The sequence below is a fragment of the Zingiber officinale genome, chromosome 2B (assembly GCF_018446385.1).
Source record: "Zingiber officinale cultivar Zhangliang chromosome 2B, Zo_v1.1, whole genome shotgun sequence".
NCBI classification, from domain to species: Eukaryota; Viridiplantae; Streptophyta; class Magnoliopsida; order Zingiberales; family Zingiberaceae; genus Zingiber; species Zingiber officinale.
In genome coordinates, this window is record NC_055989.1 from 72498950 (window position 1) to 72571038 (window position 72089).

The window sequence follows — 72089 nt, forward strand, 5'->3', positions numbered from 1 at the left end:
TCTCCACACTTTCACTGCCAGTTCTTGAAGGTTCTTGGAAACAAGTGTAGTTACACTTCTAAGGTTCAAGAGGTAACAACAACCAACAAGTAAGCAAGAAGAAAGAGTTTCCATTTGTATCTTTTGTATTTTCTTCTTGTGGGTGTTGTATATTGTTGTGTGAGTTTGTACGAGACCTCTCCACCTCTGGTTGTGACCGAGAATGAGTGTTTTTATTAGTGGATAGTGTGTCATGTGTGGATCCTTGGATTAGTCACCTCTTCTTGAGGTGGATACTAAGTAAATCCTTTGTGTTAGCGTTGTGAGTGTGTTTCTTGTTGGTTATTCCGCTGCACATCATCGAAGAAGCACATCACCGAGCGTGACGAGCTATTCACCCCCTCTAGCACCAAACGACCCTAACAAGTGGTATCAAAGCGAGGTCGCTCTTCACTGGAATCATCGCCGGAAGGGGTAACAAGGCTAGAGGGTGAGGAAGTTGAAGCACCGAAAATTCAACAAGTCAAAGATTTCATCAAGGCTCAACTTCAAATGGAATTTGGAGATGGATTTGGATTTGACACGAGGGTGCCTCCACTATTCGTATCCACAAGCTTCGATTCTTGGAAATCAAGGATCGAAAATTTCCTTATGATGGAGATAGAGCAATGGTTTGCTCTAATGGAAGGCTTTGAAGCTCTAAAAAACTCAATGGGCAACATTTTCAAGAGGAGCAAGTGGAGCCAAGAGCAAATCCAAAGTGTGAGACCAATGTTAAAGTGACCAAGCTATTGGTCAATCTATTACCGATCAACATCTTGGAGAAAATTGGAGAATTCAAGGATGTCAAGGAGCTTTGGAACAAATTGGCCAAGCTTTATGAAGAACCCTCCACTACACCAAATCAAGAGAAATCCAAAGAGGGTAACTTATTGGAGCAAGACCAAAAGGAGGAGGACACCGAGGTTGAGAGATACTAAACATCGAAAAAAGAAGAAGCTTCATGCTCAACGGAGTGCAATGAGAAGGGCAAGGAGGGAGCATATTCCTTGTTTCATGTATAAGAAGATGAAGAAGAAAAAAAAACCTGCATCTCTGGATCAAGAAGGGATGAAGATGAAGAAGCTTCCACCTCCAAAAGTAAAGTCAAATCAATTGGAGGATCATCATTGTCGGATCAAGAGGAAGCCTCTACATCCAGATCAAACGGAGAAGATGTCACCCCTACAAGCAAATGTATAATAATTTCAATTAATAATAAAAATCATATTATATGTTTTGAGTGTAGGGAACATTGACAATACAAGAGTAAGCGTCTTAAATTGGCCAAGAAGAATGACCAAGTGGCACCAAAGGGCAAGGAGAAGCCCAATGAGACCTCCCCCACAACAAAGAAGAGCAAAGAGCACATAGTTTACTTCTTGTGTAATAAGAAAGGACATTATCGGAGCCAACGTCCAAAGGGGAAGAAGTCAGTTAAGGCCAAAAGAGGAAGCACAAGTCAAGGGGAGCTCTTAAGAGCAACCCCAAGGTAACATTTATTGATGCAATACCTCTTAAAAATGATAAAGAGCATGCTAATTCTAGTTTATATCATTTTAATGCCAGTTACCATAAAAATAGAAAGCATGATAGCATTAAGAAAAAATATGTAGCTCTTCATGCTAAAACTACCTCATCTAATGTTAGGAAGGTAGATAATTACTTGGGCAAGAACACTAAGGATAATAGATACAAGTCCAAAAATAGAAATGCTCAAAGATTTAATGACAAACCAAAATCTAGGGATTTATGGAGAGAAAATCAAGTCTTGAGGTCAAGGCTTGATAAAATGGAAAAGACCCTAAAGAAAATGGAAAACATTCTTACGGGTCAAAAATGAGCATAATCTAGGGTTAGGGAGAGTTAGACAAGAACCATCCAATGGTAGGAGGGGTTTGGGATACAAACCTCAAGCTAAGAAGGATATTCCTTCTTATCATAGGGTTCCACATAGCTATGGAACCAACCCTAGGTCTAATGGTCAAGTCAAAAACACAAGGGAAGCTATTCATAGAAGTGTTTTTGCAAAGACAAAAGTGACTAAGACTTCTAAGAAGGCTAACAAAGTCACTAAGAAGGTCACAAGGGAAGCTATCCCTAGAGTTGACCTAGAGAAAGTGATCAAGGCTTCAAAGAAGCCTAACAAGGTCACTAGGAAGGTATATAGGGAAGTCATCCCTAGTGAATACCTAGAGCATCCATAGAGTACAAATAGATTTTGGGTTCCTAGGAGCATTTTCTCTACCCCCTAGATGAGTTAGAGAGTGTCAACTCTATTTGGAAGGGTGGTTAACCCAACTTTAATAAAGTTGACATTTGAAGGTGTTTTCAATGTTTTTGTTAACATTTGAAAATATAAAAGATTAATTGTTTACTCTTTGGAAGAGTAAAATGTGTCAACATTTGAGGAATTGGACTTAATTTAAATTGACACATTTGAGAAAAGGATAAGAAATGCTAAGTTGAGATTTTGATATTTTCTTAGGAAGTTAAGGGCAAGTTAGGCCTTAATTTAAAATGATTACTTTTTGAAATAGTAAAGTGTGTCAAACCTTGAGGAATTATGCTTAATTTAAATTGACACAAATTAAGAAAATCACAAGAAATATCAAAATTGGGAGTTTGACATTTTCTTGAGAAAAAGTGGGTAATTTAGGATTTAAATTTAAGTTAATTAAGGTTAAGGATACTTAGATAAGTAATCTAGGTATATTTTATTTATGCTAATTTGCCATGAATGTTTGCCCATCATATGCTATGACATCATATTTTGCATTCATGCTTATTATGATTGTTGTTATGTTGCATTTTGCTTGTTTGACTAAGCCATATTGACTTGATGTTACTTTACTCTTACTTCAGTTACTAGTATTCAGTTTCCCTTTAGCTACTTTCACTTTAGTTATTTAACTTGTTGTTGCTTATTACATAAATACTTGACTCGTCTAACCAAGTAAACACTATTATCCTCTATATAGTTAGTTAGTTAGTAAATAACGGTTAGTATATACTAAAGATATTGGTAATTGAATGATTATATTTCAAATAAAGATATCCGGTGCAGGGGGAGGATCGAATTTTTTTTTTCTTAAATTTTTAAAAAATATTCCTTAGTAATTAAATTATTCGAGAAATCATTTTCAAAATATTTTTTAGAAAATCTTACTTAGAGAATTTTTCCTTAATTTTTTCTGAAATATTTCTGCACAAGTCTTTCGAAAGTCTTCCTTAGAAAATATTTTTTTCAAAAATCCTCTTATAATTCCTTTAAAGATTCTCTTCAATTTCCTTTGAAAATATTCCTTAATTTTTAAAAAAATCTAACTTAGAGAATTGTTTCTTATATTTTTTTAAACTTTTCTCTACAGGCTTTTTTAACTCATAAATTTTTTTTAAAAAAAGTCTACTTAGGAATTTTTGAAGTAAACTTAGATATTTTCAACTTAAAAATTCCTTAAACATTTTATTTAATTTTTTTTTAAAAAATTACTTTTAAAACTTCTTTGGATGTTTCCTTGAAAATGTTCTGTAAAAACACTTAAGAAATTCAAACATTTCAAAAATAATTTTTAAATAAAATATTTTTAAAAAATATTTTATTTAAAAATTATTTTTGAAATGTTTGAAAGCTTACTTGCAACATTTTCTCCTCCCTCAAATGAACCTGAGTTTTTATCCTTTTGTCAAGTTTTTATTTGAAATCATTACGTGTATAAAGTAGTTGGTTTTCAAAATCCTTGACATAATTGTTTAAAACTTGATTGAAGAACTAAGATTGTAAAATCCTTTTTGCTAAATCTTTAATTATGCTTTATGCGTTTTTTTTTTTGTATGCAAAAGGGGGAGGATAGTGGGTCGGGTTAAAAAAATCAACTCAATTTACACATTTCATGCTTAATGCTTGCTTTATTACTTTATTATATTTTTTTTCTAATTTTAACCCAGGTTGTCATTACATCAAAAAGAGGAAGATTATTGGTGTAGGTTGCACTAATAATCTGGTTTGATGTATGACAAATAAGTTAAAATTAGATGTGTTGTTTGTCTAACCTTTCTACCAAATGTGTAGGAGTTGACTGGTCAGAAGAACCTGCCACCAAGTTGAAATCCAGCTAGGTCCACGGGACCTGATAGCTGGTGGGAAGTCCAGATAGGTCCGTGGGGCCAGATATCTAGCGAGAAGTCTGGTTAGGTTCGTGGGATTTGACAATCGACCGAAGTCCAGTTGGGTCTGCAGACTTGATAACTGGTAGGAAGACCTAGTGTCAAAGATAAGTCAAGCAACTGTAAGTGATAAGTAGAGGTAAGCAACTGGAGGAGAGAACCAGTGCGGACGCATTCCCCATTGAGGGAACTGTAGGCGTTGGTCCAGCTTAGGTTCATTTGGAAATCCCAAATTGAGACCTTGACTAGATCCTGGTCTCGAGGAGATAGGATCTAATTACTACTCATTTTTTTTATGTTGTGCTAACTCAGTTTTGCAGGGTAAAAATATTTTCTATTGCTTGGACTAACCTTTTTTGTAGGGAAGAAGCTGTTGTAGAAAAGGGGAATCCGGACACTCGGAAGGGATCTGGGTGCTCGGAGCAGTTCGCCCAGGCTGGTGATGCAAGCATCCGGGCGATTCGGGCTCCCGGAGTTGATCCTGGCGGCCCAACTCGAAAATTCATCCACAAGCGGATGTGGAGTGCGTCGGCTCGCCGAGCCACGTGGTCCAGGCGCCCGGAGGGGTTCTAGGTGCCCGAAATGGGCTTATATAAATGTCTTTAACCAAGAGCTTCAGAACAACAACTACTATAAGTTTCTCTCTTGCGTGCTGCTCCGAAAAGGCTCCGATAATATCGAAAGTCTATTTCGAAGTTTTTGGAATGAGAGACTGCATTTTGTTTCTTTTCTACTTGTCGATAACTTTTATTTTCAGTTCTTGTAACCAATTTCTGTAATACATTTATGAACTGATAGTGGATTGCCCAACGAAAGCACTCGACGAGTGTGAGCCTTGGAGTAAGAGTCGTCGAATGCTCTGAACCAAGTAAAACCAACTTGTATTAGCGCTTGACTTCTCTGTTTCTTTTCTTCTTTTATTCTTTCACTGCGTACTTCGATTCAATTCGCTCTCGATTTTCGACGAATGCTATTCATCCTTCCTAGCATATTTCTGATCCTACAGTTTCATATTATTATGAGCTTTCTAGGTCTATCTGTCATTTCTGACACATTTATTTCTATTTTTAATTCGGTGACGAATCTACAGCTTTTCATAGATTTGTCATTCTGAGCTCTCTAGCTAGCTTGGTTGTTGAACCTATTGGAGTGTATACTAAAAGCCTAGCTTTTGTATAAACATTTATAAGAATCACATTGGTCAAGTGTCTACATTTATATATACCAAATGTAGATGTTCAATTAATTTATATTGTAGATAACATAGTGTGTGATGTCACACACAGAAGATCGTGTTATCGGTTCTTTATAAATTATAAACAGTAGCTCACGACCAAGATGGAAATGAACAAACCATTGGTAGGTCGTAGTGTAATTAGGTATTAGTTTATCTTAACTATATAATTACACTAGTACACTTAGAGTGTATTGAGTAGGACCATTAGAGGTCGTTTCTTTTATACTGACTTTATAAAGGAACAAAGACCTCAGTTATTATGGAAGTGTGTGCTCTTAATCCTAATATAATAACAAGCACATATATTTAATATTTATTTCTTTGATTTATCAAAGGGTGAGGTTTAGCTCGATAAATCAATATGCCCGATAAGTTGGGAAATGATATTACTTATAGTGTGTGTTGTTGATTATAGAAGGAATCTATGTCCTAGTTATCTAGCTAGGTTGAGAATGCCCCCAAGAGGAGCTCATAAGGATTGACATGTTAAACCCTGCAGGTGGACTTAGTCCGACATGACAATGAAGTTGAGTGGTACTACTCTTGGAGCTAGATATTAATTAAGTGAGTTGTCAGTAACTTACTTAATTAGTGGACATTCATAATCTTAAACACAGGAAGACTAACACACTTATGATAAGAAGGAGCCTATAATGTAATTTGGGATTGGTGCGGTAGTGCGATAGTGCGGTAGTAACTCTCTAGTGGAATGAGTTATTATCGATGAACTTGAGTTGTGTGTTCGGGGTGAGCACGGGATACTCAATCTCATCGGAAGGGCAAAACCAATTTCTCCTCTAGGTCCCTGTCGTAGCCTCATTAAAGCCTCAAGTCCATCCAAATAAAAGGCTCTTCTTGGTGTCCAAGAAGAGGGTCGGACCATTGCTTGGTGACCAAGCAATGGCCGACCACATCCTCTTATAGGGGCCGACCCTATTGCTTGGTGACCAAGCTTGTAGGGACCGACCAAGAATAATTCAAATAGGAGGGTTGTTTTGAATTTTTAAAATCTTTTCTTTGAAGAAAACTATAAGTTTTAAAAGAGAGGTTTTAATTTTAAAAACTTTCCTTATTTGAATTTGGCCACATGTTTTATTAGAGAGTTTTAAAAGTTTTAAAACTTTCCACCAAGTTGAAATCCAGCTAGGTCCACGGGACCTGATAGCTGGTGGGAAGTCCAGATATGTCCGTGGGGCCGGATATCTAGCGAGAAGTCTGGTTAGGTTCATGGGATTTGACAATCGACCGAAGTCCAGTTGGGTCTGCAGACTTTGTTGGTTGCTACTCGGAAAACCTATAGGTTCCACTATACAAAAATTTTGTACAAAGGTCTGAACCTTTTCGTAGCTACCATGTGTTCTTTTAAATTAAATTTTGGATCGCCTGCGGAACTTAACACGTTTGATCCAAAACTTAATCTATTTGTTCTTTTAGGTTTTGACTTGGATCTCCTATGGAACTTAACACGTTCGACCCAAGTCTCCTTAAGTTATTAATTCCATTAAATATTAATTTCCATAATTGGTTCCCAGTACTGACGTGGCGAGGCACATGGCCTTCTTGGATATGGGAGCAACCACCACCGACTAGACAAAACCTTTTATAGAAATCTAATATTTAATTTTCTAAAATAACTTTAGGTTAACCGAAGAAAACAATCAAATCACTAGGAAAAGAAAAAACAAAAGAACACAACATCGAAAAACATATTCGAAATTCTAGAACGTAAGCCTCTTGTATTTGGTATTATTTCCATAAATAACTAGTATGATGCGGAAAGAAAAATTACTAGTTATACCTTGTAGAAAAACCTCTTGATCTTCTACCGTATTCCTCTTCTAACCTCGGACGTTGTGTGGGCAACGATCTTCCGAGATGAGAAACCACCAACCACCTTCTTCTCCTCCTAGCTAGGTTCGGCCACAAAGAAAGAAGCTTCACCAAGGAAGAAAATCAAAATACCAACCAAGCTCCAAGAGATGCTAGCTTCCTCTCCTTCTTCTTCTTCTTCTCCAAGTAGTATCCGGCCACCACAAGAGCTCCAAGGGAATAGAGGGGTTCGGCCACCACAAGAGGAAGAGAGGGAAAGGATGGCCGGCCACACCAAGGAACAAAAAAGGGAGAGAAAATAATAGAGGTTGTGTCTCATGAAGGCACCCTCACCCATTCTTTTATATTCCTTGGCCTAGGCAAATTAGGAAATTTAATTACAATAAAATTTCCTTAATTTCCTTGACATGATTTAATTGAGAAAAATAAAATAAAATTTCCCCAATTGAATTCAAGTGGCCGGCCACATCATGAAGAACAAATTGGACAAGTTCAATCAACAATTAAAACTTCCTAATTTGTTTCCGGAAATTTTAAAAATAAAATTTCTCTTCAAAAATCTCTTCATGGTTGATAAAAGGAAATTTCTATAATTTTAATTTTATCAACATGTGAATAATTTTAAAGAGAAAATAAAATATCTCACCAATCTACAAATAAGGAAAGAGATCTAATCTCTTTCTTTAATCTTTTGTAGATCTTTTATAAGAAAGATATTTTAATTTAAATTCTCTTTAATAAATTATTTCTTTCACATAATAAAAATTAAAATTAAAATTCTTTTTTAATTTAATTTGGCCGGCCCCCACTAGCTTGGGATCAAGCTAGGGCCGACCACCCAATTTTATAACTAGGCCGGCCCTAGCTTGGTTCCCAAGCTAGCTTGGCCGGTCCCCTATTGGTGGGTATAGAAGGTGGGTATAGGTGGGTATAGAACTCTATAAATAAGAGGCTACGATAGGGACCGAGAGGAGGAATTAGTTTTGGTCTCCCGATAAAATTAAGCATCCCGTGTTCGCCCCGAACACACAACTTAATTTTATCAATAATAATTCATTCCACTAGAGAACTATTATTGAACTACCGCACCAATCCCAAATTATATTTTTGGGCTCCTTCTTATTATGAGTGTGTTAGTCTCCCTGTGTTTAAGATATCGAATGTCCACTAATTAAGTGAGTTACTGACAACTCATTTAATTAATATCTAAGTCCAAGAGTAGTACCACTCAACCTTATCATCATGTCGGACTAAGTCCACCTGCAGGGTTTAACATGACAATCCTTATGAGATCCTCTTGGGGACATTATCAACCTAGTATCTCTAGGACACAGTTTCCTTCTATAATCAACAACACACACTATAAGTGATATCATTTCCCAACTTATCGGGCTTATTGATTCATCGAACTAAATCTCACCCATTGATAAATTAAAGAAATAAATATCAAATATATGTGCTTGTTATTATATTATGATTAAGAGCACACACTTCCATAATAACCGAGGTCTTTGTTTCTTTATAAAGTCAGTATAAAAGAAATGACCTCAAATGGTCCTACTCAATACACTCTGAGTGTACTAGTGTAATTATATAGTCAAGATAAACTAATACCTAATTACACTACGACCTTCTAATGGTTTGTTCCTTTCCATTTTAGTCGTGAGCTACTGTTTATAATTTATAAGGTACTGATAACATCATCTTCTGCATGTGACACCACATACTATGTTATCTACAATATAAATTAAATGAACAACTACAAACAAATGTAGACAATTTGACCAAATGTGATTCTTTATTCATAATGAATGTTTACAAAGCTTAGGCTTTCAGTATACACTCCAACAGACTTGATAACTGGTAGGAAGACCTAGTGTCAAAGATAAGTTAAGCAACTACAAGTGATAAGTAGAGGTAAGCAACTAGAGGAGAGAACCAGTGAGGACGCATTCCCTATTGGATGATTTTATTTTTTGTAAAAAGTTTTTCCTTATTTACCTTGGGCAAGTAATATAAAAGAAGGGGTGAGAGGACTTCATGGAGAACAACTCTTATTCTTTTGCTTGGAGATCTCTTGGTGGCCGACCTTCTCCCTTCTCCCTTTCCCTTTGCTCTCTTCTCCTTGGTGGTGGTGGTGGCCGAATTCTAGAGGAAGAGGAAGGACTCTTTTGGGTGATGTTCATCTTGGAGGATCGTTGCCCACACAACGTCCAAGGCGAGGCGAGGAATACGACAAAAGATCTCGAGGTTCTTAGTTTACAAAGAGAAGGTATAATTAGCAATTGTTTTCCACATCATGCTAGTTATTTCTTTTTGTAAAAATTCTAAATACAAGAGGCAATTAGATCTAGTTTATCGAATTTATTTTTCGATTTTGTGTTTTCTTCTTTTTCGAATTTGTGATTCGATTGTTCTTTTTGGTTAACCTAGAGTTATTTAAGGAAATAAATATTAGCTTTCCTTAAAAGGCTTTGCCTAGGCGGTGGTGGTTGCTCCCATATCCAAGAAGGCCAGTGCCTCGCCATGCAGTCCTGGAAGTCGATTTTGGAAATTAATATTTATGGAATTAATAACTTAGGTGAATTTGAATCAATAGTGTTAAGTTCCGCTTGCGATTCAAATCTAAACCATTAAGAACAGATAAGTTAAATTTGGAATCAATGATGTTAAGTTCCGTCTGTGATTCTTAATTTAATTTCTAAATAACTCAATAGGTTATTTAAGGAAAGGTTCGACACTTGTACAAAAATTTTTTTACAGTGAAATCGGTACGTTTTCCTAGGACTAACCAACATAATCATTCGAGACACAATATATCATATCGAAGCTCGTTCAAATATCTACAACTTGTTATAAGGGTGGAACCCGTAATGACTATGTTTCAAGCTTAAGAAACATCATATAAATCATTTTCGGAGGCTCCAACCAATTTTAGTCTTACTTTTTTTTTCTATGGTGTAGCTACTATAATTGTATGACAACTTAATTGTAACTACTCCAATGCGTCAATTTAGATGAAAAAAATAGATGAGATATAATAATGAAAATAAATTACTATTTTATAACGGATGATAATTATATCATTTTATAAGGATATGTGAGCATCCTTATGATAATAAATTAAAATATAACGTTCCTTTGATGATTCATTAAACAAAGGGGTGCCATTATGATTTTTTCCATAAAAAAATAGAGTATTTTTTTAAAATAAAATACCTTTTTAATGATAACAAAAACAAAGGATGCTTTGTTTTTCATCCCATATTATTTCTATCCATTTAAATTAACATCTAAATTGATCACTTATTAATAAAAAAATATTTTAAAAATATTCTAATAATAAATAAATTTAAAATATGTTTTTTTTTACAATTATATATTTTGTAAATAGTTAGTTGATAAAAATGAATTTAGTAAAATTACTCATATTATTATTTATTATGTGTGAGTTTGTATTTATTTATTTTATTGACTGTGAGTTCTAAACTAATGAGTAGTTTTGTAAAAATTTAGGGTGAATAGCTTTAATATTTGAATGAATGGTAGCATTTTAAAAAGCAACTACAATCATAATACCTACAATGATAATAATTATGACTATAATTATCTCACGATAAATAATTAATATATATATATATATATATATATATATCGTTACTTGACAATTTAATTAAGAATTTAGATTTTAATAATTAATTTTGGTGAAAGTAAAATGAATTAAATTAAATTAAATTAATATTTTTTTCACACTATAGAAAAATTTAAATTTTATTAGTAATTTTTTGATTATTTTTTACATAAAAAATAATATGTGTTGATTCTTTTTAATCCGATAGCTTGATAAGATCAAATATAATACATGTTTTTATTAGTTTAATATCTGATATAAAAATAATTAAATTAATTTTTTTTTATGATATATGAGGTTTTTAAACGGATACTAATTGATACACATTTATATATTATATTATAGATGCAATATATATGCACCATCATAATTACTACACATAATCATAAAATATTTCAATAACAAATATAAAAAACAGACTTTTAATATATTTTTTATAAATAAAATCCTATTTTGAAAAGGCTAAAATTAAAGTGCATCATTTTCATGTTTACCCTAAAAAAAAAATATGATGCATTTATATGTTGTGTTATATTAATTACATTATAAATTTAATTATATTACAAACTTAAATATATTACGTTTGCCACATGATTAAGCGTAATATAATTAAGTTTGTAATATAATTAAATTTATAATGTAATATAATGTAATTAATATTATATTACTATATTTGATGAAATAATTGTGTATTATACGTGTAATCTTTGATTAGAAGGGTGATTATATTTTTTATTTGATGTTAATTTTTTTTATAAAGAATATAATTCATATTATTATAAAATAATAAAAATATTCTACGATTTTTGTTGGCGACGATCGACGGGCGATGGCGATGATCAACGACAACGACTGACGACGGTAGCAACCAGTTGGTGCAAGAAATGGACTAAAGGTATATTTGATATATTAAATCTTAGGATTGTAATGTAATCTATATTACATACTATTAACCCTATAATGCAAATTATAAAAATTTATTATTTTTTTAATATATATTACATTATATTATAAATTTAAAATTATACTAAATAAAGTAATTAATAACTTATTACCCTCACCAAATGAAGCTATCCAACGGTTTTATAATTATACTTCGTAAAATTATACAAGGATATTAAATGAAAAAATAATTATTTTATTTAAATTAAAAAAAATAAAGGAATAAGATTGCATAATTATTATAAATAAACACATTAAAATTAACATATTAAAATGATTTTTAAATCGAGTAATATATAGAATAGACCATATAAATATTCTTATTTTTTTTATCTCGTTTTAAAATGTTAAGGAATAAAATAAGGCAATTGACCGTTGTGGAATTCTAAAAATAATGTACCTAATTTTTAGATTGCTCGAAGGAGCATTTATTTTTCATTTTATTTCTCCCACTAACAACACCATATTAATATTATACTTTAAAAATTAATACCATTTTAATATTGTATAAATCCTAAAATGAAGATTAGTGTAGCGTTTATTTTTGAAAATCAAATGTTTATATACCAGTAGTATTTTCTTTTAATACAGTATTAAATAAAAAATATGTTTTTTTAGAAAATCTAAAAATTAAATGTAATTTTTGAGAATTTCATAATTTTAAGTGTGCCCTCTCTAATTGCTTAATAAAATATACAAATCTGTCCAATTTTCTTAATGATGAAATATTAAATAATTATTTTTTCGCTTTATAAAATAAAAATATAATTTCCTCTTTAATTATTTGTTTTAAATATCTATCGAAAGATCACAGCGCTTCCACGCCGAGCAATAGTCCACTTTCCTTCGGGAGATCTCGTCGGTGATGGCCCTCTCCTCCTCTCTGCAGCGGCTCCTCCGGAAGCCCTCGTCCTCCTCTCAGATCCTTCAGCGGATGAAGCTTCTAGCTGCGGGTGATCCATCGAGATCCTTCACCACCTGCGAGGGATCTCGCCCCGCCATCGTCCATAAGCGGAGCCTCGACATCCTTCACGATCCCTGGTTCAACAAGGTACTCAATCGCGCATCAGGCCCTTCAAGTGACTGTTTGAATTTCCTGCAGTTTGATTGGATTGAGTTGGTTGTTGGTTTATTTGATACTCGTCAGGGCACAGCTTTCTCGATGACTGAGAGGGATCGCCTGGATCTTCGCGGGCTTCTTCCTCCAAATCATATGACACCGCAGCAGCAAATTGAGCGCTTCAGTATGCCTTTTGACACGTTTTTCTACGTTTTGTGTTCTACTCGGAAGTCAGTTCTTTATTTCGTTGGGAGTAGACTCACGCACCATTCACGAAAAAGTTGTATTTTTTTTGGTCTTTTTGTTCTGTTGCGATTGGTTTACTGATTACTATAATTTACATATTCTATAACTTTGATAACACGAGTGTTCATCCGGTGTACCGTTAAACTTCTATAGATATCTACTAAGTTAGTTGTGTTGTCTCAGCAAACCATTCCCCTCATTCTTGAACTGGTTACATTGTGCTAGTAAATGTTGCCTCTCTTTTATTCAAATAGAAGGCCTTGTTTATGCTTGTGGGTTGGGTGTGAGTGGTAGCGGTGTGCTCTGGAAGTCTTAGGAGAGTTCGCGAGAAAACAAAAGATGAGTTCTTCTCTTTTTTGTCGATGTAGGCTTTGAATTTTGGCCTAATTACTCAAATTGATGACACTTGTTATTTGTTTCTTTGCATTTGATCGTCAAAGCATGAGTCAATTCAATTTAGTGTTAAGGTAATTGCTACTTGGAGGGGAAGGAGACAAAATGGAGGGGGAGGAAGAGGGAAAGGATGAGGAGTAGCTGCCTACTAGGATGCATTATTATAAAAACTTTCCTAACATTTTTTATATTTCTATTTATATCCTATCGCATTATTATATTTCCATAGTCTCTAAGTCATAGTTTCCTTTTTGACAGTGGTTGATTTAAAAAGATTCCAAGTAAATGCCAGGGATGGACCATCAGACACCAATGCTTTGGCCAAATGGCGAATTCTTAATAGATTGCATGACCGAAATGAAACTATGTACTACAAAGTGAGTTTTAAATATCTGACAAGACATTCTATTCTAGCTATTTCACACATTGTCGTTAAGAGTTTTCAAGTGATAAGTTACATTTGCACTCTTTGTTTGAATGAATTATCTGCTTTCTTGCAGGAGAAGTTGATTGTTTTACAATTTTTTATATTTTTAAATGTGTTTTGCGTAACTATTTATTCATGTGAGAATTAGAAGAAATTTAGCTTTTAGAATTTGCATGTTACCTTTTTTTTTGATTATTGCAGAAGTTCCACCATATCCCCATGAGTGTCTAAGCCCCACTGCCTTTTGCTTTCTACTGCATTGACTTCCTCCTTTCTTTTCTCCTGTTATTGCCCTTTTTAACTTTTATCAAAATCAACTTGCTTATTGTAAGCTTGGATGGTATGAACTTAACATATTACATACTCATGTTCTTTAGCTCCATTCATATTCACTATAGTTTGACCAGACACTCCATTGTTGAGAGCAATTTCTACACAATGTAGAGAAATGCGTTATCATGTATTTTCAAAATTTCTGTAGAATTATCAAAGTAACACTTCATTACTGTGCTAATTTAGGGTCTGTCAACATGTTCATATATGGAACTTGTTTCTTTATCCCATTACTTTTCTTAAATTTATTTCTGTTTAATATACAGTTAATTGATGTGGAACCACTTACTACTATTGCCCAAATCTTCATTTATTTTAATCTTTTGCTCCGGGTGGTGTTTTTTGTTTGTGCACTTGTTAATATGTGCAGGTTTTAGTTGAAAATATCGAAGAGTATGCACCAATAGTTTATACACCAACGGTGGGTCTTGTGTGTCAGAACTATAGTGGTCTTTTTAGAAGACCCCGTGGTATGTACTTCAGTGCAGCTGATCGTGGAGAGATGATGTCTATGGTTTATAACTGGCCAGCTGATCAGGTGTTTAATTTTATTTTTCTATATCATTGCTGATAGTTGCCATAACCTGAACTCTTTTTTTAAAGTGCAGTAATTATTTTTGCTTGTGTTTCCTAATAACTTGCTCTTTTGACAAACATACTAAATTTACTTCTTTTATCTGATTCAGGAAAATAAATCTAGACATTTTTTTTTTTGAATTGGCTGATTCTTTTGGTTCTCCGGTGATCTCTTATGCCAAAATCCAAATCATATGCTTTAAACTTTTTGTTGGTCAAATGGATGACTGCTGGGTTGATAGTTTTTTTCAAACTCAAGGATCACAGTTTGAGTTCCCTAGAAACACATCTGCTTGTACAAGTGTAGGCAGGATGTGCGAGAACAGGAGTTACACTCTCAGCCACAATGTTTGATCTCTACATTTCAGCTCCTAGCCCACAGGTCCCTAATCTTTGGCTATAAATTCCAATTTTCTGAAGATCCTGATATTTGGCTATTACAGTGGAGTGACCAATATACAAACATGCACAGGTAAAATGTGTTAGGGTCGATTTGTAGCTACAGGAGAGGGGGGGGGGGGGGGGGGGGGGAATAGCTCGTCGCGCTCCAGTTGTTTGCTTCGGTGATGTTGATATGCAGCGGAAAGAACTCGAAACAAGACTCACAACGCTAACACGTAGATTTACTTGGTATCCACCTCAAGAAGAGGTGACTAATCCAAGGATCCACACGTGACACACTTCACTAATGAAAACACTTCTTCTCGGTAACTACCGGAGGTGAAGAAACCTCGTACAAGACTCACACAACAAGATATACAAGAAGAACGAAATACAAGCTAATACAATAGCAAATCTTACAAGATTTACAATGAATAAACCCTAGCTTGTTCTTCTTCTAGCTTGAATACACCTCTTCACTTGCTTGGAAGTGTAACAACACTTTTCTCTAAGCCTCCAAGATCTGGTGTGTGTGTGTGTGAGCTCGGTGGAGAAGAACGGCTGAAGATCCGAATAGAGCTGGCGAAGAAGAAGAAGTGCACTGCTTGAACTCGCTATCACCTTTTGTATCTGCGTTTTTAAGGCTCCTAATCGATTGGGCTCACCCCCAATCGATTGCCACGTCAGATCCCAGCAATCTCAGCTGTTCAAAACCTGCATCCTGCACAACGGTAATATCCCAATCGATCGAAATCGATCGACCGATCGATTCAGAGCGCCTCTGTGCTCTCGCTGGAAAAGGCCTGAATCGATTGACTAATCGATTCAGCCTTCCTCGCATCGCGCGAGAAATCCAACCCCAATCGATTGACCGATCGATTGGGGAAGCTTCTGTAGTCGCAATTCAGGCTCCCAATCGATCGGCTGATTGATTGGGCTAGCCTTCACTCGCAGCCACCTCCAATCGATCGACTGATCGATTGGACTGTGGTTCAATCGATCGGTTGATCGATTGACCTCCCTTTGACTTGCTTCACTCAAGTCCAAGGTTCTCAATTCCAACATCCCGTCAACCGTGACCTGTTAGAACTCCTCATGCCTAGCATCCGGTCAACCTTGACTTGCTGGGACTTCTTCACCAAGTGTCCGGCCAATCCTTTGACCCACTTGGACTTTTCTCCACGTGCCAAGTGTTCGGTCAACCTTGACCCACTTGGACTTACCGTCTCGTGCCAAGTATCCAATCCACCTTGACTCACTTGGACTTCATTCCACCAGATGCCCGATCATCCTTGACCCATCTGAATTTCCTTGTGCCAAGTATTCGGTCACTCCTTTGACCTACTTGGACTTCCCAACACTAGGTGTCCGGTCAACCTTGACCTCCTTAGATCTCCACGTGCCTGGCTTCATTTACGAGGTCTTTCCATTTGTCCATCTTCACTCACCAGGGCTTCCCATCTGCCAAGCTTCACTCACTAGGACTTTCCTCTGCCTGACTTCACTCACCAGGATTTTCCCACTGCCCAGCTTCACTCACTGGACTTTCATTTGCCTGACTTCACTCACCAGGCTTTCACCTAGCTTCACTCACTAGGATTTTCACACTGCCCGGCTCCACTCACTGGGACTTTCATCTGCTTGGTTTCACTCACCAGAGCTTTCACCTAGCTTCACTCACTAGGATTTTCACCTGGCTTCACTCACTAGGATTTTCCCACTGCCTAACCTCCAGTTAGGACTTTCCCAGTCAAGTATCCGGTCAACCCTTTGATCTACTTGACTCTTCTTCTCATTAAACTAGTCAAACCTTGACCAGAGGAGAATTGTACCAACAAACTCTGCAAACGGACGATCGCATCTGTAGTCTCCACATATTGTCAAACATCGAAACCCAAACATCAAGACTCAAGCTTGAGCAATTTAAGCTTAGTCAACCTGGTCAACGTTGACCCAAGGGATATTGCACCAACAAAATGCATGAATCCACTTACAATTGCAACTTGATTCTTGGTCTATTAACTTTCTAAACAAGTATTTGGATGCCCTCACTGAGAGCATCTTATCTATTATGAGGTTTTGCTACTTCAAGTTTTGGCTGTTTAGCTGTTCCCATGTTTGCATTTATTTTTATTTTAATTGACTCATTATAATAGACAATCCCACATGAAGTTGTAGTTATTTATGTAGTTGAAATTTCCCTAATTAAGTGATTATATTTGCTCTAAATATTTTTGTAAGATTTAAGCACCTTGCGTTCACCTGGGACCTTGCATTGGCGGGAGTTTCGTGCACCGGACTACCCTTTTTTTTAAGCATCTTGCGTAGCTGGGCAAGTGCTTAGGTATCTTGGTCAGTAGTCGGACTTCACAATTTGGTGGTTGTTGCACCTTGTAACAACACTGCTTTGCTGCAAAAAATTAGACGCAACTGGTGTTACTTGCATCTGCCCTTATCTTTTAGTTGCTGATTTCTTTTTACCTGATTAATTTCTCTTTGCATACATACCAAAGAGGCATAAATCAAAGGGAAACAATAATTATCAAAAAATAAATTGTTCTTATATTGTACCAGTGTTTTAGTACATTATTATAGGCTTAGAAAACCTTCAACCTTTATTTTGCGTGCCAGGATTAGGCAATTATCATGAATATTTTCTTCTTATTTTGGACTTTTTTTCTTCCTTTTTCAAACATGTGTACTGGAGAAGTTGATTGTATTATCTCTGCAATAGAAGTGTAACCAAAGGTGCTTCTGGTTGCTATAGAAAAGGGAGTTTATTATTGATTCATAATTAATTATCTATTTGCTATCTAATCATATATTTCTGAGCTCACTTCTCGGTGACATTTCTATCTCATCACTTAATTGTTGAGAGCTTGTTTGGATTTCTGTTGACATTTTAACTTGTATATTCTAGGTTGATATGATCGTGGTAACTGATGGCAGTAGAATTTTAGGCCTTGGTGATCTTGGAGTTCAGGGTATTGGCATTGCAATTGGGAAGTTGGATTTGTATGTTGCAGCTGCTGGAATAAATCCTCAGCGGGTAAATTTGTCATTGCTTCAGTTTACATCACAATTCTTTCATTTCCCTTTCTACTTGTGTATGCTGTGACAAATGTCTTTATGAGTTTTGATTTTGCTAATTCCTAAGTATGGCTTGGGCTCCAAAAAGGATCACGAATATAGTGCGGCAACAATGGTTCAAATATTCTAATGCAGTTTGATGATAATGATGGTGGTGGTCCAAATATTTTAATATGGATTAATGGTGGTGGTGGTTCTGAATATTCTAATACATATTCTATTATGTACCATATAAAGCATAGTGCCGTTGAAAATTTTCTACATAGTTTCCTTAACAACTTAAAATATTTTAATATATTTAATTCTTTACCGCATAAGGCATAGTGCCCATGCTAAATTCTAGATAATTTTCTTAACAATTTAAATCAGGGTTTTATTTTTCATAACGAAAGATATAATAAAGATAATCTATTCATCAACAGGCTTATGTAGAGTTGAAAAATTGCTAGTCTATTATCCCTTGAACAAACTATGATTCAGAAATAAGAAAGATATCCCTGATTAAATGATTGCATTATCATTACACCACTAATTCTTTCACCTTATCTCACATAACTATATTAGCTTGTATGAGGTTGATTCTAGTTTGGCGATGCAAAGTGGAAAACTATGTCCACTGAATTTAATGTGGAAACTTAATTGAGTATTAAAATCATTGGATACCACTAGTATGCTAAGCTTTATGTAATATTTTGGTGGTTGTGAAGGATGATCCATTGTCTCTGTTCATCAGGTTTTCTTTAGCAGTAAAGTTGAAAAATCATATCATTGTAATTGGTGTAAGGTTGCCTGGTTAAAAGCTAAAACTTTTCTTGTAGAAGCCTAGTCTTATCTGATCTAGTGAAGGTAGAATTTCATCCTTGCATCCATAGAAATGGAACAATATTGAATTCACATGAAACCATTTAAGCCCTTGTACGATCTAACTGCTTTATTTTGGACATAATATCAGCAATGTGCTTTCATGTCAAGTTGCTACATTCTTTATCTGTAATACTTCAGTCCCAAATATTGTTATGTGGGAAGAACTGTGGTGTACAGTTTTTAAGTGCTTATTGGCATAGTTTGATTTCTATAGCTTTTGCATCTGACATGTAGCATTTGGATAAGATGGTCAGTCTTAGCAGTTAGCATCAACTTCTTGTCTGCAATATAGGCAGAAAAATATGGAATATGTTTTAGTCAAAACTTTGATCAGGAGGGTGGCATCTCTCACATTTCCTTTGGTTGCAAATGGAATCAGTGTTTCTTACTTTTTAGATTTGTCTTTACCATTATTTGAATGATTTCACTCCCTATTCCAATATATTCTCATAGTTCCTTATGATAGTTTTCTTTCTTTTGCTAGTTGCCTCATTTAAAATATGATTTCAACAAATCTGTCAGCAGCACCCTCTTTTCTCCATTCAATGCTTTTCTTTCACTGTAGGTTCTTCCTGTGATGATTGATGTTGGAACTAATAATGAGAAGCTCCTTCGTGACCCACTTTGTAAGAATCTTCTATCATACTCTACATTAAAAAAAAAACGTGTTAGAAGAGAGCTATATGTAGGTGAACTCTGAGCCGTGTAAAGATCCATAATCCATTGTTATAGAAATAAAAATTATAGTGGGAACAGATGTATCAACTTCTAAATCATTCTGGCATATTCATGTCATTGATTGAAGTCTACCTGGTAACACCTGAAGTCGTGTAATCTTTCAACTTTTTTTCTCCCAGCGAAAGGTGTTTATCATGTTAGGTGTGAAGGAAGACTAAAGAAAATTCTGTATATTAAGTTTTATAATGATATTAGTATTGCTAATGGATGCCATATTAGTATTGCTAATGATATTGCCTTCCATTGAGCTAAATGGTGCAATAAGATCTATAATGATTTTACCAAACTCATGATAAAAAATAATTTTTACAACCGAGGCATTTGATAAAGGAGAGTTGAATATAAGTGCACCAAGAGTGAGAAACACTGAAATGTATTATATTTAACAGAACATTGATATATTAAATAATTTACTGCACTATATTTTAATCCTAAATATTTCTTTATTTATATTGCAAAAATAATGTAATATTATAATATCCATGATCATCGTTATAAAGTTGTGTTTATACCAACTATTTAATGTTGGCTATTTTATATAAACCCTTCACATTCTTTGAATATTTATTCAATATTTTTGTAATATTGATGTTATTTTACTTCTTGAGGAGAATCATCTAAGCTTTAAATTTATAGTAAAGAATGAAAACAATTTACAAAATTTCACTTAGAATGGTCTTTGATTATTGTATCTAATAAAAACCAAATCATGTACTTTGCAGTTGGACTTTTTTCTCCTTAAATATTTGAGATGATTTGATTTTTCATGTTAACATTGTTTGAATATTTGATAACGGTTTCATAGTTTAATTGCTGTTCTATGTGCATAATGGATCATGTATAGATTTAGGACTTCAAGAGCATCGTCTTGATGGTGAGGATTACATTTCAGTCATTGATGAATTTATGGAAGCTGTCTTCACCCGGTGGCCACATGTAATTGTGCAGGTAAATGGTAATATTGGAATTACTGCTATTGTGACAATATCTATTCTGGTCAATTGTCTTTAACATTCCTATTTCCTCTTATTTTTAGTTTGAAGACTTCCAAAGCAAGTGGGCATTCAAATTATTGCAGCGTTATAGGAACAATTATAGAATGTTCAATGATGATGTTCAGGTAAATATAAAACAAGTACACCACTTAAAGCATTCTTGTTTTGGAAATCTGCTGAAGAGTGCTTCTCTAACATTTAGGTAGTTTAAAAAGTTAATTGCCTTTTGATGCTTTTCAATTAGTTGGTGGTGGTTCAACTGCAGTGCACCAGTAGTTACCTGCATGACACATTTGGTATGGATTAATAGTGGTTAGCATGAAAGAAGAAGACAGTCAACCATAAAAGGAAGAACATGAGGAGACATGGGCCAAACATTTTGTTTTGTTGGTCAACCAGCATGTGGAAAACGGAAAACACTTGAAACACTTTTGCTATTCTTCCGCGATGACAACAACACACCAGGGTCTTCCACTAAGGCACACATTTTTTCTAGCAACACGGTGTGAGGTCAATGATGACTCCCAGTAAGATCTACAAAATTTTCATGAGGTGGCGAGGTCTTCCACGCGAGTACAATAATGTCAAGGTCCTGATTGAGCATGATCCAACGGTGAGGGCTTTGTGGCTTCACGCGGACTTGTATCTATGCAACTTCATGGTGACAACATCGCGGCTTCACAACTTCAAGTCAAGTGTCTTGCGACTTCACAACATTTTGGTGAGGGCTTCTTAGTGAGGTAGTGAGTTCATGAAAGCTCTGATGACTTTCATTATGTCTCACTCCTCCCCCCTTCTGCTTGTCTGTGTATCTCTCAGCTCCATCATCAATTCCTGAAATGGAGCGAGTATTTCTCTTCTTCCTCCTCTCCTTCCCCCATTTTCTACCTCTTCTTGTGTTTGACACACCTCCGTCTTGAGTGGCCCATGAACCTAAATGCCATCTTGGCTCAACATTTCAAATCTTGATCCTAAGTTAATGGATATTATATATGTTTTTAAAAATTAAGAACTGTTCATCACCTGGTTTTTCATATATCATGATTTCACTCGCCTTCACATCTAGTCACCCTACCTTCCGTAGTTATATCACACTCCATATTGCAGAAAATCTAGATCAAATGTCTTGAAGTTTTCATCCTCTTTGCCTTCTATTAAATGCAAATGAGAACCTGCACTAACCTGCTACGTGTGAGCAAAGCATGTTGTCCAATCTTATCAAGTGATCAAATAGTAATTTTGGCCTAAGCGCTATGTCTGTGTTGTTTCTTAGGTGTTCTATTTGATTGAACAGATGTCCTGTGCAATTTCTTTTTGTTAGTAATTCTACCACTTTCTTTTCCTTGTCAAAGTTTGTCCTTGTACATTCATGTAGCTACCATCCTGCAAGTTTCTTTCAAACAACTCTCTAAATACAAGTCGTCCTAGGAAATTATTAGCCCACTTAAATTATTGATATAAGTAAATGGAAATAAGTATTTCTAATTCAGGTAGATTTATGAGGCACCTTAGGAGAGATTGTTGCTTTGTGATTAGATGACTGTTCAACTTAGATCTACTAATCCATAGGCTTGATTCGGCATAGTCCTATACAAGTTATTGATCTGATGTTGTAGCCATGAATGAGCCTACCTGAGCGAAGTTAAGGCCCAAGAGAATTAGGGCTTCAGCTACCGACTATTTCCTTGCCTTGATAGAGTAGACTAAATTGAGGAAGCATCTCAATACCACCTCCATAATGTGTATTAATCGACTCACCATGAGTTGACATCATTTCGTCCAGGGAAATTATTATCATACTCCATTCATTCGGATAGAAATGACCTCATTTTTGTTCAGACTGAGAGCTTGTCCTCAAAGGCAGATCACTATTTTTTTTTGTGTGTTTTGACCTCATTTTATTCAGATCTTGATGTGCATTTATATTGTTCCAGAAAAGTGATTTTGTGGTATAGATGCGTTCTTTAAGCTCACAAATGTTTTTCCTTACATCACACTAATTACATTATTACTCAGTTCTTATAACTTGCATTACCATCACATAGTAGTAGGTTTACCATACTTGTGCCTTCCAGTTTTGATCTGTTAGCGTGGGATCCTTTGTAATTTGAAATTTCTAAAAGGAATACATGAAAGGCTAGCCATTCCATTGCTTGGATGCCAATGCTTTTTATTGTACATCGATATTTATTTCATGTTGAATTTGGGGAACTTCCAATCCGGTTTGACCTTCATATGACATAGGGAACTGCTGGGGTTGCAATAGCTGGTCTCTTAGGAGCTGTCAGAGCTCAAGGAAGGCCAATGATAGACTTCCCCAAGCAAAAGATTGTTGTTGCTGGTGCTGGAAGGTCTCTTATCATCTTTGTCATTTCATGCTATGAGTTTCTTTTTTGCAACTGGTTATTTCTTGTTTGATGTTAATCTAGCATAGTGATCATCTTTGTTGATATAGATTGCCTTTCTTTCTTTGTTTATCATTGTATCTTATTATACCTAGTCTCTAATTATTTGCAATGCTTTTGTTAAAGCATATAACTGACCCCACATAATGTAGTCATTATTTACTATATTTGTGTATTATAGATTGGTTTCATATCCTCTTTCTATTTAATGATAATATGTTATACTTTTAACTTGGTATCTAAGAGGACCGAATCCTAAGATTCAGTTGTTTCTAGGGTTTCCACTTCAATTCCCTATTCAATGGGGACATCGTGCATTAGTGGGCATGGCTTTCCTCCCCTTCTCCATCCATCATCCCTCAAGTTATACTTCGATTATTCTAATAATAAACATTTTCAAAAGAAGAATTAATAATTAGGCTTCTCTATTAACAATCTGAGAGTGTGAGCCCGTACCTCATCCAACCAAGGGTGATGCTTTTGTGCTTGTGTCTATCGTACGTATTATCTCCAGTAAGATGAACTATGCTTCTATCATGCATGCAACCACCATTAGCTGCTAAGATTCACCCATCTTCAAGAGCATTGCACTTTAACTAAGCAGCCTGGTCCATGCCATCATCTACACACAGTCTCCTTAGTAAGCAATAAAATCAACACCTGCACCTTTGCCTCCTGCATCCAAGTCTGGCAGCTAAGTGCTACTGCTATCTATCACTTCTTCTTTCCCTGTATTGGGCTGCTACTGCTAGTGGCAACCAAGTGCTTGCCTACTTCATTGCATATGCCTAAGCAAGAACCGTCATGTGTCTCCGGTTCGCCTTTACTAACTCTATCTCTTGTTAATAGCCTAACTTTGATACAGGAGGCCAAATCAAAATTCCCTAGCACAATGCAGCGCCCAGGCTCACGACCATGCAGACAGTATTTTTCTTAAAACAAGGAAGATTATTTTTAATTGACCAATACAAGAAAAAGAAAGTGCAGGTTCGTAAAAGTAGAAGACTGAAGGATACATATGTTCCTCTATTCTCTTTGATGGAAACTCAAACATCACCGGGCCCTAATTTCATCATAAATTTGTCTTTCTTATCCATCTATGATTTATTGATTGTAGTACTTCATCGAATAGAAGGGGCGCCTTGACGCAACGGTAAAATTGTTGCTATGTAACCAAAAGGTCATGGGTTCGAATCCTAGAAACAGCCTATTGCAAAAAGCAGGGTAAGGCTGTGTACAATGGATCCCTCCCTGGAATCCCGCATGGTGGGATCTTCGTGCACCGGGCTGCCTTTTTTATTAGTACTTCATCGAATAGATGCTTGGATACATTCTTATTCCTCACATCTTCTCCCTCTTTAGTTTGTCCTATTTACTTGAGAGAAAAGAAGAGAGATAAGAAAATTAGAGAATACGATGGAAGATCAAAATATATGGAGTGATCATCAATGGCTCTTTCTCTTTATGTTCAGAAATGGTGTTGATTTGGAGAGAGAAAAGATGGAAAGATCAAAAACATCATTTTCTTCCTACACCAGTCATCATATAAAAAAATGAGATATTGATGAATCTAAAAATGATTGCTTGCTCAATCTCTTTTCTTCTCTCTTCTCTATTCTGACCTCTTCCACTCACCATCTACAGCAGGCAACAGCAGGCATGCCGAGTTAAGTAGCCTTGTAGGCTAGCAGTATTCTCTGCAGCATGAACGGTTGGTGAGTGGCGCTGCTGTTCAGGTACTTAGTGGCATCAGACACTTGCATGAAGCACTTGTGGTTCATGGCACAATTGAGACAAACAAGCGAGAACTTAATAAGAGGATAACTTTTACTAGTTTCAAGGTTTCTAGCCAGTCACTTGTCCATCCCGAGTAACAACTTTTGGAAGGTTTCTTCCCACACCCCCCTCCATTCACCCCCGTTTTCTATCTGCCTCCAATGACAAGGCCTATCACACATTTTTTTCTTCTATCTCTACTAGAACAAATTCTAGAAACCAACTCGTGATATGCAACACTATATTAAAAACGGAAAAAACACAAGAATCAAACTGAATCGAACATTTTATAGATTGTGAAGCAAAATGAGACAAAATGTTTGGGAATCAATATAAACTGAACTGCAAGCAAACACTTTACGTGGGTGATAAACTGATACCCAAAGCTGAATTAATGCATTTTTACAAATAATCCAGTCATCAAACATAAAGGTCGTTCTATTCAGCTGGTAGTAAGGCTAAGTAAATTGAATTGCCTTTTTGGGATTTTACAAGTTTGGAGTTTTCAAGTTGGCTTCTATTTCTTCCTCTAGGCAATATAGATATGTCTGAATGTTCATAGGATACTTTTGACGATCTCTCTCTCTCTCTCTCGCTAGTTAATGTAAGCACAGATATCGAAGATTCAAGCAGGCAAATAAAACATAATGGATAAGCAAGATAACAAGATCAATCTCAATGGTTGGGTAGTTCAAGCAAGATCAATCTCAATTTGATCAGTGACAGATGGTGAAAGGTTGACTCGTTGATTAAACTTTAAATTGATCATCTTTTTGGTAAGATCATCATATGACCTAGAGTTTATCTAGTTGCCTTTTCAATTAGTTGACACATATATTAGTTGCATTCTTAGTGTTTGTTATCAAGAGAAGATTGTGTCAAGTATATTTTATTAAATTTAATCTTGTTCTCTTATTCTATAGCGCTGGAATTGGAGTTCTCAATGCTGCTAGGAAAACTATGGCAAGGCTGTTGGGAAATACTGAAAGTGCTTTTGAAAGTGCTAGGAGTCAATTTTGGGTTGTTGATGCCATGGTATGTATGAGGTTATTGCTTCTCTTGATAATGCTGAAGGGCATGCCTGCTTTGTTTGAATTTTGAAAACAAGTAGAAAATTTTCTATTGCCTATTCATAGATTTTACTGCAGGCTAACTATTGCATATATAAGAGGGGAAACACTATGATGTTGTGTTTTGCTCCTGTAGACAGAGAATAAGCCAGATATTTATTATCATTTTGACGCCGATCAGAATATAGATTATTCTGGGACGTGATGTTTCAGAGGAATTAACGAGAAAACAAGAGAGAAATAACGAAATAAGTAGTCCAAGCTAGGTTTTAAAAAAACCTTCTTGAAAAAACAAGAATGGGAATAGAAAAATAAAAGAGATGTAGCCGTAACGTGGCTTAAGCGAAACCAATTGATTCAATATCAAAATAACTTGTCCTAAACATCATCTAAGCATAGGTTTATATAACTCTCAAAATCCTAAAAAAAAAAAAATCTAAATAGAAAAATAAACTAGACTTATTCCCTAAGATTTAGAATAAATTAACTAACAAAACTTGGTTCCTAAAATTTAGGACAAAATTAAATATAATTAAAAAATTAACGAATAACTATTTAAAAAAACCCAATTTGGATCTCCTCCTGCATCAATCGCCTGGAGTTGAAGAGAACTCGTCCTCGAGTTTAGGGTGGGTGTATCCGACTCCAGAGTACAATGACTTAGGTGTTTTATATTAAAAACATTAGAAGTTTTTAAATGACCAGGAAGATGCAACCTGTATGCATTGTTATTAATATTTTCTAGTATCTCGCAAGGTCCAATCTTTCGATCTTTGAGCTTGTTGTATTCACCAACAGGGAAACGGTCACGAGTTAATACATCCCAAACCATATCACCAACGTCAAAAAGAACCTGACGTCGATGCTGATCTGCCCTGATCTTGTATTTGGTGTTGCTTTCTTGAATAGCCCGCTTAACCTACTCATGAATAACTCGCAGATGCTTAGCCATCTCCTCAGCCTTGGGGTTAGCTTGTCCTGGACGCGAAATAGGGACTAAATCTAGTACCCCGGATGAGTTTTGTCCATAAACAACTTCGAAAGGACCCAAACCAGTGATCCTGTTATTTTATCTGTTGTATGCGAATTCTGCTTGAGGTACCATTGCTTCGGTTTGGTTCCTGTGAGACATCTTAGAAGATTTTCTAAGCTCCGATTCACTACCTCCGTCTGACCATCCGTCTGAGGGTGATAGGCGCTGCTGAAGTTTAGTTTCGTCCCTAGCTTTCCCTACTAAGTCTTCCAAAATTGACGGACAAATTATCTGAAGTAATAGTTTACGGAATACCGTGTAAACACACAATCTCTTTGAAGAAGAGGGTGACAATCCGAATAGCATTCATGATTTTTCTATATGCCACAAAGTGAGCCATCTTGAAGAATCGGTCCACTACAACTAGAATAGAATCTACAGTCTGTTGGGTGCGAGGTAAACCCAATACGAAAACCATGCTAACCTCACACCAAGATACTTCGGGATTTAGTGAGGGAGTATACAAACCAGCATTGGTGAGAGTTCCCTTAGATTGCTGACAGACAAAGCAACGATCCACAAAATGAGCTACGTCACTGGTTAGCTTGGGCCAATAGAAGTTGGAAGAGATGAGGGCTAAAGTCTTATCTCGGCCAAAGTGTCCTTCGTTATGCAATTCATTGATAATGTGTTGCGTTAAGGAACAGTCCGGAATGCATAATTGTAGTCCATGAAATAGATAACCATTGTGCAAAATAAAGTCATTGCAGAGACCATTATTTACCTCCTGAAATGTCTTGCCAAAAGAGGGATCATCAATATACATATCTGAGAAAGATCCAAAGCCGACAACCCTAATGCTCATGGTAGTAAGCAGGGAAGAACGACGGCTTAGAGCATCTGCAACATGATTGAGACTCCCGGATTGATGCTTCAGTGTGAAGGTGAACTCCTGCAAGTAGTTTACCCACTTGGCGTGTCGACTAAGTTTGTGTGGGCCATTGATGCACTTCAAAGCCTCATGATTAGTGAACAAGATAAATTTCTTCTGCACAAGATAATGACGCCAATGTTTCAAGGATTGCACAATAACGTAGAATTCCAAGTCATAGGTAGAGTAATTTTTCTTAGCACCAGATAGTTTCTCGCTGAAGAAAGCAATAGGGCGTCCTGATTGACTCAGAACACCACCAATGCCAATGCTAGATGCGTCACAGTTTATTTCGAATAATTTGTCAAAATATGAAAGTGTTAGAACGAGAGTTTTTGTCATCTTTTGCTTCACCAGTTAAAAACTAGTCGTAGCCGCTTTAGTCCACTTAAACTCGCGCCCCTTGAGACACTCAGTGATAGGAGCAATTAAGGAGCTGAAATTCTGAATGAATCTGCGGTAAAAGAGGCTAAGCTACGACTTCGGACGTCGTGAATGGTTTTTGGCTGCGGCAACTCTAAGATTGTGTTTATCTTTGATGAATCTGCACTAACACCACCGGTAGATACTATAAATCTAAGAAACGAAACTAAGGTCGTGCAGAAAGAACACTTCTTGTTGTTGATGAACAAGTGTTCCGCCTTTAGCTTCTCAAAAATAGTGCGGAGGTGATCAAGGTGCAATGCTCGTGTCGGGCTATAAATGAGGATGTCGTCAAAGTACACAATCACAAATCTTCCCATGAAAGGTCGTAAGACCTGATGCATGAATCTCATAAACGTGTTAGGTGCATTGGATAGTCCGAAAGGCATGACCATCCACTCGTACAACCCATGTTGTGTCTTGAAGGCGGTCTTCCATTCATCTCCGGGTTTAATTCGAATCTTGGCATCCACTCCTAAGATCGATCTTGGAGAAGATCTTTGAACCGGAAAATTGATCCAACATGTCATCTAAGTGAGGAATCAGAAATCTATATTTCACCGTGATTTTGTTGATGACACTGCTATCAATACACATGCACCATGAACCGTCTTTCTTTGGCACGAGTAGGGCAAGGACTACACAAGGGTTCATACTCTCACGAATATAGCCTCGTCTCAATAGCTCCACAACTTATCGTTGTAGTTCTTTGGCATCCTTATGGCTAAGACGGTATGTCGGCCGGTTAGGTAAGCTTGACCTCGGAACGAGGTCAATCTGGTGTTGAATGTCTCTCATAAGGGAAGTCCCGGAGGAAGGTCTTCGGCCATTAAATCAGTAAAGTCGGATAGGAGTTATTACACCTAGTAGATCCGAGTCTAGGTCTATTTCATCGCTTTTATAAGGAAGCAAAGCATAGACCATGTTTTCGTGCTTCATCTCGTTCAAAAATCTGGACATAGAAAGTAGTGTAGAGTTATTGGTTACCAAATTTGAAGGGGCTCTTTCTTGTCGAGGAGCCAATACGATATTGCTCCCTTTGATGCTGATGGTGTAGGTGTTCTTTCGTCCATCGTGGATGATGCTACGATCATATTGCCAAGGTCGTCCCAATAATATATGACATGCGTCCATTGACACAACATCACACTATGCTCGATCGTAATACTTGCTGGCAATAGAAAAAGTTAAAAGACACCTTCTATTTACGGTTACCTCACTCCCTTTGCTCAGCCATGACAACTTGTAGGGTTTTGGATAACGATCCGTCTTCAACTGTAGCTTTTGCATAGCTTCTTCAGATACAATATCTTCACAGCTTCCACTATCAATAATCATCTTGCAAACTTTGTCTGTAACTGTGTAAGTTGTGTGAAAGATGCTAGTTCTTAGCCAATCCTCTTCTGATTCTTCCTTGGGGACTAGTAGGCTCTTGCGTACGATGAGAGTCTCATGACCATCTCCATAAAGAATCTCGTCATCGATATCATCGTTGTAAATCGGCTCATTAATTTGTTCAGATTCATCCTCCATGTCTTCTTTAACCAGTAGAGTTTTGTTTTTTGATTTAGAGATCTTTTACAATCTAAAGCTTGATGCTCCTATTCACCACATCGAAAACACTTGATAGAGGTCTTAGAATTACCTTGTGGTGGCTGCTAGGAAGGGCGCAACTCCTGAGGGCGAACAACTCGATTGTTTTGATCGCTTTTATTTGTTGGTCTACGGTTTAACTGTTTTTCAACCGTCAAAGCTCGCTGATAAGCCTCTGAAACAGTCTAGAGTGAGTGGAGGCTCAAGGAATCTTGTAAGGATTGTCGTAATCCCCCTAAATATCGCACTGTCGTTTGCTCCTCGGTTTCAGATAAATCGTTCCTAGCAATAAGTTGATAGAATTCCTTTGTGTAGTCGTCGACGGTTCTAGCCCCTTGCCTCAATGTATGGAGTCGTTGAAACAACGTTTGCGCATAACCATTCTCATAAGTTTTTTCAACTTTTCCCAATCGGTGATTTTAGATTTACATTGTCTCTCTTGTGATCGCTTCACCATGCCGAGGCTTGGCCTTTGAACTTGATAATGACCACTTTTACTTTGACGTGATTAGGTGCTTCCTTGTACTCGAGAATCCTCTCAACTTCGTTGAGCCAATCAATGAAGCCTTCCGCTTGTAATGTGCCAAAAAAATCAGGAAGATCAACTTGGAAACCAAAGTCCCCATATCATTCCTGTCGACTACGGTGCTCCCGGTACATAGCACAACGGTGATATGAATTCTCAAAAGTAGACTCAGAGTTATGATCAGAAATCTCACGATCTTCAAAATCCCGTGCTGCTAGACGTTGGATTAATTCCGCAACTTGCTTCTGCAAATCCTCAATCATCATTACATCCTGGATATTATGATCACGGTGCTGGGCTTCCTCATTTGGAACCTGCCTGTTGCGACCACGACCACGACCACGACCACGTCTACGATGACCCTCCATTGGATCTTAATGAGCTCTGATACCAACTGATGCCGATCAGAATATAGATTATTCTGGAGCGTGATGTTTCAGAGGAATTAACGAGAAAACAAGAGAGAAATAACGAAATAAGAAGTAGCCCAAGCTAGCTTTTAAAAAAACCTTCTCGAAAAAACAAGAGCGGGAATAAAAGAATAAAAGAGATGTAGCCGTAACGTGGCTTAAGCGAAACCAATTGATTCAATATCAAAATATCTTGTCCTAAACATCATCTAAGCATAGGTTTATATAGCTTTCAAAACCCTCGAAAAAAAATCTAAACAGAAAAATAATCAACTAGACTTATTTCCTAAGATTTAGGATAAATTAACTAACAAGACTTAAAAGGGCAGCCCGGTCCCGGGGAAGGATCCATTGTACCCAGCCTTACCTTACTTTTTTGCAAGAGACTATTTCCAGGATTCAAACTTGTGACCTTTTGGTCACAAAGCAACTACTTTATCGTTGCGCCAAGGCTCCCCTTCAAATTAACTAACAAGACTTGGTTCCTAAAATTTAGGACAAAATTAAATATAATTAAAAAATTAACGAATAACTACTTAAAAAAATCAATTTGGATCTCCTCCTGCATCACATTTGAGGAGTTTTTATGATAATTTGTCACTGTATTAAGCAAAGTGATCCTTGGATAGATTATTGGCGTTATTGGAATAAATGACTAAAGGTTTGTTAATCTTATTTCCTACATGGTCAATCATGAGGCAACATCCATATTCAAGCATGCTCATATAAGTCTACATTTGTCAATATTATTTATTGGTGTTAAGTTGAAGATGTGATCTAGTAAGATATGGAAATTATGGTTCAAGGCATTTATTGAATAGTTTAAGATATCAGTCATCGAGTCCTTGCTATTGCATTGGCTTCGATGCAGAATATCATCAAATATGGAACTAAATATCACTTCTGGTATTGTATGTGCTGAGTTAATGTTCCCCCGGGCTGCATCTGAGTTACTATGACTTTAGGAGGCATCTCATGATGTTGGCTTCTCACTTGATTGCAAAAAATAAAACATGCTACCTTCTAAAAATACAAGGAATTTGACCTACTGCAATTCTGTCTTGCTGACTTCTACTTTGAATGGTTTGTTCACGGGGATTATAAACTATAATTTTGCATGTTAATTTGTTGCACTGAAGCTTGAGCTGTATTCTAGGAAACAAATATATGTTAATGATGTAGCTATCTCTTTGTTAAGTCACGAATGGACTTTGTGCATGCCTAATTCTATGTTGTAATGTTAGTTTTGTTTCTTATATACATGTTTCTTAACTGTTGAACATGAGGAAATGCTTATCTTATTTTCATGGGATCTTAGGGTCTAGTAACAGAAAGCCGTGCAAATATTGATCCTGAAGCTTTACCATTTGCTAGAAAACTAAAAGAACTAGAGCGTCAAGGCCTTCATGAAGGCTCCAACTTGGCTGAAGTGGTAAGTATCACCTTTTCTGATTCATTATGAAGCTGCTTATTAAAAATTGAACCTATTCTTCCATCCATGGTGGACATGATAGGAACTATGAAACATGAAACCTGACTCTATAGACCTGATTGATAATTTTCTATTAAGAAGGTTGAACATGTCTTAGCTTTGTTGAATAAAATTTCTGCAGGGGCTTCAACACAAGGAGAAAACGACTTCAGGATTTTTAATAATGCCATCATATAGATGGAATTAGTCCAACATAATAATCACTAAGGGAAACCTCTCACTTGAAGACTTAGGGAAACCTCTCACTTGACTGAGTCAAACAAGAAAAGATTAATTTACACTATCAAGAGCCATTTCAAGATCGGATTTAAGCATGGCACTTTGGATGCCTCTTCTGCAGCAGTAGTGGATATTTCACTATTGATCACAAATCAGTCTTAAGTTTGATTGCCCTTTAAGAAAGGCACATAGAGAGGGAGCCACTAGTTCATCCATTAAGCTAGCTTATTTTAGTCAATAAGCTAGCACTTTGAGCAGGCTGTCTGTTAAGATAGCTTTGTCAATGGAAGGATGTCAAACTTCAGTTGAGCAAAAGGATTTGGGGAAAAAAGAATCTTTCATGTTTAGTAGGTCTTCTCAAAATTTAGAAAAAATACATTTACAATATTACAACATTGAAGAATTGCACGTCCACATGTTATATTGTGTTATACAGATAAAGCTATATGGCCTACATAAATAAACATAATTAAGAAGATATGTTATTTAACACTTAAAAGTCCAATGAATTTTCATGTAGACGTGATGTTTAAAGGCATGCAGTCAGCGGCCCATGCATCAAACCCCAAGTTATCAGTAATTGATATACATGTGGGATGCAGTGGCAAGTACTATGTGAGCTCGTTCCAAAATGTGATTTGACTCATTTGCAGAAAGGTGCATTTTGCTTATGGTAGAATTTTGTCTGAAAACTATAAAAAAACAACCATTTTGATTTATAGACAAATTATGCTTTTATGCACACAAGCACAAGAAATTGTAGATTAAACTCATCACCTCGAGCTCATGACACCTGAGTTTACATAATAAAATCAGCATGTTTTGTATTTTAAGGATTTTTGAAATTTGCAACATCTCAGTTAATTCCAGTTATCATAAAATAGGTTAAGAAAGTGAAGCCTGATGTTCTACTTGGATTATCTGCTGTTGGCGGTCTTTTCTCCAAAGAGGTAAAGATTTATTGGATTTGAAGTGATAATTTATCGAAGTTCCTAACTTTTCTCTTCAGGAAGTATGTGAAAACTATGTGCAATTAGAATGCACTTAACTAGGTAATTGCATGAACATTTTACAGTTGAATCATAAGAATGTTGGAGCAACTTGTTGTCCTTATTCTCTCATTTCTCATGATGATGAATAGTCATCCAAAACGTATCGGAATGCTTGGCTTTTGGACCTTGGTAACTAATGCATTATGGAGTACGATTCATGTTTTTTCTAGCAAAGTAGGGAATGCTTGATCTTATTTGTTAAGAACATGAATAGAGATAAATGTTCAACTCAATTGATCTTTTAATTTATTGGTTAACAAAAGAAGTACAAAATCTCTTTCCAACCCTGATGATGAGGAAAAGTAGCAGTAAGTATGCAATATTCTTTAGTAACAACGTGAAGTATTATGCTGTGGTACCAATGTTTTCTTTCTGCTCAGTAGAAAAACCACATATATCACTTGTTCTTCAAAGAACAACACTCATAGTCTCAACAATTTTTGTAATATCCGGGTTCTGAGATTCTGGTTAAGTATGACTTAAAAGGTTAGATGGTACTATCCATATCACCAAGGTGCACCTTCCTTTTTGGAAGCCCAAACTTAAGAACTCCAAAGTTAAGCGTGCTTGGCTTGGAGAAATCTGAGGATGGGTGACCTTCTGGGAAGTTTTCCAGGTGCGTGCGAGTGAGGACAAAGCATGCTGAAAGGACCTCCGGTGGTCTGTGGAGCTAGTCGTCAACCCAATGGGCAATTCTGGTGGCATTCCCGGTTCGGTCCGGGTGGGGCCCGCCCGGGCCGGGGCGTCACAATTTGTTTTTTTTTTTTTTTTTTGTAGAAATAGGAACTGAGCTTCTCTTTTTGCTAGTTGTTACTTTGATTACATCTATGACAAATTTTGTTAATCTAGACTATTAACTTCCATGAACTTCTTTCTTCTTATTTATATCTCAAGGCAAGGCAGATGTTTGTAAGCTGCTCTATGCACTTTTAGTTTATCACCTTTTTTTTTTATGGGAATCATTCCCATTTCACATTAGACTCAAGGATTAAATTCTCGGCAACCACTGCCAGATATGGACATTAACTGCTCTCCCAAGCTAGCACCAAACAGATACGGGCTACCACAGATGAAAAATGCTTGTTTCATTCATGCCACCCAATAGTGCAACACCAATCATGTGTCACCCTCATCTGGCTTTTGTTTTGATCATAAAAAAGCCGGATGAACTCCAACGCTATTGGCATTCTAGTAATTAATGAAAGGAGATGATAGATGAAAGTGACAGATGAAAAACTAGAAAACAAGATGGCGAGAGGAATGCAATACATCAACGGAACCAGATGAAAAACTCACCTTCTTCCATGGCTTTTAACCAGATGTACCCTCTTTTCCTTTATCATGTTACATATGATACTTCTGTGTGTTGCAGCAGAGTGTTGTCTAGAATTCAATGAAGAGACCCCTGCCTGGCTTCTTGTAAACTCAATTTTAAGTGACTTCTTTCTATAAGAAATCTGTTTAACCTTTTTTAGCAAATAAAGAGCTTTAATTATTTGTCAATAAGACTAAAGATGTTTTTTTTTTCTTCTGAAAGCAAAGATTTTTTTTCCTTCTGAAAGCAAAGATCCTTAGCTATATATATAATTCTCTGGTCTCCAATATGGATAAAAACCCATGAGTTTATGGCACTACAATTCAATTAGTTTTCAAACACAACAAGATTTGGTAAAAGAATAAAGTTTTGTCATTATATAGCAACTGGTAATATGCCCCAACATTTCTGATTCCCTAATTCACATTGCTCTATTAACTAGTTGAAGATGCAAATCATATATGACACAACACATATTATATATTTGACAGTAATGTTATACAACTTAAATAAGATATCAACATTTAGCATTGTCCATTCTTTATACTAATACATGTTACTAGAAAAAAAACCCTATATTGAGTAGAATAAAAGTGTAGACGAAAAGATTCTTGTTGATGATAAAGCTGTTAATGAAAGGTGGGGTTTTTTTAGAAAATTAAAAAAGTTTTAAAGAATGAATATTTGTAGAAATGGAGGTTTGATTAGTATCCTATTTATGTAAGTTTAGGAGATCAAGGGTTAAATTAATTAAGTAATTAGCAACTTTTTGATGGTTCAGAAGATGGCCGAGGAATGGAGGAAAATCTATGTGCTTATGTTGCCTTTTCTATTCTGTTATAGCATAATTTGGCATAAATTTATGTTCTCTGCTCAGATGCATTTTTCAGTATTCAACTAGTACTAATCTGTATAAGATTATGAAGCCCATTTTAATATACAATAATATATTGTACTCAGGTTTTAGAATCCTTCAAGGAGTCATCCTCCACTAGACCTGCAATCTTTGCTATGTCCAATCCAACAAAAAATGGTTCGAATAGTTCATATTGTATATTCTTTGTGCAAGCACTTTATATCTGACTTCATTGGGTTTAATTCAATAGCTGAATGCACTCCGGAAGAAGCCTTTTCAATAGTCGGTGATCATATTGTTTTTGCTAGTGGAAGCCCGTTCCCTGACGTCAATCTTGGTATGCCTTGTTTTCAAGTTCTTCCTGTGACCTTCATTAGATTATGAACTTATTTTATTTTTTATAAAAGAAAAGATATGCATATGGATACAATTGATACAAGCTTATTACCTCAAGAGCTAAAAAGTTTTAATAGTGGATATGCATTCTATTTTACTCGTGCCTACAAAAAGTAAATAGGAACAACTTCTTTCTCATTCTTATATGTATGCTACAGACTGTTCTGGTGCACACTTGAACCTAAATTTCTAGACTTGGAATGTCTTTCAGATTGAATTTGTTGGAAGATATTGGTTTCTTTTTTGGTTATATTTAGAGGGAAATAATTTCTCACTGATCGCCAATTTCTGCTATGAACCAATATCAAATCCAAAAATTTCATTTTGGTCTGATTGCAATTTGGTTTATTTTCTAAACTATCATATATATATATATATATATATATATATATATATATATATATAACCAATCCGATCTGTTAAGTTGACTGGACAATTGATCCTGGTGCATATATGTTTTGCCTAGGCGCATCAGTTATTAAGTGCTTTATATTGGCTGATGTGTAAGTTATGAATTAAGTGCACAAGCTTTAACCAATTTGATTCTAATCAAACATGAGTGTGCATTAGATCCAGCTCGAGCTGAGGTTGTGCATTTAGATGCAAAAATGGGGCTGCATATTTCTAGAGTTATAGCTGAACTAAGTTCTGTACCTTGCTTTGAGAAACAATTGATACAGCTGACTGGGAATTAGACATGATCTAAAGTCATCTTTTTCTAGGGTGGTTGATTGTTGTCTGGTTTTTCTCAGAAAGTCTTTAGGCTCCAGATCTTAAAGCACCAAAGCAATCTGATTTTGTATATTTTGTTATTCAAGTGTTCAAGGAATCTTGCTTTGAGACAAATGAAGAAAATTTTGACCAGTTGAATATAATTGTTCTCTTTTAACATCTTTGAACTTTCATTCAGAGTATTCTTTCAAGCATTATGTGCAAATGATCGAGTTGCTGACTATACAACAACACAAAAGTCAGCTACAGCATAGTAGATAATATGCCAGCAGGCATTTGCACACTCTTGTTGATATTTCTATTCCCTTCCCTGTTTATAAGATAGGCTTGATTTTGTGAATAGCTGGAGAAGTAAATGAAATCAAAAAGACAAAAGGACAAGTATAAATAGGCTTGATTTTGTCCCGGAACTGCCATTTCTGGTGATGGTAATTTATGATTCACTAGTTTATGAGCAGGATAGGAGATAAATTTATGGTTTCAGTCATGGACAACTCGTGTTTCCTAGATCTCATATCACCAATAAAGGGCCAATTGGTATACCTTCTCCGATAAGCATGATCAGTTCGTTCTTAGGGTTTTCAATAAGGATCATCATGCCATTGTCATAATTTCATAAAGTTTTCAATTTTTTCATTGCCCTCAGGGCGTAGCGTAGACGGTGGACGCATGACATCTCTGGTGACGATCTGAGATTTACTCCACCATGCGCCTAACGCCTGTACTTGTATTGACCTCTCTCCATATCCATGGGACCGGCACTAGAGGGGTCGTTAAGGTAGCGGATATACCTTTTTTTCATGAAGTTTTCATTCATTGATTGTAATGTTCGCATTATACCCCTTATTCATCATAGTTTAATAGCTTAAGTAGCTAGGGACCGACAGATTCTTCAACAAGATTATATTTTGTTTATGCAACAGCTAGACATTTGATGATCATAAGATTTGACTTGTTTATTTCTGCAGGAAATGGGATTGGTCACTGTAACCAAGGAAACAATATGTATCTTTTTCCTGGGTCAGTTGAGTTTTGACTTTTTACTTAAAAAAATAACGTCTTATATTAGTTGTGTTTCTAACACAACACATTATCTTACAGGATTGGCCTTGGCACTCTTTTGTCTGGAGCGAGGGTTATTTCAGATGGCATGCTTCAGGCTGCAGCTGAACGGTAGTCTCCATAACCCGAGATTTGAGTCTTTCTATCGATTATGCTTTTTTTACCATTACCTGACACATGGATCAGTTTGGCTGGATACATGAAAGACGATGAAGTTCTGAACGGAATAATATATCCTTCCATATCCAGGTTTGTACCAAATATTGACTAGTATTTCGAACTCTGCTTGTTTACTAGGGCAGACTGAAAGTAGATAGGGAAGAAAGATAAAAAGTTGTTTACTTGGGATGAGAGAGGGAGATTGGTGAAAGAATATTTTAACCCTATGAGCTCCTAGTCCTCCCTGTAACTGTGAACAGCTCCCTTGCAAGCTGCTTTGGTGCGAGTAGTTCCTTCGGGTGCTACTCTGGCATCATGAGCTTGTGTTGACTGTGTTCATGGAAGGGAAGGCAGGATGAACTCTCAGAGGAAGTGGTAATTGAAGGAGGAGAAATGGTAGTTAATTTCGAGGAAGAAAGTTTCTTTCCAATTCTGAAAAGAAGCATTTCCATTTTCCAAACGTCCTATCCTGTCATTTTCTTTTCACGCAAACAACAATTTATAAATCTTTCTCCCCAACTTTCTTTTTTAGTTTTTCTTTCTTCTCCATTCTTCTCTCCAAGCATTCATCTCTTCGCTCGTGTATGATGGCTGCAGCATAAGGGACATAACCAAGGAAGTAGCAGCTGCTGTAGTCAGGGAAGCTGTAGCAGAAGATCTAGCTGAAGGGTACCGTGAAATGGACCCTCGGGAACTTCAAAAGCTCACACCGGTGTGAATCAATCTTCAGTTTTGTCATTTGTTATATCTTACTCACGAACTTATCTCCATTGATTATTGCTATTTTAACTCTAGGAAGAAACCGTGGCATACGTAAAGAAGAACATGTGGGATCCTGCCTATCCGACCGTGGTTTACAGAAAAGAATGATCCTCATTGTTGTTCGCACAGAAACTTCTGGTGATGAAGGTGAAAAATTAAGAATCAGAAAAGATTCCATAAGATGTGCTAGTAACTGAGCAACTAATGAGTCTGGAGCTGTGCGATCATCAACGGTTTTTATTCATAACGAAACATAATTATTTGAAGAAAATTTCTTTGAATTTCTCTCACGTATACGAGAATTAATTTGAGCGCCTAAGAAATTGTCGATTGATGTTGCTATAGCTAGACAGCTAATCCTTTTTGAAAGCACATCATGATATTGAGTGTGATGTAACATGAACTTGTGTACTTCGATGTAGAGCCGACACCCTTTCAGAGTGCCAAAGGATTTGTCATAAAATGTATCTGAGAATCAATGGAGAAGTAGTGGTTTAGTTTTATCCTAATTTGTTTACCGTAGTGGAGGACCAGTGGAAAGGGATGGTCATTGCTACTCGAGAGTGGACATATTTGAGTGGTAAAACATGTCAGCTTGGAGGTTACATTTACCGTTGTGGAGAACTAATAGAGAGAAGAAGAGAGCTTCGGTTGTGGAGAACTAGTAAGTCTGGAGTCGCATGATCATCAACCGTTTCTATTCGTGACGGCACATACGTATTTAAAGAAAATTCCTTTGAATAACTCTCACGCATATGAGAGTTTGAATGCCTAAGAAATTGTCGGTTGATGTTGCTATAGCTAGATTGCTAAACTAATATATTTAGTTTCGAAGAATCAGATATACTTAGTTTCGATTATGATTTTGGACCAATTTCTAATCTAGAACTAAACTAATCTTATTCGTACTCATTTTACTTGTATATTTTACTGACTAAAGAAAAAAAAATAATTCTATTTTCTTTTTTTTTTTAATAAAAAAATTGATTAAAATGGTAAAATTGGGGACTTCATTAGAATTAATTTTTTAAATTTACTTTCCGAAAAATAATAATTTTTATTTAGTTTTATTCACCCTTTTTAAACTATAAGAATTTATACTCGATTGAATCTCAAGTCAATAAGTGCACATGATCGACAAAGTACTTCAATTACTTTTCTTAAATAGAGAAATAGAGAGCCATAAATGGATTATTCTTTTATTATTTTCTTCTTACTAATCAAATGGGTTATAAACATTAATTTTTCCGTGTAAATATAGTTTAAGGGCCTATTTTAGTTAAATTATTCTACCATTATTTCCTTCTACTAATCACAAAAGTGAAAATGGTGTTTAAAAAGTTGAGTTTGTATTTTTTTATTGTAATTTATTAATTTGTCGTTCAAAATTTCCTTTTCTTTTTTATTTATTGTTTAAGAAAATTGCAAAACATATTAGCATATTCAGTTAAATCACAAACTCCTCCGAGAAAATAATATTTTATTAGCTTGCTTGTTTGGCCTCCTTGCAGAAACATGGCTAGATCATCTCCGTCAAATCCGGATCCAACTATCACAACCAATTCCAATTCCGATCACGGTTCCATGTGATTTTGAACCATGAGATATACAATATATTAAATTGAAACTCATTCAGAGATCTTCTATATTGTGTGCCCCATGATTCAATCTGAGTTAAAAGTTATGGTCTCTCAAAATTTATCCAGCATATACGTTGTATCAGCTACAAAATCGTAGCTTCTACAACTATAAATTTAACTTTAAGAGAGAATAACTTTTGATTTAGACTAAACCATTGGACACAATATATCAAATTAAAATTTTGAAGAGCTTCGATTTGATATATTGTTCATCCCGTAGTTTAATCTAAATAAAAAGTTATGACCTCTAAAAATTATAACTTGCAATGTTCTAAAAGGCGCCACCTAGGACCGCCTAGGCGACGCCTAGGTGGTGGGCGGCTGCCACCACCTCGCCTTTTGCCAAGACGACGCCGGTAGCCATCGCCGCACTAGGCCGCCGCCTAGGCGCGGAGCGTTGGATTTTTTTTTTTTTTAAAAAAAAAGTCCGTCGAATCGATTGACTGATCGATTAACACTTCTGATCAATTGACCAATCGATTCACATGAATTTCGCGAGAAATAGAAGTCTTCCGAATCGATTGGCCGATCGATTAAACACCTCCAATCGATTGGCTAATCGATTCATATGAGCTTCACGAGAAACAAAAGACTGTCGAATCGATTGGTTAATGATTTAACATTGTGAATTAATTGATGAGTTCATATCAATCGACTGCGGCGACTGAACTGTTTTAAATTTTAAATTTTAGGTTTTCGTTCGCCTAGCAGCAGCCGCCTCTTCCTCTAGCCGTCTCTTCCTCTTCGAGCAGCCATTACCGCTTCCTCTTTTCAGTTTTCCCTCCCCTTCTTCTTATTCTTCGTCAAACAATAGCATTTTTACTGCCATTTTCTTCTCCAACGGCTGACCATTCACTCATTCAACCCTAGCTGCTGCCCTAGGCCTAGCTATTGCCTTTATCTCAACTAATAGCTATCAACACCTTGTTGAAGCTAGCCAAGGCTACCAACGACGAAGGGAAAACAACCCTAACTGCTCAGCCGAAGCGCTTTTTCTTCTTCCAGGTTAGTACTAATATCTTGGGTTTAAGTTGGTTAATAAAATTTAATTGTATATTTATTTGTATGTTATTAGTTGAAATCTTGTATGTTATTACTTAGCTTGAATTGATAATTAATTTTCTATTTTTTTGAAAGCTTGATAAGTGGTATCCATTGCTTAACAGTTAACAACCTTAACTCAATTTTTTCATGCTTGATAAGTTACTCAAATGTTTTTTTTTTAAAAAAAATTGATCGTTTGATATTGATAATTTTTTGACTTGTGTAGTAAAATGTCGAGTACTATATCTTCTGAAGTGTTGGTGCAGGGATCACCAAACGATCGAACTTGTGTTTTGATTATGGCAAAGAAGTTCAAAGTTAATGTTACTTGTTATCTAACAAGTGTGACTAAGCTTGAAGGAAAGTCCTAAGTATTCTTAGGAAAAAGTCCTAGTGGATTCTACGCAGGTGAAAACCCCTAGGGGAGGTAACCCTAAGTCTTAATGGGAGGTAACCCTAGGTAATGGAAAGTTCTAGCTGCGGTTAGGCAATGACGTCCTAGTCCGGGGGATTAGGCGAAGTCTTGGCGGGTCGAGTACTTTGGGCGAAATCCTAGAGTCGAGGACTTTAGGTGAAAATCCTGGGGGTCGCGGACACCAGGTGGAAGACTGGACGGGTTGTGGAGCAGCCGTTCGGCAGAAAGTCTTGAAGTCTCGGACGCTGAGTAAAAGTCCAGACGGTTTGGAGGACCGGTTTGACAAAAGATAATTTCTCCTGAAAGGAGTAGGTGAGACGCGTTCCCCGAAGAGGGAACAATAGACGTCGGTTCGACCTAGGATTTTCAGGAAATCCGAAAGTTAGAACCGGACAGTTTGAACACTATCAAAATTGATTGCACTTCATATGTTATCTACCTATTATTCTAACTCTATTTTGTAGGAAACTAACATTTTGCAGGTTGAAGCTTTCGGCCTTGATCGGTCGACCTAATGTCTGGATCGGTCAACCGAACCCCCAAACAAAAGGATCAGGTTTTAGCTCGTGATGAGGTTTTTGACCAAGGGATTGGTCGACCGAACAGAGAGGTTCAGTCAACCGAACAAGGAGGTTCAGTCGACCGAACAGGGAGGTTCAGTTGACCGAACGATGGATAAATAGCGGGCTGATTGGATTAGATAAGTCGGGGATCATCGACGGATCGATTAACCGAATGTCAGGATCGGTCGACCGAACGAAGACTCTTATCCGAGTAGCAGCATCTGGATGAAAAGTTGGGCAGATACAGACATGATCAGTCAACCAATCAAGGGGATCGATCAGCGTCGAGTCAAACTTGATCCCGTGATTAGTGGATCTGGATCATGCTCAACTCGTCTATAAAAGGAGCCCTCGACCAGCACTTCAAAGCAATTGTTCAGAACTATCTTCTCACATGCGCGCTTCTCTAAAGACAAGTCTACAAAGTCGTAACGCTGCTCCGACGACCAAAAGCTCACATCTCCAACTCTCCAACGTCGTAGGTATAATTGTTCATAGTACTTTAATTACATTGTCATTGTACTTCATCTTTATACTCGAATTTATAAAACTATAGTGATTGCTCAACGAAAGCATTCTCATGTGCAGACTTTGGAATAGGAGTTGCCACAAACTCCGAACCAAGTAAATCTTGGTGTGTTTGTGATTGCTTGTTGTTTTATTTGTTTTTTTGTAACGCCCGCCCTCCCTGCTAACCCTAAGGGACGGGGCTACGATACTCTACGTACATATTACAGCGGAAGACTTAAAATAATTTTTCTTAGATTAATAAAACTTTTCTTTTGTTTTCATATCCGAACTACACTAATATGGTTTCCATAACATGATAACAAGATAAATAGAAACATAACATCAAGTCACCCATTTAGTACTACAATCTATGAAACCAAAGCGTAATTCTTAAAAGTTCTTAAAGCTGGTTCTTATTTGGTTGCCTAGCCACCGCCACACACATCTCCTTGCCTCTCCTGCTGCTCCTTTAGCTCATCCAGCTTTTTCCTTTATCTGTGGTACAAGGAAAGTAAGCTATGAGCACTCATGGCTCAGTAAGTTCCTTTCCTACTCACTAAAGCTAAAAATCATCACATGATCAAAGAATATCTCAACATAACATGATCTCAACTAGTCATGGCATAACATATCATACTCTTTAAGCATATCATGCAACATAACATAATCATATCTAATCATGGAATATCATAGTATCATCATAAGATGGCATGGCATATCAAGCTCTTAAAGCATAGCATGAAACATAACATAATCATATCTAATCATGGCATATCATCTCTTACAGCATAGCATGAAACATAATATAATCATATTTAATCATGGCATATCATAAATCAAAGCATCATCACAACATGATCATAAGGTATATGCACTATGATTTTGAAAACATGTATCCGAAAAACATGTGTATGTCTCATGATCTTTAAAACCATTTCTTCTTACGTATATACTTGAACATAATCTCAACTTAAAGGGGATCCCGGCTATGTACCACTTACATATTGCGCGCAACCTATGTAGGTCCAAGGTAGCAAGTCTTGAACCCTACAAGGCAAATATACTAGGCCCGAGTCTTATTCCATCGACCTAGGGGCACTTAGGAGCTCATCCCTAACGAGGCCTGAGTCTTATTCCATCGACCCCGGGGCGCTTATGGAGCTCACCCTTGGTACAAGCCACATAAAGTAAAGTACATGTCATACTTATACATATCATACATCATAAAAGCATGCATCACTTAGGCACACATCATATCATAAAAGTATGCATCACTTAGGCATACATCATGTCATAAAGGTATGCATCACTTAGGCATCCATCATATCATAAAAGTATGCATCACTTAGGCATACATCATATCATAAAGATATGCATCACTTAGGCATACATCATATCATAATAATATGCATCACTTAGGCATAGATCATAAAAACATGCATATCTTAAGCATAAAGCATATCATCAAGCATGCATAATTTAACCACATAGCATATCATGAAAGCATGCATATTTTAAGCACTTAACATAGCATCATAGCATGCATAATTTCTATCCACATAGCATATCATAAAAGCAAACATATTCTAAGCACATCACATATCATCAAAACATGCATATTTCTAAGCACATATCATATCATGGAAAGTATAAATCACAAGTATACATGTTTAAGCATAAGGGTGTATCATGTGATTATACTAACATAAGAAATATGGTAACATAGTTAACTTGGGTTCTAAGCTTCCTAATCCCTTGGGTTCTTATCATGGCCGAACCCCCTTAGATCTCAATTTAGGTAAAAACAACCTCCAAGCATGTGAAACCTAAATTATCATCACATCAATTTCATAGGAAGCATTATAAGCATGATTAACTTGGTTTCTAAGTTCTCCAAGTCCCTAAACTCATGTGGCCGAACCCTATCAGATGTGAAACAAGGTCTCAAATGTCATGAAAGCATGGAAACCTTAAACCATATTTATAGCATTTTTTCCAAGTAACATAGTAAGCACATTGAGCTAGTTACTAAGTTCTTCAAGCCCTTAACATATGTCATGGCCAAACTTTTAACAAGTATTCCTTAGGGCTAAAATCAAGTATACAAGCATGTGAACTTGAACTAACATCATGTATAAATTCATAATAAAACATCATACAATAGGTATGGCCGAAACTTACCCTAGCCTCATTTAGGTCACTAAATAACATATAGCATGAGAACTTTGGTTTTCTACTTATCATATTTCATGTAGAGTGACATAAGCATATTTAATTTTTGTTCTAGGGTTTCTAGGGCATATATCCCTTCATGGCCGAAACATACAATGGTCCATTTAGGTCATGAAAAAATTATACAAGCATGTGACACAATCAACATATTATCATATTTCTATAAGAAGCATTTTTAACACCATTGGTTTCAATTCTAAGGCTTCTAGGTCTTTTAAACCCTACTTGGCCGAGACTCATCAGTGTATAAATTTGCTTCAAATAGCCTAAAAGCATAAGAAGTCTTACAAGTTTCATAGCATATATAAAGACAAGCATAATAACCATACATGTGAATTGTGTCTTAGGATTCCTTGGTTTCCTTCCCTTTTTCTTTTATTTTTTTCTCATGGCCGAAACCTACCAATCCCTAAACTAGGTTTTAAGTGGCCTAAAGCATGGAAAATCTAAGTAAGTTTCATGGTAAAAATTACTAAGAACATCATATACCAAGTTGGTTCATAAACAAGCTAGGACCCTTGTGATCTTACATGTCATATATCATGTAACTAAATTTTCTATACTCTAATTAAGCATAAGAGCATCAAACAACTTCCATATCATAATATTACAGAGGTCTTGAGCATGTTAAAATTTTGTTTAAGCTTTTCTAAGCTATCCATCTTATCATGGCCGAAAATCTAAAATAAGAGTTCATGAATTTCTAGCAATATTCAACATGCAATTCTTTAAGAGAACTCTATATTCTATCACACAAACATGGTTACTTAAATTTAAAGGTCTTCCTAACCCTAAGCCCTTTTCTTGGCCGAAACATATGAGTGGATTTCTTTTGGTTCCAAGTAACTTTCAAGCAAGAAAACCAATAAAAGACCCTTAGTAGTTCATGGGGGAAATCTTGTACTAGTTTGGTTAAACAATGATTTCTCCAACCTTTTGAAAATATTTTTGGTCGAAATTCTAAGGTTAGGTACTCCTCTGATCAAGCATCATATAGGTATAAAAACATGAAGGAAAAACCTTCCTACATAGCATAGAAAAATATCATGAAATGAGGACTTGTTTAAACCTTCCTAGATTTGAAACCTCTTCTTTGGCCGAATTTTCTTAAATTATTTTCTAGGTTTTCTAATCCTCATAAAATCCGAAAATCACATAAAAAGCCTTGTACCACAGGTGAGGGGAAGCTTACATCCTTTTCGCTTGTGGATCTAAGGTGTGGTGATGGAAGAAGTAGCCTCTTCTTCTAGTTCCTTTCCCTTGATTCCCTTGCTAAGTCCTCCTTGTATCTTAGGCTTTCTTAGGAGAAAACCTTGGCTTGGGGCCGAAGGCGGAGGAGAGGGGACTGAGGTTTCGGTGAGGGAGAGGGAGAATGAGAGAAATGAGAGAAAATAGAATTTTCCCTTTACATATTCTCTTTTATGTTAAGGGGGAAGAGGTAGCAAACTTGGTTTTTGCTTTCCTTCTCCCTTAGCCTTTTTTTTCTATTTTCTTTTTATTTATTTTATTTTCTAATTTATTCTCATCATTCATGATGAAACAAGGGGGAATGAATCCCCTTAATTCTTCATTTAAGGTCACGGCAAGAGAGGGAAAAGAGAGAGGAAGGGAGGAAGGCAAGTTGTCTTTCTCTTGCTCTTTTCTTGTTTTCTCTTCTTAGATCTTTACTCCTATCTTTATCATGCATTCCCTTTCCTTGCTATCAATATCTTCTCTCTATCCCAATTGGTTTCTACTAATTAATTCTATAAATTATAGTATAAGAGGTTCAAGGTTCAATCCTTGACCTCCTCTTCTTTTTGTTTCATTTTATTTCTTTTTGCTTTAACCCACTTCTTATTATTTTTCTAAGGCAAAAATCCTACATTCATATGCTTATCTTAAAAGCTTAGTGGGTGTTACATTTTCACTGCATCTATTCTATGTTTTCCAAAAAACGATAGTGAAATCCACGAGCGCTATTCACCCCCTCTAGCGCGTCTCGATCCTACATGAAGCATCTAATTCAATGTCGGAGATTAATTATATCCCTTTGAAGCATAATTCAAATGATGTTGGATGGGAATTTGCGGAGTTGGTGAATCCTAATAATTTGGATAAGTTGAAATGTAAGTTGTGTGAAAAAATTACTAGTGGTGGAATTTATAGGATTAAAAAAACATGTTGCCCATATTAAGGGAAATGTTACCCCGTGTAAGAAGTCTTCGGATGAGGATAAAGTGAAGTGTAAGAATGTCATTGAAGAAGCAAGAACAAAAAAGAAACAAAAAGATATGAATGAAATGGAGGTGAGAGAAGAAGTTGTTTTTGAAGAATATGAGGAAGGGAGTCTAGGGATAACGAGAAACCCACTTACTCTTGGCCCTATGGATCGATCTGCTTCCATCATTGATCCCGAATCTTCATTGAGTGGAAGTAAGAAGACAAAACAATAACAAAATATTATTGATGTACTTTGGAAGCAAAGGACACATAGTGTGCACCAATATTTAGCTCAATAGGTATACGAGTCTGGTATTCCTTTTCATGCGGTTGACAATAATAGCTTCAAGAGGTTTGCGGAAGCGGTTAGTCAATTTGACTTGGGTTAACGTCCTCCAACTCAATACCTATTAAGGGAGTCGTTATTGAAGAAAGAGGTAGATAGAACTAAAAGTATATTAAAGAAGCAAGAAGAAGAAGAATGGACGAAGAATGGTTGCTCAATTTTGACTGATGCTTGGACCGATCGAAAAAGAAGAAGTATCATGAATTTGTGTGCTAATTGTAAAGAAGGCATAACTTTCCTTTCTTCTAGGGAAGTATCAGATGAAGCACACACCGGGAATTATATATTTGAATATGTGGACAAGTGCATTAAAGAAATTGTGCCCCAAAGTGTAGTTCAAGTGGTAATGGGCAATGCTTTGAATAATATGATGACAAAAGATTTATTGAAGGAGAAGAGGCCACATATATTTTAGACTTCATGTGCAACTCACATCGTGAATCTTATGCTTCAAGGAATTGGGAACCAACCAAAATTCAAAAGGGTGATTGAGAAGACAAAGAACTTGACAATCTTTATTTATGCACATCACAAGACATTGTCAATGATTAGAAAGTTTACTGATGTGCGTAGATTTTATGATCATTTATACATGTTTTGACGCGCATTCACTTACTTTATTCACGTATATTCTATGCATATTCACCTTTCTTAGCATATATTTAACATAAATACTCTTTTGTTCGGAAATATGCTCTTTTGTGTGTTTTCTTGTTGACAGGACATTATTTGGAGCGAAAATAGAGCAAAAGTGCATACAGTAGCTTGGGTCGTGTAAGGCCACACGACCATGTGGCCATAGCATGTTCCGGCCGTGCCAAATGGCACGACCGTGCTTGTAATCCAGATTTGAAGAGGGACTTGGCCGTGCCGAATGGCACGGTCGTGCCAATCATCCCGTGGCCAAGCAACACACGACCGTGCTAAATGGCACGGTCGTGCCAACAATCCAGAGGGGAGGAAGGCCACGACCGTGTGAATCCACACGATCGTGTGACTTTGGCATAGACAAAAAGGGTCACGGCCGTGAGAGCCAACACGGTCGTGTGACTCAATCCGAGAGGAAGCCGTGTGGATTCCACATGGCCGTGTGATGAAGAACACGGGTTGTGCCATGCCAAAACAGAGCTGTGCTGAATTCTGGGCAAATTGCAGACCGTTCGTAAAAAGGCCATAACTTTGCGCTCCGTTGAAGTTTTGGGTTGTTCTTGTTGGTGCAATATCCCTTAGGTCAAGGTTGACCTGGTTGACCAAGCTTGAGTCTTGGTTTGGATTTCGATGTTTGACAATGAAAGGTTGATTGCTTAAGAGTCAAGTAGGTCAAGGTTGACCGGATACTTGACTGTGAAAGTCCTGGTGAGTGAAGCCAGGCAGAAGGAAAATCCTGGTGAGTGAAGCCAGGTGAAAGACCTAGTGAGTGAAGCTAGGCAGATTGAAAGTCCTAGTGAGTGAAGCCAGGCAGAAGGAAAATCCTGGTGAGTGAAGCCAGGTGAAAGACCTAGTGAGTGAAGCTAGGCAGATTGGAAGTCCTGGTGAGTGAAGCCAGGCAGATTGGAAGTCCTGGTGAGTGAAGCCAGGCAGAAGGAAAATCCTGGTGAGTGAAGCCAGGTGAAAGACCTAGTGAGTGAAGCTAGGCAGATTGAAAACCCTAGTGAGTGAAGCTAGGTGAAAGTCCAAGTAGGTCAAGAGAGTGACCGGATACTTGGCATGAAAGAAAAATCCAAGTGGGTCAAAGGGATTGACCGGACACTTGGTGAGGGAGTCCTAGCAGGTCAAGGGAGTGACTAGATGCTAGGCATGACGTACCAACAGGTTAAGGTTGACCGGATGTTGGTTTGGGAGGTTTGGGACTTGGTTTTGTGCAAAAACCAAGTGCTGGATCGATCAGTGGATCGATCCAGGCTCTGGATCGATCCAGACATTTCCCAGCGAACAGAAAGCCTCTGGATCGATCAGTGGATCGATCCAGAGGTCCCAATCGATCAGTGGATCGATTGGGACGATGCTGCTTCGCGCGATAAGCGCTGGATCGATCCAAAGCCTCCCCGATCGATTGGGAATAATCGAATCGATCGGGATTCGACCGTTAGCGTCGATTTAAGCCGCAGGCGTTCATTTCCTTCGGCATCTCTTCACAGATTCATCTCAGATCATCACCAGCTCCTCCATAGCTCTTCTCAAGCTCGAGATCGCCAGTTCTTGAAGGTTCTTGGAGGCTCTTCCAAGTCAAGAGGCGGATCAGAGCAAGAAGAAGAAACTAGGGTTAGGGTTTGTGCACTCATTGTAAGCTTGTAAGCTTGTATTTCTTTACTACCCTTTCTTCTTCTTGTATTGAGTCTTATAGGGCTTCTCCGCCCTTGGTAGTTACCATAAAGGAGAGTTTCATTAGTGGAGGGTGTGTGTGTTGGTGTGGATCCTTGGACTAGTCACCTCTTGTGAGGTGGATACCAAGTAAACCAACCGTGTTAGCGTTGTGTGATTTGTTTCTGTATTTTCCGCTGCACATCTTCGAAGAAACAAGCAACGCCGAACACCGCGAAGCGCGACAAGCTATTCACCCCCCCTCTAGCTACTTTTGGTCCTAACAAGTGGTATCAGAGCGAGGCCGCTCTTCACCGGAATCATCGCCGGAAGGGTCAAGCATAACAAGAAGAGCTAGAGGGTGAAGAAGTTGAAGCAAAAATTGTCAAAGTCAAAGAAATTCAAAAGCTCAACTTCTAAAATGGAATTCCGAGATGGGCTCGGATTCGACACGAGGGTGGCTCCACCATACACTTCCACGAGCTTCGATTCTTGGAAATCAAGAATCGAAAACTTTCTTATGATGGAGATAGAGCAATGGTTTGCTCTAATGGAAGGCTTCAAAGCTCCAACAAACTCCAAGGGCAAAGCTCTCAAGAAAAGCAAATGGAGCTCGGAGCAAGTCCAAAGGTGCAAGGCAAATGACAAAGTGACCAAGCTTTTGGTCAATTTATTGCCAAGCACCATCCTTTGCAAAATTGGAGAATTTGAAGATGCAAAGGAACTATGGAGCAAATTGGCCAAGCTTCATGAAGAGATCCCCTCCACTGTACAAGATCATGAAGAATCCGGAGAGGGTGACTCTTTGGAGCAAGATCAAGAGGAGGACTCCAAGGTTGAGAGATGCTCAACCTCCGAAGAAGAGGAAATCCAAGAAGCTTCATCCTCAAGGGAATGCAACGAAGGGAACAAGGAGGGAGCATACTCCTTGTTTCATATTCAAGATGATGAAGCCTCCACCTCTAGGATTGAGGGGGAGCAATTCTTGGTGACACCGGATCAAGAAGAAGGAGAAGCTTCTACATCCGGGTCAAGAGAAGAAGAGGAGGAAGAAGCCTCTACCTCCACAAGTCAAGAAAAATCAAAAGGAGGATCAAGTGACATCCCTACACAAGAAGGTATAAATGTTTCAATTAAACATAAAATCATATAATATGTTTTGAGTGTAGGGAAAATGGGCACTACAAGAGCAAGTGCCCCAAATTGGCCAAGAAAAAGGGCAAAATGGCACAAAAAGGCAAGGAGAAGCTCAAGGAGACCATCCCCGGAACAAAGAAGAGCAAGGAGCACATTGTGTGCTTCTTGTGCAACCAAAAGAGGCATTACCGAAGTCAATGCCCCAAGGGGAAGAAGATGGTCAAGGCTCAAGGAGGCATTAGTCAAGGGGGAGCCTCCAAGGTAAAGAAGAAGGTAACATTTATTGAGCCTACCCCTTTACATTATGGTAAAAAACATGATGGTTCTAATTTTTATCATTTTAATGTAATTTACCATAAGAATAGAAAGCATGAGGGCTTTAAGGAAAAGCATGTGGGCTTACATGCCAAAACTACCCACCCTAAGGTTAGGAAGGTAGATAGACACTTGGGCGGGAACACTAAGGATAATAGATACATGCCCAAGACCAAAAATGCTTATGGACCAAAACCTAAGGATTTAATGATAGAAAATCAAGTCTTGAGGTCAAGACTTGATAAAATGGAAAAGACCCTAAAAAGGATGGAAAATATCCTAAAAGAGCAAAATGAGCATAGCCTAGGTCTAGGAGCACAAAGGTCATCTAATGGCCATAGGAGTTTGGGATACAAACCAAAGGCTAAGAAGGATGTAATCTCTTACCATAGGGTTCCATATAGTTATGGAACCAACCCTAGGTCTAGTGGTCAAGCCAAAAATACAAGGGAAGTTATCCCTGTTAGAGTGTATACTAAAAGCCTAACTTTTGGTATAAACATTTATCTAGAAATAAGAATCACATTGGTCAAATGTCTACATTTATGATAAATGAAGTTGTTCAATTAATTTATATTGTAGATAACATGGTGTGTGGTGTCACACACAGAAGATCATGTTATCAGTACCTTATAAATTATAAACAGTAGCTCACGACCATAATGGAAAGGAATAAACCATTGGAAGGTCGTAGTGTAATTAGGTATTAGTTTATCTTAACTATATAATTACACTAGTACACTTAGAGTGTATTGAGTAGGACCATTAGAGGTCGTTTCTTTTATACTGACTTTATAAAGAAACAAAGACCTCAGTTATTATGGAAGTGTGTGCTCTTAATCCTAATATAATAACAAACACATATATTTGATATTTATTTCTTTAATTTATCAATGGGTGAGATTTAGTTCGATGAATCAATAAGCCCGATAAGTTGGGAAATGATATCACTTATAGTGTGTGTTGTTGATTATAGAAGGAAACTGTGTCCTAGTGATCTAGGTTGAGAATGTCCCTAAGAGGAGCTCATAAGGATTGTCATGTTAAACCCTGCAGGTGGACTTAGTCCGACATGACGATGAAGTTGAGTGGTACTACTCTTGGAGCTAGATATTAATTAAGTGAGTTGTCAGTAACTTACTTAATTAGTGGACATTTGTTATCTTAAACACAGGGAGACTAACACACTCATAATAAGAAGGAGCCCAAAATGTAATTTGGGATTGGTGCGGTAGTTCAATAATAGTTCTTTAGTGGAATGAATTATTATTGATGAAATTAAGTTGTGTGTTCGGGCGAACATGGGATGCTTAATTTCATCGGGAGACCAAAACCAATTCCTCCTCTCGGTCCCTATCGTAGCCTCTAGTATATAGAGATTTATATCCACCGCATACCCACCTTCTTACCCATCCAATGGGGCCGGCCAAGCTAGCTTGGAACCCAAGCTAGGGCCGGCCAAGACCAAGTGGATGAGCCATGTAGGTGGTCGGCCAAAGCTTGGGTCCCAAGCTTAGGTGGCCGACCACTAGAATGTTAAAAATGATTTTTATTAAAATTATTTCTTATGTGGATATCATGATTTTAAAAGAGAGTTTAAAAATTAAAAATTTCCTTTTATAACTTTCTACAAAAGATTAAGAGAAGAGATTAATCTCTTTCCTTATTTGTAGTTTAAAAGGATGGTTTTAATTTTTGGTAAAAACTTTCCTTATTTGTAAATCATCTACATGTTTAAAAGAGAGTTTAAAATTTGAAATCTTTCCTTATTTGTTGATTAAAGGAGGATTTTAAATTTTAAGAAAACTTTCCTTTTTAATCATGTTCATGATTTAAAAGAGAGTTTAAAATTAAATATTCTCTTTTATAAGTTTCTACAAAAGATTAAGAAAAGATTTGATATCTTTCCTTATTTGTAGATTAAAAGAGATTTTAATTTATAGAGATAACTTTCTTTTTATCCACATGTTTAAAAGAAAAATTTTAATTTTAATTTCCTTTTTATAAACCAATCATGAAGGGATAGAAATTATTGAGAAATTTTTATAAATTTCCGGAAGCAAATAAGGAAGTTTTAATTGGTGTTTAAAATTTTATTTGCTTGGAGATTTCTTGGTATGACCGGCCATTGCAAAATTGAAAAGAAAAATTATTTTTAATTAAATAAATTTTTCTTTTCAATGGCAAAATAATTAAGGAAGTTTTTATTAAATTTCCTAATTTGCCTAGGCCAAGGAATATAAAAGAAGGGGCGAGGGTGCCTTCATGAGACACAACCTCTATTATTTTCTCTCCCTCTTTTGTTCCTTGGTGTGGCCGGCCCTTTCTTTCCTCTCCTCTCCTTTGTGTGGCCGAAACCTTCTCATGGTGGAGATAGCTTTGGTGGCCGGATCTAAGAAGGAGAAGAAGGAGAGAAAAGAAGCCTCTTTTCTAGCATCCCTTGGAGCATGGTGGTGGTGGCCGAACCTCTTTATCCTAGAAGAAGTTTTGATGGCCGAAATTTGCAAGGAAGAAGAAGGTGCTTGGTGGTTCTCATCTCGGAAGATCGTTGCCCACACAACGTCCGAGGTTAGAAGAGGAATACGGTAGAAGATCAAGAGGTTTTTCTAAAAGGTATAACTAGTAATTTTTCTTTCCGCATCATACTAGTTATTTTTGGAAATAATACTAAATACAAGAGGCATACGATTCTAGAGTTTCGAATTTGTTTTCGATATAGTGTTCTTTTGTTTTTCTTTTCCTTGTGATTTGATTGTTCTTTTCGGTTAACCTAAAGTTATTTTAGGAAATTAAATATTAGCTTTCTATAAAAGGTTTTGTCTAGTCGGTGGTGGTTGCTCCCATATCCAAGAAGGCCATGTGCCTCGCCACGTCAGTACTGGGAACCAATTATGGAAATTAATATTTAATGGAATTAATAACTTAAGGTGACTTGGGTCGAACGTGTTAAGTTCCGCAGGAGATCCAAGTCAAAACCTAAAAGAACAAATAGATTAAGTTTTGGATCAAACGTGTTAAGTTCCGCAGGCGATCCAAAATTTAATTTAAAAGAACACATGGTAGCTAGGAAAAGGTTCAGACCTTTGTACAAAATTTTTGTACAGTGGAACCTCTAGGTTTTCCGAGTAGCAACCAACAATTGGTATCAGAGCTAGGGTTTTGCCTCTGTGTATTTGGTATTAGGTTAATTATGCACATGTTATACATAATTTAGGCAGGTTAATAGTAGGATGTGCTAACTTTGTGGATGCAGGATCCAACTATTATGGCTTTTAATTATTATGTGTGATTGGACCCTTGGACATGTCAAGGGCATTTATATGTGTGTGCATGATTGTATTAAAATACAGGGTATTTAGTTTTATTAGGATTTTATTTTTGATCTAGATATATGTACATTCCTTTTATGGAATATAGGATCAAAATGTAAAATTCTATTTATGTCATGGATCGAATCTTGCAAAGCGTGGAATTTTCTAAGGACCAGAGGCGCAGTGGAACTAGGAGCAAGATGGGGTGGCGGTGGCCAAATATGGCAGCAGCTTGGGATGACAACACACGGAGGACAACTAGAGATAAAAGTTATAATAGTTGAAAATTAGATTTTCTATTTATTGCTTTTATATTGTGCTGTGTGTGCATGTTAGTTTACAAGTTTAGTAGGCTAGCATAGTTTAAAATTCCTCATTTATAAATAACTAAGTGGGAGAGGGATTTTTAAGTAAATCCCATGGTCTCCATTACTGGTTTGTAAGTGATGCAAACAAGCTTGCGCGTTGGCTCTGAGTGTCTTCCTCCATAACGGATGAGCTTGTTTGCAGATCACTAGAACAGACTTCCATTTTTGGATGACTATAGGAAGTTAATTAAGAGTGTGTGATCTTCCCCAACGGAAGGGGCATAATCTTATTAATGGACTTAGTGTCAAGTAATGGTATACACTTAGATACATCTAATAGTATCCTCCCCATCGGAGTCACTGCTATTATTTGTGTGACCAAATGAAACCAACTATTAATTTGTCATAAAACTAGGTTGACAAGATAATAAAATTAAAGGGTTAAAACCCCTCTTACAAATGATTGATTTTGTATACGTCCACACTAACGTGGCATACAAAATTAACGGTGTTTGAGATAATTTTATTTGTCATAAAGTTACGTTGACAAGATAGTTAATGGGTAAAACCCTCCTCTTACAAATGTTGATTTTGTATACGTCCACACTAACGTGGCATGCAAAATTCACGGTGTTTTGAGGTGTTGGTAAATTTAAATAGTATTGTTAGAGGAATCAATATTATTTTAAATTTAGAGTCTTGACCAAATATTTGATTAAAGATAGACCAACTATTAATTTTATTCGTCATAAAGTAAGGTTGACGAGATAATAAAATTAAATGATAAAATTTCCTCTTTGAATTTGTATACGTCCACACTAACGTGGCATACAAAATTCATGGGAATTTTTAAGGAGTTGGTCTTAACCAAATATTTTTGTGATTCTTAGGATGATGGCCAATCCCTAGCTGATATACTTTAGGATAGACTTAGTGGTCCCAATTATAATTGATTGGAAATAGAATTTAGACATTAAGGTAGACTGTCCTCTTAGAACTAAGAACAATATAGGTGTATTTTATTCATTAGTTGATACATGTTTAGTGGAGTTATCTACCGGTACCTGGTGTGTAGATATGGGAGCCACTGATCATGTCTGTAATTTATTGCAGGGTTCCAGGAAACCCGACAACTAAATAAAAGGTAAATCACCGTCCACATGGGCACTACTGTAAAAGTGGTAGCTGTTGCAGTGGGAGATGTTTATCCTTTGATAAGAATAAAATATGGATTTTAAGTAATTATCTTTACGTACCAAGTTTAGAAAGAACCTAATTTCAGTTTCTAAACTATTATAGATATTGTGTCTATTTTGATAACAAAGTTGTTATCAAGAAAAATAGGGAAGTTATCTATTCTGGTATGATGGTTGACAATTTATAATCCAATAACTCCCACGATGCAACAAATGGAAATTAGTAACACATCTTCTAATTTTAAGAGAAAGCAACCTTCGGAAATGAACCAAATATATCTTTGGCATCTAAAGCTAGGTTATACTTGAGTAGGATTCATTGGTAGCTGATGAACTTTTGGGTTCATTGGTAGTGGAAATCTTTCCAACCTGCGAGTCTTACTTGGAAGGAAAATAACCAAGAAGCTTTTAAGTCCAAGGGGTATGGAGTCAAAGATATGTTGAAATCGGTTCATTCTGATTTGTGTGATCCTATGACTATCCAGACAAGAGGTAGTATTGAATATTTTGTCTATTTTATAGACAACTATTCAAGATACAAATAAATTTACTTAATGTACCGCAAGACTAAGTACTTTGATTAGTTCAAAGAGTACAAGGCTGATGCGGAGAAATGTTAAAGTAAAAGTCACTATGGTAAGATCGTAGTGGCAAGTACCTCTTGGGAGAATTTAGGAGTCACTTATCAAAAGTAGGGATTCAATCCCAATTAACTGCACCTGGTACACCTCAACAGAATGGTGTAGAAAAAGGAAGGTATAGGACTCTTATGGAAATAAGTAGATTGATGAGTTATTTAGAATATTACCAAAATCATTTTAAGGATATACTCTGGAAACGGAAGTGAATATAGTACCTTCCAAAGACAGAACTCTCTACTCATATAGAATTGCTGAATAAGCGTAAGCCTATTTCGAAGCATATTCGGATTCGGGTAGTCCAGCACATATGCAGAAGAGAGACAATGATAAGTTGGACAGGAATTCACTTGTTTGTGAGTTATCCTAGAGAAATGAAAGTAGGTTTATAGTCTTAAAAATCAGAAGGTCATTGTTAGCATCAATGACCATTTTTTAGAAAAGGACTATGTAATAAACTATGTGCCCATAAGAAAATTTGTTCTTAAGGAAATAATAAAAGATATGTCTAATCTAGTACCAACTGTACAAGATGAGATACCACAAGGAAACTGCAACACGTATCACAAATGATACACAATTACAGAAAGTGCCTTATTGTAGTGGGAGGGTTGTTAGGCAACCTAAATAGGTTCATGTTTTGGGAGAGTTTTTGGACTCGATCCCTGGAGGACATGAACCTGATCTCCGGTCATATAATGAAACACTCCAAGATAAAGACGCAGCATCTTGGCAAAGAGTAATGAATAACAGAATTAGAATATATGTATTCTAATAAAATCTGGAAGCTTGTAGAATCACCAAATGGTATAAAAGCCGTGGGTGTAAAAAGGTCTATAATAGGGAAAGAGGGATAGACAGGAAGGTTGTAACTTTCAAAGAAAGACTTGATGAAAAAGGAAACTTTTTCACTGGTAGCCATGCTTAAGTCTATCCGGATTCTTTTATCTATTTGGCAAGTGGATGTCAAGACAGTATTCCTTAATGGAAGTCTTGAAGGAAGCATCCATATAAAGCAACCAGAAGGGTTCATTGCAAAGGGCTAAGAGCATCTTGTGTGCAAGCTCAATCAGTATGGACTGAGGCAAAGCTTCAAGGTCTTAGAACATCCGGTTTATCAAAGTCTATGGATTTAGTAACCCGATAAGTCTTGTGTATACAAAAGGTGTGATGGAAGCGTGGTGGTATTTCTTGTACTATACGTAGATAACATTTTTGGTAGTTGGAAACAATATCAAAATATTGTCAGAAGTAAGGGTATGGTTGTCCAAATAATTCGATATAAAGGACTTGGGAGAATGTATATATTCTTGAGATCAAAGTAATAAGTGATCGCAAGAAAAGAATATTTTACTTATCCCAAGCTTCATATATCAGAAAAATCCTTGCTCGTTTTAAGCATGCAAAACTCCAAGAAAGGTTTCTTAACTTTTCAGGATGGAGTAACTTTATCTAAAGATATGTCTCTGTAGACATCAAATGAGATAAAGGAAATAAAGGCAGTTCTTTATGCTTCGGCTGTCGGAAGCCTAATGTATGCTATGCACGAGATCAGAAATTTGTTTTGCCAAGGGCATAGTTAGCAGATATCAAAGTAACCCTGGACAAGGACAGTGGATTGCAGTAAAGCATATATTGAAGTACCTTAGAGGCACTAGAGAATATATGCTAACTTACAAGGCAGTTAATTTGGTCCTTGTGGGTTGCATGGATTTTGACTTCCAATCAGATAGGGACAATAATAAGTCAACCTCGGGGTTTTGTGTTTACTTTAGGAGGTAAATTCATAACTATGGAAGAGTGATAAGCATAGATGTTTTTCTGGACTCCACCATAGAAGTTTAGTATATGGCAAGCCTCTGAGGTAGCCATAAAAGCTGAATGACTCTATAACCTCAAGATAGACTTAGATATGATTTCTGGTTTGTCCAAAGATTATTACAATTTATTGTAATAATATTGGTGCAGTAGCAAACTCGAAGAAACCATAAGTCTATAAAGGCAAGTAAACACAATAGAGCGCAAGTACCACCCAATACGAGATATCGTATAAATGAGGAGAAGTTGTTGTTGCCTAGAATGCATCAGATGATGACCTATAGATCTTTTCACTAAGGTCCTTAAGGCGAGAGCTTTTGATGGACATGTTGAAGGGTTGGGAATCAGATGTATGACAGCAGATATGGCAGCTTAGTCTTTTAGTATAAGTGGGAGATTGTTAGAGTGTATACTAAAAGCCTAGCTTTTGGTATAAACATTTATCTAGAAATAAGAATCACATTGGTCAAATGTCTACATTTATGATAAATGAAATTGTTCAATTAATTTATATTGTAGATAACATGGTGTGTGGTGTCACACACAGAAGATCATGTTATCAGTACCTTATAAATTATAAACAGTAGCTCACGACCATAATGGAAAGGAATAAACCATTGGAAGGTCATAGTGTAATTAGGTATTAGTTTATCTTAACTATATAATTACACTAGTACACTTAGAGTGTATTGAGTAGGACCATTAGAGGTCGTTTCTTTTATACTGACTTTATAAAGAAACAAAGACCTCAGTTATTATGGAAGTGTGTGCTCTTAATCCTAATATAATAACAAGCACATATATTTGATATTTATTTCTTTAATTTATCAATGGGTGAGATTTAGTTCGATGAATCAATAAGCCCGATAAGTTGGGAAATGATATCACTTATAGTGTGTGTTGTTGATTATAGAAGGAAACTGTGTCCTAGTGATCTAGGTTGAGAATGTCCCCAAGAGGAGCTCATAAGGATTGTCATGTTAAACCCTGCAGGTGGACTTAGTCCGACATGACGATGAAGTTGAGTGGTACTACTCTTGGAGCTAGATATTAATTAAGTGAGTTGTCATTAACTTACTTAATTAGTGGACATTTGTTATCTTAAACACAGGGAGACTAACACACTCATAATAAGAAGGAGCCCAAAATGTAATTTGGGATTGGTGCGGTAGTTCAATAATAGTTCTTTAGTGGAATGAATTATTATTGATGAAATTAAGTTGTGTGTTCGGGGCGAACACGGGATGCTTAATTTCATCGGGAGACCAAAACCAATTCCTCCTCTTGGTCCCTATCGTAGCCTCTAGTATATAGAGATTTATACCCACCGCATACCCACCTTCTTACCCATCCAATGGGGCCGGCCAAGCTAGCTTGGAACCCAAGCTAGGGCCGGCCAAGACCAAGTGGATGAGCCATGTAGGTGGCCGGCCAAAGCTTGGGTCCCAAGCTTAGGTGGCCGACCACTAGAATATTAAAAAGATTTTTATTAAAATTATTTCTTATGTGGATATCATGATTTTAAAAGAGAGTTTAAAAATTAAAAATTTCCTTTTATAGCTTTCTACAAAAGATTAAGAGAAGAGATTAATCTCTTTCCTTATTTGTAGTTTAAAAGGATGGTTTTAATTTTTTGGTAAAAACTTTCCTTATTTGTAAATCATCTACATGTTTAAAAGAGAGTTTAAAATTTGAAATCTTTCCTTATTTGTTGATTAAAGGAGGATTTTAAATTTTAAGAAAACTTTCCTTTTTAATCATGTTCATGATTTAAAAGAGAGTTTAAAATTAAATATTCTCTTTTATAAGTTTCTACAAAAGATTAAGAAAAGATTTGATATCTTTCCTTATTTGTAGATTAAAAGAGATTTTAATTTATAGAGATAACTTTCTTTTTATCCACATGTTTAAAAGAAAAATTTTAATTTTAATTTCCTTTTTATAAACCAATCATGAAGGGATAGAAATTATTGAGAAATTTTTATAAATTTCCGGAAGCAAATAAGGAAGTTTTAATTGGTGTTTAAAATTTTATTTGCTTGGAGATTTCTTGGTATGACCGGCCATTGCAAAATTGAAAAGAAAAATTATTTTTAATTAAATAAATTTTTCTTTTCAATGGCAAAATAATTAAGGAAGTTTTTATTAAATTTCCTAATTTGCCTAGGCCAAGGAATATAAAAGAAGGGGCGAGGGTGCCTTCATGAGACACAACCTCTATTATTTTCTCTCCCTCTTTTGTTCCTTGGTGTGGCCGGCCCTTTCTTTCCTCTCCTCTCCTTTGTGTGGCCGAAACCTTCTCATGGTGGAGATAGCTTTGGTGGCCGGATCTAAGAAGGAGAAGAAGGAGAGAAAAGAAGCCTCTTTTCTAGCATCCCTTGGAGCATGGTGGTGGTGGCCGAACCTCTTTATCCTAGAAGAAGTTTTGATGGCCGAAATTTGCAAGGAAGAAGAAGGTGCTTGGTGGTTCTCATCTCGGAAGATCGTTGCCCACACAACGTCCGAGGTTAGAAGAGGAATACGGTAGAAGATCAAGAGGTTTTTCTAAAAGGTATAACTAGTAATTTTTCTTTCCGCATCATACTAGTTATTTTTGGAAATAATACTAAATACAAGAGGCATACGATTCTAGAGTTTCGAATTTGTTTTCGATATAGTGTTCTTTTGTTTTTCTTTTCCTTGTGATTTGATTGTTCTTTTCGGTTAACCTAAAGTTATTTTAGGAAATTAAATATTAGCTTTCTATAAAAGGTTTTGTCTAGTCGGTGGTGGTTGCTCCCATATCCAAGAAGGCCATGTGCCTCGCCACGTCAGTACTGGGAACCAATTATGGAAATTAATATTTAATGGAATTAATAACTTAAGGTGACTTGGGTCGAACGTGTTAAGTTCCGCAGGAGATCCAAGTCAAAATCTAAAAGAACAAATAGATTAAGTTTTGGATCAAACGTGTTAAGTTCCGCAGGCGATCCAAAATTTAATTTAAAAGAACACATGGTAGCTAGGAAAAGGTTCAGACCTTTGTACAAAATTTTTGTACAGTGGAACCTCTAGGTTTTCCGAGTAGCAACCAACAATCCCTAAGAGTATTTTTGCAACAAATGTGACTAAGACTTCTAAGAAGTCTAAGAAAGTCACAAAGAAGGTTACAAGGGAAGCAATCCCTAGAGTTGACCTAGAAAATGTGACCAAGGCTTCTAAGAAGCCCAACAAGGTCACTACGAAGGTATCTAGGGAAGTTATCCTTAGTCAGTACCTAGAGCATCCAAGGAGCACCAATAGGTGTTGGGTTCCTAGGAGCATCTTCTCTACCCCATAGATGGGTTAGAGAGTGTCAACTCCGATTAGAAGGGTAGTTAACCCAACTTTGAGGAAATTGACACTCAAGGAGTATTTTCAAGGTTTTTGTTAACCTTTGAAAATGGAATGGAACTATTGTTTACTCCTTGAAAGAGTAAAATGTGCCTATTGGTGGAAAAATTGATTTTATCTTAAAATGGCACAAATTGGGAAAACCTTGAGAAATACCAAGTTGGGATTTTGGTACTCTCTTAGAAATTTAAGGCAATCCGGACCTTGATTTATGTAATCACTCTTGAGGAAAAATGGAATATGCCAACATTTGAGGAGTGTTTTAAATTTTTAATTGGCATAATTAATTCAAGAGATTAAAGAAATGTCAAGTTGGGTTTTGACATTTTCTTAAGGAAATTGGGCAATCTAGGGTTTATGCTTTTTAAGTTAGCTAAGTGGTTAAGGATACTTAGATAGATAATCTAGGTATATTTTATTTATGCTAGATCTTGCCATGATTGTTTGCCCATCATATGCCATGACATTTTTTTTATTATTCATGTTTTATTATGAAAAATCCAAAAATACCATGTCATGACATTCATACATCATGTAGTTATAGGATATTTTCTTTTGAAAATTATTTCATTTTGATGTATGCCATAACATAATCATGCATTAAGTTTAATTCCTTGTAATTAAGGACAAATGGCATTTAACAACACTTATTAACAAGTGACATCCTAGGTGGATGTCTAATATCTCTAAAATGCCTAGATAGATATGCATGATCCCTAGAATAGGGCAAAACCAAAATCTCACATCTCACAAAGACCTATAAGATGACTTGTATGTGTTTTAGTACACATTAGATACAAGTGAGATGTTAGGATGATGAACAAAACTCAATATGTTGATTTAGTACATTCTTTTGAGTTTTAAGTTCATCAAAACACATAGTTATGTGTTTTCCCATCATTGGGATAGCTAATATACAAGTCATGTGCATTAAGCCCAAGGAACATGATGGGATATTGGTTTTTAAAAGGTTTTTAAAATGATTTTGGAAAACCTTGGTGAAGGCTATCTTTTGATCGTAATCACCATTGAATAGTTAGACACCAAACTTGAAGAAAACACTAAAGTTTTTGCAAGATTTCAAGTTTATGTCAATCTTTGAAAATATGATGTATTTTCATAGAAAACTATTTTTCCTTGATAGTATATGCCCTAAATAATGCCTACACGAAATTTCATGATTTTTGGATTTTTGTAGAATTCTCTAGGGGTTTCTGAAGTTGGCTGATTTTGAAATTCAGCAACTAACAGAGCTCCGATCGATCCATGGATCGATTGGAGTGCCTGAATCGATCCGTGGATCGATTCAGAAGGCAAGTCTCCCGCGAGTAGAAGCTCGCTGGATCGATCAGTCGATCGATCCAGGAAGTCTGAATCGATCAGTGGATCGATTCAGAAAGGTTCAATCGATTGGAACCCAACTCCAATCGATCCAAGTTGCTGATTTTGGCTGGGAAAGCCTGATTTCAGCATCTTTAAACCTATTTTAGTCTAGGTAACCATTCTAAACCCCTCAAAATACATTTGTATACATAAAAAGGGTGTTTTCGTGTTGAAAACAAGGATGGATTGGTTAAGGAAGGCTAAGTTAAAGTTTAGGTTGAGGTTGTTTCAACTTTTGAATATTTTGAACCTCAAAACTTCTACAATTGGGTTTCCTAAAGTTTTAGGGATTCCAGGTCATTGTTGGTGCAATGACAGAAGTTACCACCATGTCTTTAGGGGAGGTACTCTTTAAAGACATGAAAAATATTTTTCATGAACCTTGGAAGATGGTTAACCTTCTGTTTGTTAATGCTCAAGGGTGAGCATTGGTGATAATGAAGGGTATGGAACCTTCATTATCGTGTTGATCACAACGAGTAAAGTTGTGAACAACGATGAGCATCTCTTCAGGGGGAGAGTTTTACAACAAGTGGATTTGTTGATGTGTGCCCAAAATTGAGGCACGGGTTGATGTGTGCTCAAAGATGGGTTGATGTGTGCCAATAGGGGGAGAATGTGTGGTTTAAGTTAGGCCTTCATTACCTATGGGGGAGGTCATAGGGGGAGAATGAAGGGAACCAACATTCATACTTTGGCATGAATGGAGTTAAGGCTATTGGATTAGCTTAACTCAGAATGGTCCAAACTTAAAGGTATTGTCAAACATCAAAAAGGGGGAGATTGTTGGTGCAATATCCCTTAGGTCAAGGTTGACCTGGTTGACCAAGCTTGAGTCTTGGTTTGGATTTCGATGTTTGACAATGAAAGGTTGATTGCTTAAGAGTCAAGTAGGTCAAGGTTGACCGGATACTTGACTGTGAAAGTCCTGGTGAGTGAAGCCAGGCAGAAGGAAAATCCTGGTGAGTGAAGCCAGGTGAAAGACCTAGTGAGTGAAGCTAGGCAGATTGAAAGTCCTGGTGAGTGAAGCCAGGCAGAAGGAAAATCCTGGTGAGTGAAGCCAGGTGAAAGACCTAGTGAGTGAAGCTAGGCAGATTGGAAGTCCTGGTGAGTGAAGCCAGGCAGATTGGAAGTCCTGGTGAGTGAAGCCAGGCAGAAGGAAAATCCTGGTGAGTGAAGCCAGGTGAAAGACCTAGTGAGTGAAGCTAGGCAGATTGAAAACCCTAGTGAGTGAAGCTAGGTGAAAGTCCAAGTAGGTCAAGAGAGTGACCGGATACTTGGCATAAAAGAAAAGTCCAAGTGGGTCAAAGGGATTGACCGGACACTTGGTGAGGGAGTCCTAGCAGGTCAAGGGAGTGACTAGATGCTAGGCATGACGTACCAACAGGTTAAGGTTGACCGGATATTGGTTTGGGAGGTTTGGGACTTGGTTTTGGGCAAAACCAAGTGCTGGATCGATCAGTGGATCGATCCAGACATTTCCCAGCGAACAGAAAGCCTCTGGATCGATCAGTGGATCGATCCAGAGGTCCCAATCGATCAGTGGATCGATTGGGACGATGCTGCTTCGCGCGATAAGCACTGGATCGATCCGTGGATCGATCCAGGCGTTTTTCCAGAGCATAGAGGCGCTCTGGATCGATCCGTGGATCGATCCAAAGCCTCCCCGATCGATTGGGAATAATCGAATCGATCGGGATTCTACCGTTAGCGTCGATTTTAGCCGCAGGCGTTCATTTTCTTCGGCATCTCTTCACAGATTCATCTCAGATCTTCACCAGCTCCTCCACAGCTCTTCTCAAGCTCGAGATCGCCAGTTCTTGAAGGTTCTTGGAGGCTCTTCCAAGTCAAGAGGCGGATCAAAGCAAGAAGAAGAAACTAGGGTTAGGGTTTGTGCACTCATTGTAAGCTTGTAAGCTTGTATTTCTTTACTACCCTTTCTTCTTCTTGTATCGAGTCTTATAGGGCTTCTCCGCCCTTGGTAGTTACCATAAAGGAGAGTTTCATTAGTGGAGGGTGTGTGTGTTGGTGTGGATCCTTGGACTAGTCACCTCTTGTGAGGTGGATACCAAGTAAACCAATCGTGTTAGCGTTGTGTGATTTGTTTCTGTATTTTCCGCTGCACATCTTCGAAGAAACAAGCAACGCTGAACACCGCGAAGCGCGACGAGCTATTCACCCCCCCCTCTAGCTACTTTTGGTCCTAACAGTTCTTTATACCAAAACGTAGCTGACTTCAAGATCTACAACTTTTCTTCAGATCCAACAGAGAGAAAGCATTGTATGCCCATGCTAAATGGCACGGCCGTGCCTCCCAACCGAGGGTTCAACTGGACCTCCGCCCAGACTACAGACCAAACTTTAAACCACCATAACTTTCGACTCGGTTGGACCCATGGCTCGATCCAAGTATCAGATTGAAGATAATTTCAAGGGATACAACTTTAGTTTAGGGTGAATCACGAGAAAACCTAGTTTAATGGGTGAAAATCCCAGTTTACCGGACCGCTGTAATCCTGGTTTTCTTGGGCAGCTTGGAGGAGGAATAAAAGGGTCAAGAACCCTATTCTTTGAGGATCTCTTGGTTCGGGACTTCGTCTGTCTCCTTGGTAAAGGGTTTTCCCCTTTGGGGGAAACCCTAGAGCTTCATCCACTGCTGTCCCTCGACGTTCCATCCATCTCCAGAGCAAGGGAGCATCTCCAAGACATCGGAAACCTCGGTAAGCATCTCTTCTTCCCCCTCTTCTCACATCAAGGGTTGTAAGTATGCTGTATTTTATGTTTTGGGGTTGTTCTTCCCTCATAATGGAGTAGACATCCTTTTCTAGGATCAGAAAGTATTTGTAATATGATGGAGATGTAGAACTATGTAGATTCGTAGCATTTCTATTCAATGACTTGTTATTGCCTTGTTCATATTGATGAGTTGTGTGTGTGACTATGCATGCTTCGTTGATTGATGTGGAGAATTGTTAATCCCACAAAGGGGATTCTCTAGAGCGTATTGACCAAGGTACCCTAGTGACAGGGGTAACCATTTCCGGACGTCTAGGACGTTCCCTTAAAAGGAGAAACAATCCCTTAGGAATTGCTGCTCCCGTAGAAAGAGTGCTCTAGATCATATACCCGAGGAGCCCTAGTGACAAGCGTAACCCGTTCATGGACGTCTACGACATTCTCTTGAAAGGAGAGGCAATTCCTCCATAAGGAAGTAGGAACCCATACCATCTACCTTTATCCTTATTGCTATTTACTAGACACGAATTCCTGTGATCTACCGAGGCGCCCTAGTGACAGGGGTTAACCGTTACAGGATTTCACAGGGATCGTCTCTATTCGATACTTAGGGATATTGACCAATCTAACTTCCTACAAGAGGATGGACATAGAGGGTAGAAACTAAGCAATCTATGTAGTATCTCCTAGTATTACAATGAAATCGAAATCCTAGAATCCATCTCCCGAAGCTCATTCCATCTAAAGATCAGTTCTTTCTTTTTTCTCTCATCCTTCTCTTTCTCTCTTAAATCACACTCGTTAGTTTGCAAGAGCCAAAGCCAACTTTCGACCGTCTAGATAACTTACTTTGCAACATCTCTAGTGCTTAGTCAACAGTCCCTGTGGTTCAACAATCTTATATATTACTGACGACGAATCTGTGCACTTGCGGATCGTAACATTTACCAAAAAATGGACATAGTGAGGCCGGAAGTAATACGATTTGCAACCGCTTTTCTAACTTTGCAAAGCTTGATGGAGAAGAAAATTGAACTAAGATCTATGGTTGCTAGTGAAGAATGGAATGCATGCAAACATTCAAAAGGTGTAAAGGGGAAGGTGACACATAATACCGCTATGAGTGTCTCTTTTTGGAATGGAGTAAGTTTTTGTTTGAAGGTGTTTGCCCCTTTAGTTAAGTTGCTTCGTCTTGTTGATGGGGATAAGAAGTCATCTATGAGTTTTGTATATGGAGAATTACTTAGAGCGAGAGAGGAGATTAAAGTGACATTCAAAAATCAAGAGCTTCACTATCGTTCAATTATTGATATTATTGATGAGAAAAGTCGTAATCGGCTTGATAGTCCACTACATTTGGCGTCCTACCTCTTGAATCCTTATTGCTCCTTCAATTGGAGCATACGAAGTGAAGAAGTGGTGACAAATGACTTATTCTTGTGTTGAAGCATTCTTTCCCAATGATATTGATAGCTCAAGTGAGGTAGTAAATGTGAAGTTGTTGAAGTATATCAACAAAACAGGGGGATTTGGAAGACCATTGGTTATATTGAATGCACAAAAAATGATGAGAAATACGATCTGAGTAAGAACTAAGTGCTTACTTTATTTTATTATTTTATTACTTGTTTGTTGTTTCTTGATTTTGCTTATTGTTATTGTTTGATTTATTTGTATTTAGTTGGATGGTGGCAACTTTTTGGACATGGTGCACCTAAATTACAAAAGATAGCTAAAAGAATCCTTTCTTTGACTACAAGTTCTTCCGGTTGTGAGAGAAATTATACTTTTGAGGGGGTAAGTACTTAATTAGTAATTTCTTATTGACTTAATAATTAATATATTTATTTAATGTATATCCATACAAAGAAAAGAAATAGATCTAGATACCAGAAGGTTAAACAACTTAGTCTATGTTCAATTTAATACCAAGATCATAAACAAAAAGAGAAGACAAGAAGAAAAGGGAGTAGATGTGCTATTTGCCAGTGAAGCAACTATGATACAAGGATGGATTGTTGATGGTGAAGATGAAGATGTTGGGACAAATATTGAAGATGTCAGAGAACTTCACGAAGAAGAATTTGTATCGGATGAAGAAGAGGAAGATGATGCCATGGGTTTTGAGTTTGAATCTGATATAGAAGAAATGTTGGAGAAATATGGAGATGAACTAGAAGAAGAATTAGGGTTATGAGTTATTTTATGGCTTGTAAGAAAACTTTTACTATTTTGTATGTCTTCTAGTTTCAGACTTTCAGTTTGTACTTTGTAGTTTGTACTTTGGTCTTATACTTTGTACTTTGCTATTTCGGTATTTCTATTTCCATTTATCTATTGGGATTATTATGTATCAGTTTCAGGATTATATGCATTGCGCAGAATCTTGCCGAATTGATCAACTGATCGATTCAGCAGGATTTTGCGACAAACAGAACCCTGCCGAATCGATCAGTTGATCGATTCGGCATGTTGAATCGATCAACTGATTGATTCGAAAGGATTCTACGAGTATGCGACAAACAGAACCCTTCCAAATCGATCAGCTGGTCGATTCAGAGTGTTGAATTGATCAGCTGATCTATTCAACACGGTTCTGTTTATCGGGAAAACCCAACCGGATCGATCAACTGATTGATATGGAAAGATTTTTCTAGAAAAAAATTTGCCTAGGCCCCCAAGCACTAGGCGGCGGGCAACCGCCCGCCTAACGCATTTTTTAAAATTGATAACTTGTAATTGTAGCAGCTACAATTTCGTAGTTGCTACAACGTGTTGATGCATCCGTAGTTCAACTTGAATCAAAAGTTATACCTCTCAAAGTTATAACTTGTAATTATAGTAGCAATGATTTCGTAGTTGCTACTATGTGTTGCTAGTTTCTTAAGATCAGCAACATGAAGAGTTTATGGTCTTCTGAAGATCAGCAACACAATATTGTTGACTTAAATTTTGATAGTCCATAACTTTTGATTGAGATTGAATTAAGGGACGCACAATATATCAAATCGAAACTTGTTTATAGATATTCGATTTGATATATTGTGCTTCTAATGATTCAATCCAATTCAAAAGTTATGGCCTTTCAAAATTTATTCAACATACTGTTGCAGCTATGAAACCGTAGCTGCTACAATTACAAGTTTAACTTTAAGAGGTAATAACTTTTGATTCAGATTAAACCATTGGATGCACAACATATCAAATCGAAGTTCTTTGAATGAGCTTCGATTTGATATATTATGTGCTCTGTAGTTCAACCCTATTCAAAAGTTATGACTTCTCAAAATTATAACTCGTAGTTGTAGTAGTTACGATTTCGTAGCTACTACAATGTGTTGCTAGTTTCTTAAGATTAACAACATGAAGATTCTAATCTTCTAAAGATCATCAACATATTATTGCTAGATGTTAATTCGTTTATGAAAAATTAATTATTTTCTTCGTTATAAATATCATAATTGATAAACTTTTGTAAAGTTACATAAATTTAACATAAGTGGAATTTATTATTTTAATGCTTGAATTAATGATACTTCATACTCATGAAGAACTAGTGACATGGACCTAATAGTGTAAATTTAGTATGCATAATATTAAGTAAGCTTGATCAAATATATACATTATACATAGTCTTATTTTTTTCTCTAAAGAAATCTAATCTCTCATCCATCCTCCTCCATTTCTTCCATCGTCATCTGCCTTGACATTTCATCAAACAAATACTGGTAAAAAAAAAAAACCTCCTTAAAACACACAAAGTTCAGATCTTTAATCCGAAATAAAAAACTTACTTCGCCACTGGGGATGCACTGACACTCTTGTGATGGGAGTCACCCTCCAACGAAGAATCGACGAAGTCAGTCTCGTCCTTCGAAAGCGCTAATTTTTCTCCTCTCATGATCAACTTCTCCGACTCATTGGGCTTTATCTCTAACAATAACAAGAAACTTAAAAAAGAGAACAAATGTTGAAAATATAAAAATGTTATGCAAGGGCGTGGAGATGATGAAAAGAAAGTGAATGAAGTTGGGATGAAATGATGTGGAAAGATCACCTCCAGTGCCCCTTTTAAAATCCACGGTGTTGACCATCATCGCTGACTTGCCTTGTCTATTTACGCTGCTGGGCGGAGGCCAAGCAATGATGACCGACAACCGTCGTTGGTGCTCCGTCTATGAAGGAAACGGAGATGAAAGAGGAGGATTGGGAGATTAGATTTTTTTGAAAAAAAAATAAAATAAAAAGTAAGAAGGGTATTATAGGAAAAAAATGGGAAGAGTACTTAATTTGGTCAATTTCAAAATGGATATCTTTTGGATAATATGCAAGATCAGATACGTGGTTTGGTAAATCATCTTAATTTTTCCATGTAAGTATAGCTTTAGAGCTTATTTTATTTAAATTATTGTTCCATTAGTTCCTTTAATCACAAAAGTGAAAATGGACGTTTAAAAAATTGAATTTGTGTTTATTTTTTGTAATTTATTTGTAGTCCAAAATTATTTTCCCCCTATTTATTTATTTTTTAAGAAAATTGTAAAAAATATTATTCCATTAAATCACAAACTCCTCTTTCAAATAAATAAGAGAAAATAATATTTTATTATTTTGCTTTTTTTCCTCACACGGAAACGTGGCTCGATCAAATCCGTCGAATCTTGATCCAACGGACACAAAAACTCCTATTCCAGTCACTGCTCCATGTGGTTTCGTTTCCGTGTTTACCACCGCGTGAAATGATAGCCGCGAGTGATCTCATTCCCGACACCCTTCCGCTTCGGCTATAAATTGCTTCTCTCGTGTCACCGTTCGCAAACTCTCCGTCCATCATCTCCGTCCTCTTCTCTGCATTTGGAAAGCGATTGGAAAAGGTATGAACCCTAATCTTTTCATGCTTTCAAGAGTTTTGATCTGCGATTTACGTCGAGCAACATTGGATCGATCATTGGTTGATTCTTCTTTTTGTTCGATAATGCAGCTTACTTCGCTTGCGATCAGGGATCGAGGTGGGTGGGGGTTTGCGGCCCTCTTTCTTTGGATCTTAATTTGACCATGGTTGAGCCTTCCGATCGTCGGTTCGTGGTGGGCTACGCGCTCTTGCCCAAGAAGCAGCAGAACTTCATCCGGCCCGGCCCGACCCTCTCTCGTGGCCACCGCTCGTGACCGCGGCATCGATCTCGTCCCCATCAATTCGGATCCTCTGTCCCCATTTCCCCTCTGTCCCCGTGTTCCATTGTCGATCGGACGGATCAGATTAAATCTCAAGGCATCATTACACATCACGAGGATACTGCACATATTTTAAAGATGCCATGATGCCTTGAGATTTAATCTAATCCATTATTGATCGGCAATGAGACACGGAGACAGAGAGAAATGGGGACAGAGGATCCGAACTACGTCCCCATGACCTTTGCGGGCCCTCATCGAGCAGGGCCCCTTCGACTGCGTGATCCACAAGCTCCAAGACCATGAATGGAGCCTCCAGCTCTTAAGTTTCGCCATCGAGAACCCCGGCGTCCCCATCGTCGACCAACCC

General features: G+C 36.9%; 1 protein-coding gene and 1 pseudogene across 1 annotated transcript; both read left to right on the forward strand.

Moving 5' to 3' along the window:
• The first annotated feature begins 12626 nt into the window (after positions 1 to 12626).
• Positions 12627 to 39370, forward strand: LOC122045865 (NAD-dependent malic enzyme 62 kDa isoform, mitochondrial-like). Its single transcript, XM_042606268.1, has 19 exons — positions 12627 to 12876; positions 12973 to 13069; positions 13783 to 13901; positions 14655 to 14822; positions 18162 to 18290; positions 19761 to 19821; positions 20778 to 20881; positions 20970 to 21053; positions 23173 to 23279; positions 26033 to 26144; positions 32354 to 32467; positions 33631 to 33696; positions 36074 to 36146; positions 36220 to 36306; positions 38066 to 38117; positions 38199 to 38270; positions 38346 to 38408; positions 38916 to 39030; positions 39114 to 39370. The coding sequence occupies exons 1-19, from the start codon at positions 12691 to 12693 to the stop codon at positions 39186 to 39188; spliced, it is 1884 nt and encodes a 627-aa protein (XP_042462202.1). The 5' UTR covers positions 12627 to 12690; the 3' UTR covers positions 39189 to 39370.
• A 29176-nt stretch (positions 39371 to 68546) lies between these two features.
• LOC122048342 overlaps positions 68547 to 72089 on the forward strand; it is a 29166-nt pseudogene continuing 25623 nt past the window's right edge.

Coding starts and splice junctions, on each gene's coding strand:
- LOC122045865 (XM_042606268.1), top strand. CDS start 12,691: ATGGCCCTCTCCTCCTCTCTGCAGCGGCTCCTCCGGAAGCCCTCGTCC. Junction 14,823..18,161: donor ATAACTGGCCAGCTGATCAG/GTGTTTAATTTT, acceptor TGTATATTCTAG/GTTGATATGATCGTGGTAAC. Junction 38,271..38,345: donor CTTCAGGCTGCAGCTGAACG/GTAGTCTCCATA, acceptor CACATGGATCAG/TTTGGCTGGATACATGAAAG.